This window comes from Setaria viridis, chromosome 3 (genome assembly GCF_005286985.2).
Source record: "Setaria viridis chromosome 3, Setaria_viridis_v4.0, whole genome shotgun sequence".
Taxonomy (NCBI): domain Eukaryota; kingdom Viridiplantae; phylum Streptophyta; class Magnoliopsida; order Poales; family Poaceae; genus Setaria; species Setaria viridis.
In genome coordinates, this window is record NC_048265.2 from 27,186,314 (window position 1) to 27,258,402 (window position 72,089).

General features: G+C 49.5%; 2 protein-coding genes and 1 pseudogene across 2 annotated transcripts in view; all 3 read right to left on the reverse strand.

Annotated features, from left to right (window-relative positions):
- Window positions 1-17,676: 17,676 nt before the first annotated feature.
- Window positions 17,677-48,329, reverse strand: LOC140222225 (uncharacterized; annotated as a pseudogene).
- Window positions 48,330-52,597: 4,268 nt separating this feature from the next.
- Window positions 52,598-54,010, reverse strand: LOC117847109 (protein LURP-one-related 8). The gene is made up of 2 exons (XM_034728270.2): window positions 53,595-54,010; window positions 52,598-53,469 (listed from the first exon to the last, which is right to left on the reverse strand). The coding sequence occupies exons 1-2, from the start codon at window positions 53,862-53,864 to the stop codon at window positions 53,068-53,070; spliced, it is 672 nt and encodes a 223-aa protein (XP_034584161.1). The 5' UTR covers window positions 53,865-54,010; the 3' UTR covers window positions 52,598-53,067.
- Window positions 54,011-67,067: 13,057 nt separating this feature from the next.
- LOC117848388 (L10-interacting MYB domain-containing protein-like) overlaps window positions 67,068-72,089 on the reverse strand; it is an 8,889-nt gene continuing 3,867 nt past the window's right edge. The window contains exons 2-3 of the mRNA XM_034729772.1: window positions 67,722-67,738; window positions 67,068-67,628 (exon numbers count right to left, since the gene is read on the reverse strand). Of these exons, the coding sequence (XP_034585663.1) occupies window positions 67,068-67,628; window positions 67,722-67,738 (578 nt within the window). The remainder of the gene's footprint in view (window positions 67,629-67,721; window positions 67,739-72,089) is intronic.

Consider the following 72,089-nt stretch of genomic DNA (forward strand, 5'->3'; position numbering starts at 1 on the left):
AGTCACAGCAATTTCCACGACTTCGGTGTCGCATTCATAGGATCTCCGGAGATCTCCTCGTAGTGTGAGCTCTCCTTTGGGACCTGACATTTTGAGTACCAAGTACACATAATGTGGTATGGCCATAAACTTGGCTAGTGTTGGCCGTCCGAGTATGGCATGATAAGATGTCTCGAAGTCGGCGACCTCGAATCTGATGTACCCGGTGCGGTAATGTTCCTTAGTTCCGAAGGTGACTGGAAGGACAACTTGTCCTAGTGGTATGGCCGCGTTTCCGGGCACAATGCCGTAGAAAGGTGAATCCGTTGGGGTAAGTATTTCAGTGACGTCGAGGCATATTTTCCTTAATGTTTTGGCGAAAATAACGTTGAGGCCGCTTCCGCCGTTGATGAGTACTTTGGTTAACTTTGACCCTGCCACGACTGGATCCAGGACTAGTGGAAAACGGCCTGGTTCTGAAAATTTTGTCCATTGATCTTTTCTGCTGAAAGAAATTGGAACTTCCGACCACTTTAGCGGTGTGGGGTCCGTCGGCTTGATGGCCATGATCTCCCTGAGTACAAGTTTGTTAGCTCGCTTGGATGTAGTGCCAGGAATACAGCCAAAAATGACGTTGACGGTTTTTGAAGCTGGTTGGAAATCGCCGTCCTCGTCTTCGTCGTTGCGGGCTTTGTTTTTACCCTTATCTCTGTTTTTGGCGTACTCTTCAGGAGTTGGTGGTACAGGTAAGTCTTGCATGACTCGACGCATGCTGCAACAGTCCATTGCGGAGTGCTTGCTAGTCGGGTGCCATGGGCACTGCTTTTTGAGTAGCTCCATGAAGGTTGCTCCTTCGTTGTTTCTACGATGGCCCTTTTTTCCGGAGCTGGTCATGGCAGCAACGGTGTTGTCGGCTTTCCTTTTGCGATTGTGGTTACCCGGATAGGAGTTCCGAGCATCGTTGTGCCAAGTTTTATTTGTTTCATTGTTGTGGATCTTGTCGCATCCGCGGTTGCGGTGGGAACTGAACCATTCTCGTTCTTTGTCTTCTTCATTGTCCCACTGTTGCACCATGAGTTTGAGTTCTTTGACATGGGCTGGTCGTTGGTGACCGAAGTCTTGGTATGTTCGTCGATTATAGAGTCCGTTTTGGAAGCACTCAATGTCGTCTGCTTCGGACATGTCCACTATAGTAGCCTTCTTCTCGAAGAACCGTCGCAGATAGTCGCGTAGGGTTTCGCGCTCTTTCTGCTTAATTTGTCTTAAGTCGATCTTGTTGCCTAGTCTAGCCATGGAGCCGGCTAAGTTGTTGGTAAAATCCTTTGTCAAGTCTGCCGAAGAGTCAATGGACTTGGGTTTGAGTGACTCGAGCCAGGTCAGTGGTGCGGGTTCCATGCATATGGGGAAATGAATGACTTTGGTGTAGTTGTTACCCCCAGCTGCTTGGACGGCTAGCGAGTAACAGCGTAGCCATTGAACTGGGTCTTGCTAGCCATCGTACTTGGTAATGCCAGTTGGTTTGAACTTTTCAGGTAATTTTGTTTTCATTACCCGGTTTGTGAAAGCAGGAAAGTGGTTGTAGCTGTTGACTTCTCGTTCGCGACGACTGTTGAGGATTTCTCGTAGATCGCTGAAGTTGGACATCTCACGGACCTTCCAAGTAGGGTGAATACTTTTAACAGAGTTGGTGCAGCTGACTTCACCCACATCCTTCTGTCGAGTAGGAGCTTTATGCTTGCTTGGACCTTGGCTGTGTTGCCAGGGTTGGTTGACTGCATCATCGTTTCGTGGGGCGGCATTTTTATCTGCAGCCCCCCTGCTTCCGTCTTGATGCGATGTAATGCGAGGAACGGACGGGATTGGTGATTCTTTGTCGAGTAGCTTGTAAGCTTGCTCCACGAGTTGTGCGATTAGTCCGTTGCCACGCTGCACGAGTTGAGCTGTGGTTGCGTTATCCTTATCTTGAGGCATCAATGTCGTTAAAAGGTTGATTGAAGCGATAGCCGCGAGTGGAGTATTGTGCTCCTGAGCTTGGACTGCGTTGAAAGCCCGTTCAAGATTTGTAATAGGAATATTTGTAGCCATCGACTGTCGTCACTCAGCTCGAGTGGCATTGCTCGCCCTTCGTTGGTTGTGCTGTTCGGAAGTTTCATTGTGAGGGGCGTCAGCTGTAGACTCATCTTCGGAGATGTAGTTGATTTGTGCTAGTCGCCTGGGGGTTCTATTCTGGCTAGTACCCGGGTTGTTATTCTGAGTAATAACAAGTATCTCCCTGTCCGGGAAGTAGCTTCCGAAACTTGATGTAGCGATCTCTGTGTAGCTTTCTTCGTGGTTGGATGTAAGTGGAACGCCCTCTTGATATGGCAGGTTGTCTATATGGGCGACGAGGCGCGAGTCGTAGTCACGGTCGAGAAAAGATGGTCGCAATCCCGACCAGTGGACGAATCTGCCTTGTGATGTCGAAGTTATTACCAACCCTTGGGCTGGACCAAATAATGGTATCTCTGGTAAGTAGGATGAGTCGGAGTCAACATCCTCGTCATGCCCGAGTTCAACTCAGGTTCGAGCAAGAAAACCTTGGTAGACTTTTGTCGCGTTGCGGAGTCCGTGCGGGAACCGCTTTGAAGTCGAAATTGATTTGGATGCTGACTAGGGCCACCGAATTCGAAGCGAGTCCGACCCTGAGTCCAGGGGTCAGCTAAGCCCAACCCTTTGGAGGAGTAGCTCCACCTCGCCCGACCCCGAGTCCTGGGGTTGGGAGTGCCTGACCCTTTGGAGGAGTAGTTCCGCCTCGCCCGACCCCGAGTCCTGGGGTCGGGAGAGCCTGACCCCTGAGCGAGACTCCGCCTCGCCCGACCCCGAGTGCTGGGATTGGGAGTGCCCGACCCCCGAGCGAAACGTTGGAGTAGTCCGAGGCGAAGTCGAATCCGACGCGTAGTCGAACTCGAACTTGTTGACTTTGAAATCTTGATTTTTTCTGGTCAGGTTTTCTGGTTTCTTCTCCTGAGTGTTGACGAACTGGCGCCGGAACGATCCCGAGTCTTCGGCGACGCTGAACCAGGATCCAAAAACAAAGGTGGCGCCAGCTTCGATGAAGAAGACGGGCCTGACGATGACTTTTGCCATTGAGTTCGCGCTGAGAAACTCGACGAGTCCCCCTACCTGGCACACCAGCTATCAGTGTTTTAGACCGGCAACCCGCCTAGGGGTACCCTAGGTGGTCTTTTATGCGGTAAGGGTTGTCGAGAATCAAGGAATCAATGGTGACGCAAGGAACATGATTTAGACAGGTTCGGGCCGCTAGATCGCATCATACCCTACGTCCTGTGTGTTGGTTTGTATTGATCTTGGGGATTGATGAATTGGAGTTGTCCTGAGGAGGGTCCCTGCCCGGCCTTATATACGCAGGAGGGCAGGGTTACAAGTCTGAGTCCTAGTCGGGTACTATTACAGAGTTCTACTCGGTATTGGCCCGAGTAGTTTTCCATAAATATACAAGACTAGTCCGAGAAGGATACGCCTATCCTTGTTCTGATCTTGTCCGAGTACGTCCCTTAGTGAGCCGTCCAAGGCCTACTCGTGGGCCTGGGGAGTATGCCCGACAGTACATCCCCTGGAAGTAGCCAATCAAGACCCGGCGGAGGTCAGACCAGTTGTAGATGCAGTCGGGCTGGAGATACTCCAGCATGCCCAAGCTGAATCCACAAGGAAGATCGGCAGGTACTGGATGATTAAGTAGTAGTTGTTGGCACCACCAGCTCGGCAGGCAAGCCAGTAGTGCTCCAACCCCACGCTGGGATTCGTCTCCCCAGTGTACTTGTTGATGTTGGTCATGACATGAAAGCGCTCAGGGAAGGGTGCAAAGCGTATCCTCCTCCCAAACGCTTTCGGGCCTGGGCGCTCGTAGTAGTGGTCATGGCGGCTGCGGTGGTTGTCGCGGTCACGTAGGTGCTGGCGGTCGAACTCCGCTTGCTCGTCGCATCAAGCCTAGATTGTGAGCCGGGCATCGTGTGCCCTACCTAGACGACTATGAGCCGAGGTTGCAGGTCTCCTTGGCATCAACACCCCTTCCGCAGGCTGACCGGCCCCCTGTTGGCCAGTCGCGGGAGCTGCGGGTGCGTGGGAGGCTTGAGGGCTGCCTATGCTCCGTGTGTGGTGGTTGTTGCTGGCCTCCTGCCTTCGCTACAGGGAGCTCTCCACTTGCTAGACTGCCACGGTCTTGAGCAATATTTTGAGCTCACGGTGAATGCGTAAGCCCTTGGGGTCCTGCGACTCAAGGATTGAGTGCAGGATCATCACCGCGGCAGCCACGTTTTGCCTAACTCGTGCGAAGTAGTGGACACCATTCTCATCATGCATGATTTGATCATGCAGACAATGGGATCGGTCGTGGGCTGCTCCATCTGCCTGCTTGCCATGCTGCTTGCTCAGCTCGACACGATCTCACTCCAACTATGCACGCCAACCATCCAACTCCGCCGCTTTGGCAGCGAGGCGCTCTTCCTTTTCGTGAACGTACGCCTCAAGCTCCTCCTGCGAGCACTGGAATGGCTAGGGTTGTTGCTCCCCGGGAGGAGTGTGCTCGGCGAGCTCTGCCACGAACCACTCTCTCGACAAACTGTTGAGATGAACGAGCTCTAGCTCTGACGAGAAGCTCCTGCAGAGTGAACCTCCATGAGATCATGGGAGAATGCGGGTGCGTACTTCACCGCTCCCACGAACATGGGGTTCGCGGGGGTGGGGCAGAGCCAGCGCCCGAGGTCCAGCGAAAAGAGCTAGCCAACGTTTCGAAGATCATATGGTAGCTGGACTATAGGGTCCCAGAATTCACTTTTCGGGGCGCATGGCGCCTCCCCGAGAGCTGAGTGAAGATGTTCGCCAGCGCATAGAAGGTGCGCTGATAGGCCTCGGGCTCAGGATTGGCTCCGAGGTGTGCGTCAATCTGACATGCTAGGGAGTCGCCATCGATAGGGAACGTGGTGGGATTGCCACCATGTGGCGCCCCCACCAGCTTAGGTTGGATGGAGAGCCACTCCTCGAGGAGGTGCAGGTGATCTAGCTGGTCGGCGACAAATTTCAGGCTTTCGAAATGGAAAGCCAGTGTCGGGAGGAAGCTGGGGACGGGCTGCAGCTCGCCCCCAGTGTTGATGGCAAACTCGAGGCTCCCAGAGCTAATGGTATCACCTAGGACAGCACCACCACCGGCGCTGACACCGAAGGAGACCATCGAAAGATGGCGAGGAATGCACGACATCCCCTACCTGGCGTGCCAACTATTGGTGTTTCGTACCGCTGACTAGTGATTGTACACCATGCTCTCCTTCTGATGGTTTGCACACAAGAGACAAGGAATTTTACTAGTTCAGGAGGATCCCTACGTTCAATTTTGGCAGGAGTCGTGTTTCTTGAATTCAGTGCATTGGTCTTACAATAGGGTGCTTGCGAGCAAGCATTCGTGTATTGCATGTGTGTGTGAGTGTGTTGGATTTGAGAAAGCAAGAGAAAATGCCTGGTTCCCTTTATATAGGCCAGGGATATGGAGAAAATCATTTTAGAGAAAGTAGGGGGTCCCCCAACCTCTGTGGTCGGGGATCGCGGTATGGTCGGGATGGTCTGGCCTTCCCTAACATTGTGGGGCCTCCTTGCCCTATCCTCTTCATTGATAGTGGGCTTCACGTTCCCTGTACGCTGGCTCCTGTACAGTGTGGGCGGCCTACGCACGGCCTGGCCTGCTCCACGGTGCGCCTCCATCCCGTCCGCCAACCCCGTGGCAGCAAATGGAACGGACACTATTGTTGATGTCCGTACCTGCGATGAGTAGTTGAGCCTTGGTCAGCAACCTGGATGAGGCGCGTCACTTCCCTCGGCTTTCCCCGACGTCCATAGCGTGCTCACGGCCACTCAGCACCGTGACACCTAACCATGGGTCCTGCCTTGCCTGCGATCTCGTACTAGGCCTAGCGTGGTGGCCTGGTGTTGATCACGACAGGCCACCATGGCGGGGAGGGTGATGATGATGTCAGAGTGCGTGAGCACGTACGGGCTACATGGCCCCACCCCTCAGGTTGTCCTGGGCGGTGCGAAGGATCTCTCCTCACCCTTGGACCCCATTAAAGGTCGACGCCTTCCTCTAGGTCCTATCCTTGCATGGGACAGTCAGGGAAGCCATGTCCCGCATTTAAGGCATCATGTACGGCACCATTTGCCCTTAGTCAAGGGGTAGGTGAGGTGCTTGCGGGCCCCACCACTGAGCCGTGCGCTACGGCGGGTCGCGGCCCTTAGTAGCCGACAAATGGAGGTGGGGGGCGTGGCATTGCCTGGGCCACTCCTAGTATGGCTTTTGGTGTTGGCCTTTGGCCTATTTTCTTTTGGACGTCTTGAATCCCTTTCCTGAGGGTACCTTGGTACAGGAGCCCGTCAGTAGTCTTTAATCAGGTCCTGGTATAAGGGCCATTACTAAATCCCAATAAGGGTTCTATTGAGGTATCTCAATGAGACTGTGGTTAATGGGGTCCCAGTAGCAAATTAAATCTTAGTGATGATGCATTGGCCTGGTATTCTCTATTGTACTAAGTGTGAACATTAGTGTGATATGAACATTAGTTATTAACCGTTCGATATATACTAAGCGGGAGAATGTTGGATATTTTATTTTGTGATCTATCGGTTAACAACTAAGAGAAGCTCGGTGTCGCTGTCAAGATTAGCGGGTCGAGACTTAGACTAGTAAATTTCTTTTATGCGCGTAAGGCTTCGGATGGTGGCATGGGAGACACGGGGTTTAGACTGGTTCAGGCAAGGGAACGCCCTACGTCCAGTATCGGGAGCTGCTCGTGTTGCCCACGCAAGGTTCTGTAGTAGGGGTTACAGGAGTGCGAGAGAGGGAACCGGTCCCAAGTCTCTTTGATGTGCCCTGACGCTCTAGCAGGGTGCGCTCGTGCGTTCTTTTGTCTAGGGAGCGTTATGGTGTCTTGAGTTGTGCCTTCTCCCTCTTTCTATCTCCGGACCCCGATTCCTGTTTTATAGTATGCGGAGGCCACCGGGGTTACAGGTGAGACCGAGTGTGGGGAGCAGTAAAAAGATGAACATGGCTAAGTAAAAAGAATAATGCGAAGGGGGGAACAAGTCCCTAGGTCGCCGGCGTCCTCGCCGGCCTTCGGCTTCTACCGGCGCGTTAGCCGGAAGGGGGTGACGGCCGCTGCATCCTATCGACGGCCTCCTCGGCGACTGTAGCCATTGGACGCGATGATGGCATTTTGTCGTGACCATTGTGTCCGCTGGGGGAGGTGGCGGATCTTGCCGTCCTGCTGATGGCCTGCGGAGGGCGGACGTCGCATCTCTGCCGCCGGGCGCGCAGGGCGCGAGAGCAGGCGAGACTTCTTCCTGCCCTGGGCGGTGCAGCTCATGAGTGCCCTGTGGCCAATCGGAGAAGGTCACAACCACTGTAGCAGGTACTGTGCGGCCGCGCATGGGTACTTGCGATGGGTTGCGTGGAGGCGCGGAGATCCTTTCTTCTGACAGCTTTGTGGTGTATTTATGGTGGAATCGTCAGGGGGACCCACGAGATCCGCGCCCGAGGTGGATACTTGTCTGGTGGGCCCGGGCCAGCCCGACCCTTTATGCTTGGGGTCGGGCGAAGTGGAGGCCTGCGGCGGGGGGTCGGATGCCCCTAACCCCGGTCCTGCGGTCGAGCGAGGTGGAGCTTGGTTTCGTGGGGGTCGGGGACGCCTGACCCTAGGACGCCGGGTCGGGCGAGGCAGAACGTGATCCTTGCTCCCCGTGTTGGGCCGGCGCTGGCCTTGTTACCTCAGGTGGGCCTTGGCCTTTACGTTTTGTTGTCTCCATGGGCTTGGAAGGAGTCGTTAATATTTCCGCCCAACAGTAGCCGCCGAGCCTGTGGTGGAGCAGGGACGCTCCTCCTGAGGCTGTTGTCATCCCCAACGGGGAGTCTTCATGGTTGATCCAGGACGGGAGGTGTTGCTTGGGTGGCTTGACCGAGGGGGTTAATTAGGTGACGCACCCTGTGAGCGACTCGGCGCGGGAGGACTTCTTGTCGGCCCCTTTCGCTCGCGAGCCTTAAGTCAAGACCACCCACGTGGCCTTAGGTTGCAAGGCCAGCCCCCGAGCCCCTGCGCATTGCACAGGACCGGTCGGGGGACTAGGTCGACTTTTGTTCGTTTTCCCCCTCAAGCGTCCGTTCGTTGGGACGGAGGGGGCGAGCTGTGCCACGCTATCCTCGTCGGACGAACCGTGGTGCTCATTGAGCTGCTAGCAGGCAAATTCGAGTGGGGCCCTGGTCCCCGTTCGGGGCGGTTCGGCTTGGGCCAAGCTAGTGGCGTTCCCCAGGTTCCGATCGGCCAGTTCATATAGTTCCCGAATCCATTTGGTTGGATCTGGGGCTCGTTGCCTTTCTTCGGGGAAAAACCATGAACTGTAATGCCTGTTCGGACTCGAATGTGAGATTGAGATGCCCTTGGCTATCGCGCGCCTGGGTGATGGTCGCTTGCGGACCCGTCTCTTCTCACCCCTCACTCGGGGGTGTCTTGGAGCGGTTGTCGAACCCGTGGCAGGCCAACCTTTGAACTCCTAGACCGTAATGGGCCGTAGGGGCATTTTCAGCCCCGTATCCCTTTCTTAACTTTTGGTTGGCCTTGGGCCGGACGTGGATGGAGGTCGCGCCTCGGGCTGGATGCAGAGGGAGCAGCGCCTTGGGCCGGTCGTGGGGGGCATTGTGCACGCATCCCCGGGAGGTGAAGCGGTGGAGGGCGCCGACCCGCGAATCGAGGGAGGAGGGGATGTTTCTGCTGCCGGCCGTGCGCACGGTTTCCGAAAAAGAGGCGGGCGTGGTGGAGCATACCTGGCGCCGCATTTATGGTGACGAGGGCGTCTGTTCCGCTCCCTCCGCGCCTTTCCGATAAAAGGGAAACCTCACCTCGCCGGTTCCGCCCGCCGTCTACTATCAAGCTTTTTTGCCTCCTCGCGCGCCCTTAGCTCTCCTGCACCTGCTTTGTCTTTCTCCGCCCCGTGCCGCACCCTTTCCCCTCGTCCCCCGTCCAGCCCCTTTCTCTCCGGCGATGGGATCTTGGGCGCTTTCCCACTTCGGCCCCTCGTGTGCCGAGGACCTAGTGAGGAGGGGTCTCCTCTGCGAGAGGACGGAGGCGAGTGAATGGGAGCTTCCGGGGATGGAGCAGGCGGCGACGCCGCCTGCTGGCTATGTTGTCTCCTTCGCCCACTTCCACAAGAGAGGTTTCGCGACTCCGCCGAGCCTCTTCTTCCGCGGGCTTCTGCATTACTACGGGCTTGAGCTATAGCACCTCAACCCCAACAGGATTAAGCATATCGTGGCGTTCGTCATGTTGTGCGAGGGGTTCCTGGGCATCGAGCCCAACTTCTCGCTGTGGAAATACTTCTTCACCGTCAGCCTGTACCAAAAGGCGGGGAAGACGGGGAGCCAGCAGCGGTCTCCCCCAGTGCCGATAGGGTGCGCCGGAATCCACCTCCGTCATACCCGCGCCAGGGAGTACATGGAGATGAACACCGCGGCGTCCCATAGGGGGTGGCACTAGCAGTGGTTCTATGTGAAGAACTACTCCGACTCCCCCTTGCCGGCGTTCACCGGCCGCATCATCGAGGCGGCGCCGGAGGTGTGGGCGTATGGCCAAGTTGACAAGGAGAAGAAACGGATCCATGGCCTGCTGCTGGCCATCGAGCACCTAAAGGGCTGGGGGTTGACCGGAGCCAGAGTTATCGGGGTGTACCACGCCTGGCGGGTGGCGCCGCTGATGCTCCGGGTCCGCTCGCTTGCCAAGATGGCCCCCGGTGCGCTGATCGAGGGCACCGCCCTCGCGACGGGTGCGCTCGCCACCTCCGAGATCCGGCGACGGATTTGGGAGGCGCTGGAGGACAAGGGCGCCGACTACCCAGTGCCCAGGCACCCTCTGATGCGCCCGGACGAGGACTTCATCGACCTCGTAAGGAATTTGTGCGCGAACCTTCTTTTTTCGTGTTTCTTGGTTCGCCACTCTGACGCGGGGCCTTTTTGTGTCTACATGGTAGCTTGACCGGGTTGTGGACTTGCGCCCGCCGGTGTCGGAGGACGCCGAGCGGCGGCTGCAGAACCGTCTCCTTGCTGAGAAGCAGAAGCGCCGCAAGGACAAGGAGACGGCGAAGAAGAAGAAGAAGGCCGCCAAGGAGTTCTAGCGGCGGCGGCGAGGACAGGTCGTGTCGGACGACGACGACGACAATGACGATGAGGAGGATGATGAGGAGGAGGAGGAGTTTATTCTGTCCCCCCGGTCGGGCGCGCTCGTTATTTGGAAGACGCGCTCCCAAATGGCCGCGAGGGATGAAGCGGATGGATCCTCCGCCCGGGGCTTGATCCCGCAAAGTTATGGGGCCGTCCCCCAGGGGTCGGCGCAGAGCGCCCCTCGGGGGTCGGCGCGAGGTGCTCCCCAGGGGGCGGCGTGGAGCGCCCCCTAGGGGTTGGTGCGGAGTGCCCCTCAGGGGTCAGCACGGAGCGCTCCCCAGGGGTCGACGGAGCCCGTCCCCCAGGGGTCGGCACGGAGTGCTCCCCAGGGGTCGGTGGATCCCGCCCTCCAGAGGTCAACAAAGCTCGCTCCCCAGGGGTCGACGGAGCTCGTCCCCCAAGGGTCGGCACGGAGCGCTCCCCAGGGGTCGGCGGAGCCCGCCCTCCAGGGGTTGACGGAGCCCGCCCCCACCCCTGCGCCCGCGGCCCAGGAGCAGAGGAGTGGCGACGAGCGGCCGCTACCAGTCGCCCCGGGGTCGACGTCCGGCTCGGAGGCGAAGCGCGCACGCCATCCTTGTGCTGGGGGAACGTGAGTTGCATTCCCTTGCGAACCTCGTTCCCTTCCATGCGTTGTGTTTGTTTCTGCTGATGTATGTTGACTATTTTGCAGTGCCGCCCCTCGAGGCCTCATCCCAGAGCTGGCACCCAAGAAGGCGTTGCGGGTGTTGTCTGCTCCTGCGGGGCGCACCGCGGCCCCACCTGTGGCAAGCAGCGGGGTCCCTGGTGAGGTCGTAGGTCCCACCGCGAAGGTGGCCCCCATGGCGGCGACCGATGGAGTGGTGCCGCTGCCGGGCACGGGAGAGGGCGCAGATCCCGCCCCGCCTTCGGCTCCTTCGGTTGTCCCCATGGCGCGGGGTATCGCCCCCGGGGCCCCCCCGGCCAGGGAGGTTATTGACCTCGACGCCGACGAGGCAGAGGGGACGGCAGCGGCGGAGACGGGGACAGATGTCCCATCAGTCGTGACGGGGACGGCGGTGGCGACGGAGGAAGGAGAGTTTGCCCCCGCGGCCATGGTGGGGACAGAGGCAGCGGGGGAGACTGGGATGCCTGCCCCGGCGGCTGCGACAGAGGAGGCGGTGGCGACGGAGGCGGGGACATCCGCCCGGGGAGCCACGGCGGAGGTGGCACCTGTGGCGGAGATGGCACCTGCGGCGGAGGCCGAGGTGCCTGCTCCGGAGGGCCCGACAGGGGCGGTGACGCCTGCCTCGGCGGTCGTGACGGAGGGTGAGGCGGTCACGGGGAAGCCCGCTCCGGCACTCGCGTCAGAGGCGATGGTGCCGACTGGCAGGCCCACGACAGCCTCGACGGGGTCAGGGGCGCGTGTCCCGGGACCGTCGGTGAGCCCGGCGGCTTCTGGGGCGGTGGAGCCTGTTCTGACGGCGGCGGCGAGGTCGGCTTCCGCCTCGGCCTCGGCCACTCCCGTGACGATCCGCAGAGGCCCCTCTTCACGTTGGATGATGCCGTGGAATCGGGCAAGTGGCAGGCGATGCAGAGCGGCCTTGCCAACGCCCGTGTGGCTCTATCTTCGGCACTGGGGCAGTTGGACGGCGTCGTCCTCCCTGGTAGCCAGGTATGGTACCTTCTCCGTTGGCTGTATCCTTCCCATTGTTCTACCCCTAATGTCATATTGTTTTGCAGGCTCTCCAAGAGTGCAGTCGGGGGAAATCTGATTTCCTTCGGCTGGAGCGGGGGCTTTGGGAGCGCTTCAACTTGGAGAGATAGCTTATCGGGGAGCTGTCGATGCAAGTTGCCACCTCCCAGTAGGTCATCGACGATCTGCGGAGGCGCGAGCAGGCGGCGCAGGAGGATGCACGGCGGGCGGAGGCCGAGCTCCAGGTCGTCGTCGAGAGGGCCCGCTGCGACCGCAAGGAGTTCCAAGCCACTGCCAAAAAGGCCCGCCACAACGCCGAGGAGCTCGCTCGGCTGAAGGGGGAACACGAAGCCCTCCAGAAGACCGTCGAACGCATCCGGCGCGAGCGGCAAAAGGCCTGGCAGGACCGGGACGCCGAGAGGGTCCGGAAGGAGCAGGCCGAGAAGGTGGCGGCCGACCTTGGGGCGGAGGTCGGTCAGCTCCAAGCGTAGGCGCGGGAGCTTCAGGCCTCCGTGGCCCAGGGGATCGACCGGGAGCGCCAGCTGAAGGCCCAGTCCGAGGGTAGGACTCTGTTCATCTCTTTGTCTTTGTGATGTTGCGGTGATTTTCGATTTAGTGAGTTTCTCTGGGTGATCCTTGCAGGCGAGCTCACCTGGCTGAGGAAGGTGCTCGACGCGGAGCGCGCTGAGCATGGCGACCTGCAAGATGCTGTTCGCATCGTCTGCGATAGCCTCAGCGTGGTTCAGGAGGAAGGGACGAGCTCACTGGCGACTCATGTCCTCGGGACCTACCACCGAGCCCACGAGATCGCCCTGGAGGCACTCCACACCGGCGTGAGGCGAGCCTTTGGGGTCTTCGGCTCCCACTACTCCGGCATTAACTTCAACGGGATGAGCGGGGGATACGCCGCTGGCTATTCCGAGGCTGAGCTGGACGAGATTGATGCGTCGGTGCTCAACCCGGCGGAGGCTTTGGCGAAGCTCCTGGAGGATGAAGCCGTCCCTCCCGAAGATCCCCGGTCGAGTTAACTGTATTGGGCTAGCGCCCAAGATGTAAATATGTTAGTTTTGGACTCGTTTTGTAATGGCCATGGAGGCTTTTCTAAAAATTGTCGTGAGAAAGTTTTCGATCCTCTTTCTTGTTTTTTCGGACTTGGAAAGTTTAGAGCGTGCCGTTGGTTGTGTCAGTAAGCTTTGATGAGCGAGGGCACCGTAGCCGCTGGGGCGTAGGTTTTTTTCGCAGTCCGATCAATCTTGCCTGAACACCGCTCGTGCGCTTTTTCCTTTTCATGCCCAAAAGTTCGGAAAGAGGATCGGCTCAGAAAGAAAAGAGCGTTTTGAGAGGGTGTCAAGTGTCCTAGGCCGGAGCTCCTAATAGCCCCCGAGGGATATGTGGCCCTGAGGCAAAGCTAGGGTCGGATATCCCTGAGTTCGAACTGAAACTTGAATGGGACCGCCTCAAAACTCTCCTTTCCGTAAAAATTTTTAAAGTGTACAGAAATGTCTATGTACAGAACTTGGAAGTGAAGACTAGGGGTAGAAATGCCTTAGCTGTTTTATGTTCCATGCGTTGCTGAAGACTTGTCCGTCGGGCGTCGCTAGCTTGTAGGTGCCTGGCCACATTACCTGCGTGACGATGAAGGGACCTTCCCACGGAGGGGTCACCTTGTGCCGACCCCTGTTATCCTGGACGAGGCGGAGCACCAGGTCACCAACGTTGAAGGCTCGGCCTTGCACCTTGCGGTTGTGGTAGCGTCGTAAGGCCTGCTGGTACATGGCCAAGTGCAGCAGGGCCACATCGCGCGCCTCATCGAGCTGATCTTGTGCGTCTTCGAGCGATGCCTGGTTTCCTTGTTAATCGTATGCCTTGACCCTCGGCGATCCGTATTCCAAGTCGGTGGGCAAGATGGCCTCGGACCCGTAGATCATGAAGAACGGGGTGAAGCCAGTTGCACGACTGGGGGTTGTCCTCAGACTCCAAAGGACTGCGGGGAGCTCCGCGACCCACCGTCCGCCGAATTTTTTGAGGCAGTCGAAGATCCGCGGCTTGAGACCCTGGAGTATCATGCCGTTAGGTCGTTCGACCTGCCCGTTCGTGCGGGGATGTGCCACGGCCGACCAGTCCACTTGGATGTGGTGGTCGTCACAGAACTAGAGGAACTTCTTTCCGGTGAACTGCGTGCCATTGTCCGTGATGATGGAGTTGGGGATCCCGAAGCGATGGATGATGTCGGTGAAGAATTGTACCGCCTGGTCGGACTTGATCTGCGCGACCGGTCGTGCTTCGATCCACTTGGAGAATTGTCGATGGTGACAAGTGGGTGGGTGAAGCTCCCGGGCACTTTCTTGATGGGCGCAATGAGATCCAGCCCCCAGACCGCGAAGGGCCACGTGATGGGGATGGTCTGGAGTGCTTGCGCGGGCAGATGGGTTTGGCGCGTGAAGAACTGGCACCCCTCGCAGGTGCGGACCACATGGGTGGCGTCGGCGACCGCTGTCAGCCAGTAGAAACCTTGCCGGAAGGCGTTGCCCACGAGAATTCTTGGCGCAGCGTGATGGCCGCAGGCTCCGGCGTGGATGTCCTGAATTAGCGCCTTTCCCTATTCGATCGGGATGCAGCACTGGAGGATGCCGGTGTGGCTTCTTTTGTAGAGCTCTTGGTTGATAACGGAAAAGGATTTGGCGCGACGCGCAATCCTGTGTGCCTCCATTTTGTTCGCCGGGAGAGTGTCGTGGGCGAGGTAGTCGAGGTACGGGGCTCTCCAATCGGGCGGAGGGTTGGCCCCCGTTGTGTGATCTACCACGATTTCCATGACCATGGGGTCGGAGGGGTCAGTTTCTGTCGGGCATACTCCCTAGGCCCACGAGTAGGCCTTGGACGACCCACTGAGGGACGTACTCGGACAAGATCAGAACAAGGATAGGCGTATCCTTCTCGGACTAGTCTTGTATGTTTGTGGAAAACTACTCGGGCCAATACCGAGTAGAACTCTATAATAGTACCCGACTAGGACTCAGACTTGTAACCCTACCCTCCCGGGTATATAAGGCCGGGCAGGGACCCCCTCAAACACAATCCATCAATCCCGAACATCAATACAAACCAACACACAGGACGTAGGGTATTACGCGATCTAGCAGCCCGAACTTGTCTAAATCGTGTTCCTTGCGTCACCATTGATTCCTTGATTCTCGACAACCCTTACCGCATAAAAGACCACCTAGGGTACCCCTAGGCGGGTTGCCGGTCTAAAACATCGACAGCTGGTGCGCCAAGTAGGGGAGCTCGTCGAGTTTCTCAACGCGAACTCAATGGCGAAAGTCATCATCAGGCCCATCTTCTTCATCGAAGTCGACGCCACCTTCGTTTTTGGATCCTGGCTCTGCGTCGCCGAAGGCTCGGGATCGTTCCGGCGCCAGATCGCCGACACTCAGGAGAAGAAACTAGAAGAATTGACCAGAAAAAATCAAGATTTCAAAGTCAACAAGCTCGAGTTCGACTACGTGTCGGATTCGACTTCGCCTCGGACTACTCCAACATCTCGCTCAGGGGTCAGGCTCTCCTGACCCCAGGCCTCGGGGTCGGGCGAGGCGGAGTCTCGCTCAAGGGTCAGGCTCTCCCGACCCCAGGCCTCGGGGTCGGGTCAGGCGGAGTCTCACTCAGGGGTCAGGCTCTCCCGACCATAGGACTCGGGGTCGGGCGAGGTGGAATTCCACTCAGGGTCGGGCGAGGTGGAGCCACTCCCCTAAAGGGTCGGGCTCAGCCGACCCCTGGACTCAGGGTTGGAGTCTCTTCGGATTCGGCGGCCCCAGTCAGGATCCAAATCAGTTTCAACTTCAAAGCGGTTCCCGCACGGACTCCGCAACGCGACAAAAGTCTACCAAGGTCTTCTCGCTCGAACCCGAGTTGAACTCGGGCGTGACGAGGATGTTGACTCCAACTCATCCTACTCACCAGAGATACCATTATCTGGTCCAGCCCAAGGGTTGGTAATAACTTTGACACCACAAGGCAGATTCGTCCACTAGTCGAGATTGCGACCATCTTTTCTCGACCGTGACTACGACTCATGCCTTGTCGCCTATATAGACAACCTGTCATATCAAGAGGGCGTTCCACTTACGTCCAACCATGAAGAAAGCTACACAGAGATTGCTACATCAAGTTCCGGAAGCTACTACCCGGACAGGGAGATACTTGTTATTACTCAAAATAACAACCCGGGTACTAGCCAGAATAGAACCCCCAGGCGACTAGCACAAGTCGACAACATCTCTGAAGATGAGTCTACAGCTGACGCCCCTCGCAATGAAACTTCCGAACAGCGCAAACAACGAAGGGCGGGCAATGCCACTCGAGCTGAGCGACGACAGTCGATGGCTACAAATATTCCTATTACAAATCTTGAACGGGCTTTCAACACAGTCCAGGCTCAGGAGCACAATACTCCACTCGCGGCTATCGCTTCAATCAACCTTTTTACGACATTGATGCCTCAAGATAAGGATAATGCAGCTACAACTCAACTCGTGCAGCATGGCAACGGACTAATCGCACAACTCGCGGAGCAAGCTTACAAGCTACTTGACAAAGAATCACCAATCCCGTCCGTTCCTCGCATTACATCGCATCAAGAAGGAAGTAGGGGAGCTGCAGATAAAAATGTCACCCCACGAAACGATGATGCAGTCAACCAACCCCGGCAACACAGCCAAGGTCCAAGCAAGCATCAAGCTCCTACTCGACAGAAGGATGTGGGTGAAGTCAGCTGCACCAACTCGGTTAAAAGTATTCGCCCTACTCGGAAGGTCTGCGAGATGTCCAACTTCAGCGATCTACAAGAAATCCTCAACAGTCGCTGTGAATGAGAAGTCAACAGTTACAACCACTTTCCTACTTTCACAAACCGGGTAATGAAAACAAAATTACCCGAAAAGTTCAAACCAACCGGCATTACCAAGTACGACGGCAAGCAAGACCCAGTTCAATGGCTACGCTGTTACTCGCTAGCCGTCCAAGCAGCCGGGGGTAACAACGACACCAAAGTCATTCATTTCCCCATATGCATGGAACCCGCACCACTGACTTGACTCGAGTCACTCAAACCCAAGTCCATTGACTCTTGGGCATACTTGACAAAGGCTTTTACCAACAACTTCACTGGCTCCATGGCTAGACCAGGCAACAAGATCGATTTAAGACAAATTAAGCAGAAAGAGGGCGAGACCCTGTGTGACTATCTGCGACGGTTCTTTGAAAAGAAGGCTACCATAGTGGACATCTCCGAAGCAGACTTCATTGAGTGCTTCCAAAACGGACTCTATGATCGACAAACATACCAAGACTTCGGTCGCCGACGACCAGCCGATGTCACAAAACTCAAACTCATGGTGCAACAGTGGGCCGATGAAGAAGACAAAGAACGAGAACGGTTCGGTTCCCACCGTAACCGCAGATGCGACAACATCAAAAACAATGAACCAGATAAAACTCGACATAACGATGCTCGGAACTCCTATCCAGGTAACCACAATCGCAAAAGGAAGCCCGACAACACCATTGCTGCCATGACCAGCTCCGGAAAAAAGGGACATCGCAGAAACGACAACGGACCAACCTTCACGGAGCTACTCAAAAAGCAGTGCCCATGGCACCCGACTAGCAAGCACTCCGCATTAGACTGTTACATCATGCGCCGAGTCATGCAAGACTTACCTGCACCACCAACTCCTGAAGAGTATGCCAAAAACAGAGATAAGGGTAAAAACAAAGCCCGCAACGACGCAGATGAGGACGGCGATTACGAACCAGCTTCAAAAACTGTCAATGTCATTTTTGGCAGCATTCCTGGCACTGCATCCAAGCGAGGTAACAAACTCGTACTCAGGGAGATCATGGCCATCGAGCCGACAGACCCAACACCGCTAAAGTGGTCGGAAGTTCCAATTTCTTTCAGCAGAAAAGATCAATGGACAAAATTTTCAAAACCAGACCGTTTTCCACTACTCCTGGATCCAGTTGTGGCAAGTTCAAAGTTAACCAAAGTACTCATCGACGGCGGGAAATGCTTACTCCAACGGATTCACCTTCTACGGCATTGTGCCCGGAAACGCGGCCATACCACTGGGACAAGTTGTCCTTCCAGTCACCTTCGGAACTAAGGAACATTACCGCACCGAGTACATCAGATTCGAGGTCGCCGACTTCGAGACATCTTATCACGCCATAATCGGACGGCCAGGACTAGCCAAGTTTATGGCCATACCACATTATGTCTACCTGGTACTCAAGATGCCAGGTCCCAAAGGAGAGCTTACGCTACGAGGAGATCTCCGGAGATCCTACGAGTGCGACACCGAAGCCGTGGAAATTGTTGCGACTACTCAATCTCCTAGTCCCATGCAACAAGTTTTCACAGCTTCAAAGAAACTCGATCCCACTGAACTAGAGATCCTGGAAAACAAGTCGGGCTCCACAAAAGTGAAACCCGCCAGTGAGCAAGACTTCAAATCGATCGACCTCCAGACCGGTGATCCTTCCAAGACAGCCCTGATCGGAACAGGGCTGGATCCTAAATAGGAATTCGCGCTCATTAGTTTCCTTCGGGCTAACCACGATATCTTCGCTTGGAAGCCGGCCGACATGCCAGGTGTGCCCAAGGAACTGATCGACATGCCGACATTCCCTCAACGTCGACATGCCGACATTCCCTCAACGTCGATCCCAAAGCTACTCCAAAACGGCAACGACTACGCCGGTTCGCTCAGGACAAACGAGAAGCAATCAAAAAAGAGTTAGCCAAGCTACTCGCGGCAGGATTCATCAAGGAAGTCTTCCATCCTGACTGGCTCGCCAATCCCGTGCTTGTTCGTAAGAAAAACAACAAATGGAGAATGTGCGTCGACTACACCGACCTCAACAAACACTGCCCGAAAGATCCTTTTGGGCTACCCAGGATTGATCAAGTGGTTGACTCCACCGCCGGGTGCGCCTTGCTATGCTTCCTCGATTGCTACTCCGGCTATCATCAGATAAGCCTCAAAGAGGAAGATCAAGTCAAAACAGCGTTCATCATGCCCTTGGAGCTTTCTGCTACAAAACAATGTCCTTCGGACTAAAGAACGCAGGAGCAACTTATCAAAGGGCCATACAGATGTGCTTTGAAAAACAACTTCATCGCAATGTCGAAGCTTATGTCAACGACGTCGTCGTCAAAACAATGAACCGGGAGGAACTCATTGCTGACTTGGAGGAAACTTTCTCCAGTCTCCGTGCTTTCCGATGGAAACTCAATCCTACCAAGTGTGTCTTTGGAGTACCTTCCGGCAAACTACTCGGGTTCATCATTAGCCATCACGGCATTGAGGCCAACCCAAAAAAGATATCTGCCATCACAAACATGCAAGCACCAGCCAGCATTAAGGATGTGCAGAAACTCACCGGCTGCATGGCCGCTCTCAACCGGTTCATCTCGAGACTTGGAGAACGGGGACTACCCTTCTTTAGGCTTCTCAAACGCCAGGACAAGTTCAAATGGATGGAAGAGGCAAAGAGGGCATTTACACAACTCAAAGACTTTCTGTCAAAGCCTCCTGTACTCACCACTCCCTCGCCGAACAAAGACTTGCTCCTGTACATCTCCGCTACTACTCATGTCATCAGGACGGCAATAGTAGTTGAACGGTCTGAACCGGGCCACGCTTACAAGGTCCAACGACCTGTCTACTTCGTCAGTGAAGTACTCTCGGACTCCAAAACTCGGTATTCACTGATACAAAAGCTATTATATGCTATTCTGCTCACCTCCCGGAGGCTGCGCCATTATTTCCAAGAGCACAACATCACAGTCATCTCTGACTTCCCGCTCGGCGAAATTCTCCATAACAGAGATGCCACAGGTAGAATCTCCAAATGGGCAGTTGAACTCGGTGCTCTCACTTTGAATTTCAAGCCAAGGACAGCCATCAAGTCTCAGGCTTTGGTCGATTTCATAGCTAAGTGGACCAAAAATCAAGTTCCAACTCCAGTCGAACGATCAGAACATTGGGTAATGTACTTCGTCGGATCCCTCAAACTTGAAGGGGCCGGCGCAGGCGTCTTACTCATCTCCCCCAAGGGAGACCAACTCAAGTACATGCTGCAGATATTCTGGGAAGCATCTAATAACGAAGCCGAGTACGAAGCTCTGCTACACGGCCTTCGCCTCACAATCTCCCTCGGCATCAAACGACTACTGGTGTACGGCAACTCCCTAGTCGTCATAAACCAGGTCAATGACGAGAGGGACCAAAACAAGGACAACATGGGCGCTTATTGCAAAGAAGTCCATAAACTGGAAAACAAATTCTCCGGCTTGGAGTTCCATCACATCGTCTGCGACAACAACGTTGCCGCCGACGTCTTATCCAAAATGGGCTCAACTCGTGCAGAAGTTCCAGCAGGAATTTTCATACACGAATTATGAAAGCCGTCCATACCTGAACAGGTCACACTGCCAGTAGCCCCGACTACTGACGTCTCCCGAGAAATCATGATGATAGAAGTCGACTGGAGGACACCCTTCATCGACTACATCAAAGATCACCAGCTACCATCCGACAGGAATAAAGCTGAGCAAATCTCCCGACGTGTAAAGAATAACGTTCTAGTCGAAGACAAGCTCTACAGGAAAGGTGCATCATCTGGAGTACTCATGAAGTGCGTCACCAGAGAAGATGGCCAAGAAATCCTAGAAGAGATTCACAGAGGAATCTGCGGCAACCACGCATCTTCAAGGACACTAGTTGGCAAGGCTTTCAGAGCGGGCTTCTACTGGCCAATGGCTTTGACCGACGCCAAACAATTGGTTCAGAAATGCAAAGGTTGTCAATTCTTCACAAAACAGCAACACGTGTCGGCCTACAAGCTAGTCACAATACCTCCAACATGGCCATTTGCCTGCTGGGGGCTCGACATGATTGACCTGTTACCAACTACGCCAGGAGGATTCAACAGAGTACTCGTGGCAATTGACAAGTTCACCAAATGGATCAAGGTCAAACCGGTCACTTGCCCCAAAGCAGATCGAGTCCTCGACTTCTTGGATGAAATCGTACACCGCTATGGTTTTCCCAATAGGATTATCACAGATCTCAGGTCAAACTTCAATAATCACGACTTTTGGGAATTGTTGACGCCAGATTTCGTCACTAGTAAAATCGGCGCCAAGAAGAGAGGGAATTGGAGAAGCACAGTTGGGAATCGGTCGAATGGTGCTACAGTGCGAGATCGGCCGATGACTTCTGTCTCGCTTCGGGTCGAACGTGCCGGGGTCCCAATCGGTTGCCTTTTGCCGATAAGGAATCGGCCGATTAGGAGGATGGGTTAATTGGGCCCGTATGGGCTTGGAAAGGAATAAAAGGATGAGGTGGAGATCAGCCCATGAAGCGTAGAGTAACTAACCTAGCACGAATCGTGCTTGTAAATATTCATTTTCTGTTTGAATTAGGGATAGAATTCTAGTCGGTTAAGAAGTCATCTGTACGGGGCTATAAATAGCTACCTTTGTAAATCTGTAATCATCAACAAATCAATACAACATACTACTTTTTCCTCGTACTTACCTTCAAGCAGGCGACTTCGTCAACACTTTTCTCTTTTTCACGAGTTCGTACGGGTTGGCAGGGCTGCATCAGCTTGATCTCCGGCCGATTCTGTAAGTTCCGCTTATCGAGTAATATCTAAGCTTTAACTTCAGGCGCATCGCTGTTGTTTCGTTTAGGTTTATTCACTAGTTATCGATATTTGCTAGAATCATAGGTTTTACCTGTCTTTTTAGTTTTATCACCAGTTATCCAGCTAGGAATCGGTAGTTTCGGCTTCCTTCATGTTCTGCTATTTAAATTCATCTATTGCCGATTAGATCTGTTCCTAGTGTTGTTACCTTAGCTTTGTGTCGATTACTCTAGTGGTTTTCTGTCTACAAAGCTATAGTGATTGGCTGCCTTATAGCCGATTTCTTTATTACGGCAAATCGGCCGATTCGCTGATAAGCTTTCTCGAGATCGGAAATTTAGCCGATCGTGATTTCTGGATCTGACACGTATTATTCCTTGCCAATCAACAGGTCAGATTGGCTGGCACGCCGCGCGAACCGCACCAGGGCAATCACCCGAACAGGAGTTAAGCAGATTCTCCCGGGTCGTGTGTCGGACGCTGGGATTCGGTTGACCAATTTCTAGCGCCAACACACTTTTGGCACGCCCGGTGGGACCAATACAAACGCCATCATGTCGAAAGCTGCTGAAGTCTCCGAAGATAACATCATCGAAGTGACGGAAGCAGATCTAAAGGACGACCAGAAGGAAGAATTGGATAAGTATACGGCACAGTTCCGCAAAGCTTGCCTACAGTCTTTCAGTCGCTCCAGAAGCGGGGAGACCATCAAGAAGATCCCGTTCCCTGCTCCCCGCCAGATCACGATTTCTGAGGACTCGGACAAGATGGCCGATATGATTCAACAGTCCATTTATCACGCCTTCATTGATCAGTCCCCAGTACTTTCAAACATGGTGCACAACGCCGTTGTCAACTCCTTCGCTGGTGGGATACCTCAAGGATACAGGGGACCGGCATATTTTCAGCCGATTCCACCAAACCAGAATTATTCGAATTCGGTTTCATAGCCGACCCAATTTTCTGTCAGGGGTTCAGGTGCTTCCTCGTCATCAGCTCCTATGGGGTATAACTCCATCCAACTGTCTTCTGCACCGTTCCCTCCAGTTAGCCCATCACCCTGGGGGGCACCTTCAGCCACGATCGGTCAGAATCAATCGGCCAGTCAAGGAAGCCCTCCATTCCAGGCATCTTTCCAGGCAGCCACTCGGCCGATCGTACCGCCATACCAGCCTGTCGCTTCGGAGGTCAACAAGACAGCAGAGCTCATGCTATATGATGAAACGAGTGGCTCATTCAAACAGCCGATGTTCAATACGCAACCGGCTTTCAATCAGATGCCACTGCTTTCACTCAGCCTCCGATTATTCCGCCTCCGGTTTACCAACACGTGCCAATACCTCAGCCAACGGTTCACCAGCAACAGCCAGATTGGTCTGCACGTATTGCGGAGGTGATGCAAGAACAATTCGGCTTAAAGCCGAAAGTACAAACTTACACCTACAGAACACCATACCCGTCTACATATGACCTATTGCCGTTCCCCCATCGGTATAAAGTTTCTGACTTCACTAAGTTTTCGGGGATGGATGACACTTCGACTGTAGAGCACGTGAACAGATTCATCATCCAATGCGGGGAGGCAGCTACACAGGATGCCCTACGGGTACGGTTGTTCTCATCATCCTTGTCTGGTTCGGCCTTTCAATGGTTCACGACATTGCCGCCAAACTCGATTATCACATGGGCCGATTTAGAAAGGCAGTTCCACAAATACTTCTACGCCGGGGTGCATGAGATGAAACTATCCGATTTGACCAGCCTCAGGCAAAGAAGTGACGAGCCGATATCCTCATATGTACAGAGGTTTCGGGAAATCAGGAACAAGTGCTATTCCCTGGCTCTAAACGACGCGCAGTTGGCCGATATAGCTTTTCAAGGCCTTCTGCCCCACATCAAAGAGAAATACGCCTCACAGGAGTTCGAGAGTTTGAGCCAGATTGTCCACCGATTGTCTGGACAGGAGGTACGTTCCTTCGATCCACAGAGGAATTTCCACAAGAAAGTGGCGTTCCTGGAAGAGCTAGAGGACGAGGAAGACGCTGAAGTCGGACTTGCGGAGTGGATCAAGGGAAAGAAGCCGATATCATGCCCATTCGGCAAAAAGGAGCCGGAGGTGTTCGGTTTTGACACGACAAAGGCCGATAAAATATTTGACCTTCTCCTCCAGGAAGGACAAATTAAACTCTCGCCATACCATACAATACCTTCTGCCAAACAACTAAAAAAGATGAAATACTGCAAGTGGCACAATGCCACATCCCATGATACTAATGAGTGCAAAATCTTCAGGCAGCAGATACAGTCGGCCATTGAGTCGGGCAGACTTAAATTTGAAGTGCCGACAAAATCGGCCAAGCCGATGAAGATCGACCAGCACCCCTTCCCCACCAACATGGTTGATACGGGAAAGAATTCACTCCAAACAAAAGTGCTGACGTCCGAATCGGCTAAAAAGAGTGGCGCTGTCGACCCCAGAAATCAAGCCACGCCTGAAGATGTCAAGGGGAAGCGGCGGATGGAGGATGATGATGGCGAATCAGAGGAGCCACGCATTACTTCCCAGTTCCTACTCTAGAAGTACCAACGTCAGCATGAACGCTCAAGGTCCCGGGAAGAAGCGATGCGCCGGCACGAAGATCACTGGAGGTGCCCGTTCTTCATCCACTGTTGGGAAAACAACCTCAGGCTACCTTCGGCCGATAATTGCCCAGAATGCAACGGTCCATATCGTGGCAATCGGCCGTTCAACAGGTCTCGCTCCAGAGACGGAAGGCCAGCACCGATCAGCAGGAATTGGCGCAACCAAGATGACCAGCGCCCTCCCGTGCGTGATCGGCTGGGGGACAGAAGTGACCGATATGATCGGTCGGAAGATAGACGCCATGACAGGCAGGGGGGCAGGACTGATCGGCATGACCGATCAGAAAACAAGGCCAACGTTCACAACCGGCTTGAAGAGATGGCCGATGCTCGGGTGACAGACGAAAACCCGTTAGGACGCGAACCGGAGTGGGAACACGCCAAGTCAGGGGGCAGACCAGTAAACCCCAGGTGGTGTCCCAATGGATTGACCAGGTCTCAAAAATGAAGAATCCAACATCTCCGCTAATGGGAACAGCAAGAAGAGGAACAACGGAGCACGACGGACAAGAAGGAAGGAAGGCCTCGGGTGTGGCGCCCCAAAAGAAACGATAAAGGGGACGACGAATCGGCGGGTGACGAATCGGCAGCCGAGATCGGCATGGTTTTCATACTGCCGATGGAATTCATGACTCCCGCCGATCAACAGGATGTGTCGGCGATAGAAGAACAGACGGCACAGTTGGCTTTGGAGCCAATGATGGCCACGTTCGAGAAGCCCAAAGACGACGAATGACAACACATGAAGGCGTTGTTCCTTAAAGGGCATGTTGACGGCCGCCCCCTCACTAGATTGATGGTAGATGGAGGAGCTGCAGTCAACATCATGCCATACGCCATGCTCCGGAAGCTTGGAAAAAGCGATGACGACTTGACCAAGACGGACATGATGCTCAAGGACTTCGAGGGCAACATGTCAAACGCTCGCGGCGCTCTCTGCGTCGACCTCACCATCGGCAGTAAGACCCTTCCTACCACCTTCTTTATTATTAATGGCAAGGGATCCTACAACATGCTACTCGGCCGGGACTGGATACACGCAAATTGTTGTATTCCGTCAACAATGCATCAATGTCTCATACAATGGGTCGGCGATAACATCGAGATAGTCAAAGCCGATTCCGCATACAGCATCGTGACAGCCGACACGCAGCAGTGGAGCTGCGAAACCGTCAGGTGCATATCCGGCAGAGTACGGGAGACCGATTTCCTGAAGGTCACCGATTTTGGTCTACAGCCGATCCGAGCAGTCGGCTCCGAAGACTCAGAATAGATGGATCAGTTCGCCCGAGAAGATGGGAAACTAGGGCACGGGTTCACATCGGCCGATTCATTAGAAATGATAGACTTAGGCGATGGTACCAAACCAAGGCCGACTTATATTAGTGCAAATTTAGACCCAGAATACAAGTGTAAATTGACAAATTTGTTAAAGGAATTTAAGGATTGTTTTTCTTGGGAGTATCATGAGATGCCCGGTTTAGACTGATCTATTGTTGAACATCGGCTACCCATAAAACTAGGGTATCGGCCGTACCAACAGCCCGCACGGCGCTGCAATCCTAAGATTCTACCAGACATAAAAGCTGAAATAACTCGGCTAATCGAAGCGAAATTTATTCGGCAATGCCGTTATGCCGAGTGGATCTCCAACATTGTACCAGTGTACAAGAAGAATGGAAAACTACACGTTTGCGTTGATTTCAGGAATCTTAATCAGGCCACACCGATGGATGGTTACCCCATGCCGACGGCCGATGTACTGATCGACGCTGCCGCGGGGCACAAGATTATTAGCTTCATGGACGGAAACGCTGGGTACAATCAAATACTTATGGCCGAAGAGGACATACCCAAAATGGCCTTCAGATGTCCAGGCCACCTTGGCTTGTTCGAGTGGGTGGTGATGACCTTTGGCTTGAAGAATGCTGGCGCTACGTATCAGAGAGCCATGAATTACATATTCCACAAGCTCATTGGCATTCTGGTGGAGATCTACATCGATGACGTCGTAGTCAAGTCCAAAGGACATGAAGAGCATCTGGCCGATATGCGAAAAGTACTAGAGTGCACCAAGAAACATGGGCTTAAGATGAACCCCAATAAATGTGCTTTCGGCGTATCCGCCGGACAGTTCTTAGGATTCATGGTGCACGAATGAGGGATTGAAATCAATCGGAAGACCATAGCGGCCATCAACAAAGTCGTGGCCCCGCAGAATAAAACCGAGTTGCAGTCTTTAATCGGCAACGTGAATTTTATCAGAAGATTCATATCTAATCTATCTGGGCGGATTCAGGCGTTCACGCCACTGTTGAAGTTAAAGCCTGACCAGGAATTTATATGGGGGAGGAGCAGCGCAAAGCATTAGAAGATATCAAGCAATACTTGGTCTCACCACCAGTATTGGTTCCTCCTCAGACTGGTAAGCCGTTCAAGCTATACTTATCAGCCGATGAAAAAGCTATTGGGTCGGCTCTAGTCCAGGAGTTAGAAGGAAGGAACAGGTAATTTATTATGTCAGTAGAAGACTTCTGGATGCTGAAACAAGATATCCTCCAGTGGAGTGGTTGTGCCTATGCCTTTACTTCTCATGCACTAAACTCAGGCACTATTTACTGTCGGTAGAATGCGTGGTCGTATGCAAAGAGGATGTAGTGAAATACATGCTATCACTGCCGATCTTGAAAGGACAAATCGGTAAATGGATCTTAGCATTGTCAGAGTTTGACCTACGGTATGAATCGGCAAAAGCCGTCAAGGGTCAGGTCATGGCCGATTTCGTCACCCAACACTGCGGACCGGAGATTGCCCTCGTAGAGCCGGCACCTTGGACTTTATATTTTGATGGGTCATCATGTGGGGTCGGATCAGGAATCGGCATCGTTCTCATATCGCCTCGGGGGGCAAGCTATGATTTTTCTCTGCCGATAGAAGCTACCGCTACTAACAATCAAGCAGAATACCGAGCTGTATGGAAGGGCCTACAACTATTAAGAGAGGTCAAGGCCGAGTCTGTTGAAGTCTACGGGGATTCCATGCTTATTGTGGATCAACTGACCGGAAGATCCGAATGCAAGGACGACGTATTAAGAATTTATTACGAAGATTGCTTACAGCTCTTAAAAGAATTTAGATCGGCAGTAATCGAGCACATCCCAAGGGATCACAACGAGGGTGCCAACAAACTCGCCCAGCACGCATCTGGATATTGGCCAATTCTAGGCGCTATGGCTTTAGAACTTACGGCTGATGACTGGAGAAAAGAAATTGCCGACTACCTGAAAGATCCGTCTAAAAAGGTGGAACGACGAGTATGTTTTCATGCTACTAAAGACGTACTGCTCGAAGACGACCTGTTCTACCGAACAATCGACGGTGTTCTACTCAAATGCCTTGGAACAGAGGAGGCCAAGACTCTAATGGGAGAAATCCATGAAGGGGTATGTGGAGCACACCAATCGGCCCATAAGATGAAGTGGATGATCAGAAATAATGGGTACTATTGGCCAACTATCCTCCAAGACTATTTCAAATATTATAAGGGGTGCCAGGATTGTCAGAAGTTCGGGAATGTCCAGCGTGCGCCCGCTGTTGGAGGTATGCCCTAGAGGCAATCATAGAGATGATGATATTCCATTTGTATCCATGATTTGTATGTTGTGTTCATTGAATATCCATTGAAGGCTACTTGAATTGATTTGCAATTATGTGAATTGTATGTGAAACTCTTTACTTGTATGGTTATTCTAAAGTTGTCCCTAGTCGGAGTTCATGTGAGGACACACATGAATATTAGACTAGCACATGTATTAGTTGATGACTATGTTTCACAAGTCATGGACATGGAGATGTTGAACTAATAATGTGGACACATGTGGAGACATGTGCTAGGACTGACCCAACACGAGAAGTAGTTCTCTCTTTAAACAACATATACGCTTTGTCCTTAGACCTGAGATTGTCGCATGTATTCTAGATGTGGATCGACCTACTTAGGGGCTATCAAACGCTACGCCGTAACAGGGTAGTTATAAAGGTAGCTTTCGGGTTTGTCAAGAAGCATGCTATGAGACATGGTCAATCAAGATGGGATTTGCCCCTCTCTAATTGAGAGTGATATCTCTGGGCCCCTCGAGTGATCGGATCCGAAAATGCATGGCCATGCTACGTACGGTTAAGAGTTAACCTACAAAGGGATTCCGAATCACAGGATCGAGAAAGAGCGGTCGGCTTGAAGCTAGACCAAATATCGTGAGGCAAAGGGAATAGCATGTATATTATGTTGTGATGGTTCGTCTGATATGATCTTCGTGTGCGTATAGGAGTTGGCACGTCTTGCTAGAGGCCGCTACCGACTATTGGGCCGAGTAGGAGTACTCGGGCCATGTCTATACGTATCCGAACCCATAGGGTCACACACTTAAGGGGCTGGAAGCCCAATTCGGATCTGATCCGAGTTGGATTAGGTTTAGAAGTACTAATGGGCCTCGGATCCAGAGGCCCGTCAGGAACCTCTATAAATAGAGGGGTGGGGGCGCCGTAGGGTTCACACCTTTTGGCGAAACACACCTGCCGCGCCTCCCACGCCCTCGCCTGTTGCAACTCGCGGATCTAGCAGTCCGGCTTGCGACGCTTCCTCCCTGCACGTGTGGATACCTTGGAGGTGTTGCGCCTGCAGCACTTGGACGAGCCATCGACGAGCCGCCGACGAGCCGCGGCACCGGAGGCGATCTTGCTGCACGTGGAGGAGCTGCTGGACGTGACGTGATCGACTACGTACGACTACGTTGATCAACTACGTACAACTACGTGATCGTCTTCACTGCATCGACGCATATCTACATCTTCCGCACCAATAGTGCGTCGAGTGGTAATCCCGTGATCCTTATACAGCAGTTCTTCCTGGTTATACGCGGTAGAAATTTTGATTTGCGCTAGTGTAGCCTACCTCGTATCCCTTCAGTGGTATCAAGAGCCGTAGCTGCTTAGTTTTGGATTCGGGATGTGTGCATATGGAGATATGCGAGTTTTCCGTTTGATCTATGTCCTGTTTTCGTGCCCTTGCTGCAATGGTAGTGTAACGACATACTCCTACCGGTCGGTTTCCGCCATCGGAGTTAAGTGATACACGTAAATCCAGTTGCAGTGAGGGAAGATCAATATGATTGGTCAAATCGAAATCCAGGGTCATACGCCAGGCGCATTAGATGTGCAATAGTAGATGGGATCTACTGTCGGGGTCGGGATTTTTGCCGTATGCGTATGCTTCGGTAAATCAGCCGTAACTTTTCGGTACGATCTCGGAATGGGGCGAATTTTATATGGAAATTGATCTATAGAAAAAGTTACACATGAAATTCAACCGCTTTGCCGTTTTTGGCGAAATTAGATTTCCCAAATTCGGCTTGGAAGATGGAGTTTCGGGCCTCCGAAGTTTGGAACGTTAGGACGCCTAACTCTGTTTTGCAGGATGTATGTATGTATCTTGTGATCAGTATGGCCCCCTTGTGTATGTGATGCATGTGTGTAACTCATTCGTGACCTGCGTGTCGCGCGTACGGCAACACGGCAGGAGCCATATGTGTTGTCACTTTATTGTATTTAATGGTCTGCGTACCAATCTGTGATGATCCAAGCAACTATGTAATCTTCATTACTAGATTCTTTACTAGCTATTAGGCGTAATAGCATGCTCTAGTTCTTGGAGGACTCATCACTAGGAGGATGGCGCACATGGAATATGGAGATGGAGATCACCATGGTGAACAGGTTCTATGGAGATGGAGATCACCATATGAAAACGGGCCATACTATATCACAAGCTGTGTGAATGCTATTCTGTTTATGTTTTACTTTCTGCATGCTGTGATGTTAGAAGTAGAATGATCCCTCACAAAGTTTAAGTTAGTATGCCCTCCCAACTAAAACTTGCACCGTCCCATGTCTTGTACAATTAGTGGTGGGTCTATGAAATTAGGGTGCCACTAGTTTTCCTTGACTAGACGAGTTTGTGTCGGACACTTACACGCATAAGGGTTGGTTTGCTTAACAAGGTTATCTTAATGGTTAAGGACCTTGGGGCATAAAGGTTGGGCGCCGAGACATCGAGATGTCACCCAACAACAGGAGTCATATGTGATATAATTAGCAAAAGTTGCTTACCGATCTACCTCGTTTGCTAGCGGTGATGCTAAAGCTCACTAGTACACTTGTTAGTTGTGGATCCTAAATCACTAAGTTTCAATAGAGGGATATTGATTTTAGTGGGAGTAGATTCTGTTAAAATAGTTTAATGTAATTTCCTCTATCATGGATACGTTTGTCTTAGTGTATTTTGCATTACTTTTGTTGTAGATTAAATGGCACCTAGCAACACCACCACATCGTTTGCTTTGCGTTCGGTCCTTGAGAAGGACAAGTTGAATGGAACAAACTACTCGGATTGGATCCGTAACCTGAGAATTGTTCTCAGGGCTGAGAAAAAGGAAGATGTTCTAGACAACCCACTACCAGAAGAACCTGCTGATGATGCACCCGCTGCTGCTAAGAATGCTTACAAGAAAGTATGTGATGCTAACCTCGAAGTAAGCTGCCTTATGCTTGCTTGCATGGAACCCAAGCTGCAGATGCAGTTCGAAACAAACCATGAGGCGCACGATATGATCGTGGCGCTTAGAGACATGTTACAAACACAGGCCAGGACTGAAAGGTTCAATGTGTCTAAGGCCTTTGTTGAGAGCAAGCTAGCAGAAGGCGCAGCAGTAGGACCACACGTAATCAAGATGGTTGGTTACACTCAACGGTTGGAGAAGCTAGGCTTCCCACTGGGCCAAGAGTTGGCCACTGATTTCATTCTTTCATCTCTTCCGCCTAGCTATGGGAACTTCATCTCGAACTACCATATGTATGGGACGGAGAAGGGTTTGAATGAACTGTGTGGTATGCTCAAGACAGCAGAGGCTGACATCAAGAAAAGCGCTAGTACCAGCCATGTGATGGCGATACAGAACAAGCCCAGCTTTAAGAAGAAGGGCAATTCTTGGAAGAAGAAGGGCAAGGCTGGAACGTCCAAGCCAAACCCACCGCCCAAGGTTAAAGCTGGACCTGGACCTGCTCCAGACAAAGAGTGCTTTTACTGTCATGAACTTGGTCACTGGAAGAGAAACTGCAAGCAGTACCTAGCTTCCTTGAAGAATGGCGGAAGTAAGAGTACTTCTACCTCAGGTACGCTTGTTGTTAATGTTATAGACAACATATTTCTCGTTGATACAATTATTAATTCTTGGGTATTTGATACCGGATCGGTTGCTCATATTTGCAATTCGATGCAGGGAATGATAAGAAGTAGAAGCATGGAAAGAGGAGAAGTTGATTTCCGCGTGGGCAATAATGCAAGAGTTGCTGCTTTGACCGTCGGGACGATGCAACTCCACCTCCCGTCAGGATTTATTATGGAGTTGAATAATTGTTATTTTGTTCCTAGTTTAAGTCGAAACATTTTATCTCCTTCATGCTTGATGAAGGATGGTTATTCATTTGCGAGTGAAAACAATGGTTGTGTGATCTCTAAGAATAATATGTTTATGGCTTTTGCACCCATTGTGAATGGATTATTTGTTTTAAATCTTGATGGTTCACCTGTCTGTAATGTAAGTGCTAAAAGGCCTCGGCCTAATGATTTGAGTCCTACCTACTTGTGGCATTGTCGTTTGGGTCATATAAGTGAAAAGCGCATGAAGAAGCTCCATTCTGATGGACTTCTAACTTCGTTTGATTTTGAATCATACGAGACATGTGAGGCTTGCTTGCTAGGCAAGATGACCAAGATGCCTTTCACAGGATTTCCTGAGAGAGCAGTAGACTTGGTTGAACTCGTACATAGTGATGTATGCGGACCAATGAGCACGACGGCTAGAGGAGGATTCCAATACTTCATAACTTTCACTGATGATTTTAGTAGATATGGCTATGTCTACTTGATGAGGCACAAGTCTGAAACCTTTGAAAAGTTCAAGGAATTTCAGAATGAAGCTGAAAATCAGCGTGGCAAGAAAATTAAGGCCTTACGATCTGATCGTGGAGGCGAGTATTTGAGCCACGAGTTTAGCAATCATCTAAAGAGTTGCGGAACTGTTCCACAACTTACGCCGCCTGGAACACCTCAGAGAAACGGTGTGTCCAAGCGACGTAATCGAACTTTTTTAGACATGGTTCGATCAATGATGAGCCAGTCGGACCTACCGTTGTCATTTTGGGGATACGCTCTAGAAACAGCAGCTTTCACACTTAATACGGTACCATCTAAATCCGTAGTTAAGACACCATATGAGATATGGACTGGAAAGGTTCCTAGTTTGTCTTTTCTAAAGATTTGGGGATATGAAGTATTTGTCAAGCGACTTCAGTCGGACAAGATCACACCCAAGTCGGATAAGTGCATTTTCGTGGGATATCCAAAGGAAACTTTGGGATATTATTTCTACAACCGATCAGAAGGCAAAGTGTTTGTCGCTCGGAACGGGGTTTTCCTAGAGAAAGAGTTTCTCAAAGGAGAAAAGAGTGGAAAGACAGTGCATCTTGAAGAAGTTCAAGATGAGCCGATCGGGCAAGAATCAATGAGTGATGCTAACGTAGCAGAACAAGTTGAGATACCCATGGCAAGAGAAGCACCGCCACAACCACGAAGGTCGGCAAGCCTCCGCAAAATGCGGGAAATATTATTGTTGGACAATGATGAGCCTGTGACATATGCAGAAGCAATGATGGACCCAGACTCCGAAAAATGGCAGAATGCCATGCAATCCGAAATAGAGTCCATGGGAGACAATCAAGTTTGGAACTTGGTTGACCCGCCTGATGGTGTTAAAGCCATAGAGTGCAAGTGGATCTATAAGAAGAAAAAGGATATGGATGGAAATGTTCACATCTATAAAGCACGACTTGTCGCAAAAGGTTTTGGACAACTTCAAGGAGTTGACTACGACGAGACCTTCTCGCCCGTAGTGATGCTTAAGTCCATTCGGATTATTCTAGCTATAGCTGCATATTTCGATTATGAGATATGGCAGATGGATGTCAAAACAGCTTTCCTGAATGGAAACCTAACTGAGGACGTGTATATGATACAGCCCGAGGGTTTTGTCGATCCGAAAAATGTTGGAAAGGTATGCAAGCTTCAGAGATCCATTTATGGATTGAAGCAAGCATCTAGGAGTTGGAACATTCGTTTTGATGAAGTGGTCAAAGGGTTTGACTTCACCAAGAACGAAGAAGAGTCTTGTGTTTACAAGAAGGTTAGTGGGAGCTCTGTAGTATTTCTAATCTTATATGTGGATGACATATTACTGATTGGAAATAACATTCCTATGCTTGAGTCCGTAAAGACTTCACTGAAAAATAGTTTTTCGATGAAGGACTTAGGGGAAGCGGCATATATTCTGGGCATTAAGATCTATAGAGATAGATCGAGAAGGCTTATAGGTTTAAGCCAAGATACTTACATTGACAAAGTGTTGAAGCGGTTCAGCATGGAAGAGGCAAAGAAAGGGTTCTTGCCTATGTCACATGGCATACATCTCAGCAAGACTCAGTGTCCTTTGACTGCTGATGAGCGGGATCGCATGAGTAGAGTGCCATATGCCTCGGCTATTGGATCTATCATGTATGCAATGATAAGTACTCGCCCAGATGTTTCATATGCGCTAAGTATGACCAGCAGACACCAATCTGATCCAGGTGAGAGTCACTGGACAGCGGTGAAAAACATTCTTAAGTACTTGAGAAGGACTAAAGATATGTTCCTCGTCTATGAAGGTGAGGAGGAGCTCGTTGTAACAGGTTACACCGATGCTAGTTTCCAAACCGACAGAGATGATTCAAAGTCACAATCAGGATTTGTGTTCATGCTAAATGGTGGTGCTGTTAGTTGGAAGAGTTCCAAGCAGGAGACGGTGGCCGATTCTACGATAGAAGCCAAGTACATCGCGGCTTCGGAAGCCGCGAAGGAAGGTGTTTGGATAAGGAATTTCCTCATTGAGCTTGGTGTGTTCCCGAATGCGTCCAGCCCATTGAATCTCTACTGTGATAACAATGGGGCAATTGCGCAAGCAAAGGAGCCAAGGAACCACCAGAAGAACAAACACGTAATGCGGCGATTTCATCTCATTCGAGACTTCGTTAACCGGGGTGAGATCAAGATATGCAAAATACACACGGATCTGAACATTTCTGATCCGTTGACAAAACCACTCCCGCAGGCTAAGCATGATGCGCATGTAAGAGCTATGGGTATTAGGTACCTTCTAGATTGACTCTAGTGCAAGTGGGAGACTGTTGGACATATGCCCTAGAGGCAATCATAGAGATGAGATATTCCATTTGTATCCATGATTTGTATGTTGTGTTCATTGAATATCCATTGAAGGCTACTTGAATTGATTTGCAATTATGTGAATTGTATGTGAAACTCTTTACTTGTATGGTTATTCTAAAGTTGTCCCTAGTCGGAGTTCATGTGAGGACACACATGAATATTAGACTAGCACATGTATTAGTTGATGACTATGTTTCACAAGTCATGGACATGGAGATGTTGAACTAATAATGTGGACACATGTGGAGACATGTGCTAGGACTGACCCAACACGAGAAGTAGTTCTCTCTTTAAACAACATATACGCTTTGTCCTTAGACCTGAGATTGTCGCATGTATTCTAGATGTGGATCGACCTACTTAGGGGCTATCAAACGCTACGCCGTAACAGGGTAGTTATAAAGGTAGCTTTCGGGTTTGTCAAGAAGCATGCTATGAGACATGGTCAATCAAGATGGGATTTGCCCCTCTCTGATTGAGAGTGATATCTCTAGGCCCCTCGAGTGATCGGATCCGAAAATGCATGGCCATGCTACGTACGGTTAAGAGTTAACCTACAAAGGGATTCCGAATCACAGGATCGAGAAAGAGCGGTCGGCTTGAAGCTAGACCAAATATCGTGAGGCAAAGGGAATAGCATGTATATTATGTTGTGATGGTTCGTCTGATATGATCTTCGTGTGCGTATAGGAGTTGGCACGTCTTGCTAGAGGCCGCTACCGACTATTGGGCCGAGTAGGAGTACTCGGGCCATGTCTATACGTATCCGAACCCATAGGGTCACACACTTAAGGGGCTGGAAGCCCAATTCGGATCTGATCCGAGTTGGATTAGGTTTAGAAGTACTAATGGGCCTCGGATCCAGAGGCCCATCAGGAACCTCTATAAATAGAGGGGTGGGGGCGCCCTAGGGTTCACACCTTTTGGCGAAACACACCTGCCGCGCCTCCCACGCCCTCGCCTCTTGCAACTCGCGGATCTAGCAGTCCGGCTTGCGACGCTTCCTCCCTGCACGTGTGGATACCTTGGAGGTGTTGCGCCTGCAGCACTTGGACGAGCCATCGACGAGCCGCCGACGAGCCGACGACGAGCCGCGGCACCGGAGGTGATCTTGCTGCACGTGGAGGAGCTGCTGGACGTGACGTGATCGACTACGTACGACTACGTTGATCAACTACGTACGACTACGTGATCGTCTTCACTGCATCTACGCATATCTACATCTTCCGCACCAATAGTGCGTCGAGTGGTAATCCCGTGATCCTTATACGGCAGTTCTTCCTGGTTATACGCGGTAGAAATTTTGATTTGCGCTAGTGTAGCCTACCTCGTATCCCTTCACCCGCATCGGCTATGAATCCCATTATCAAGCCATGGCCGTTCAGGGGATGGGGAATAGACCTTATCGGCCAAATTTACCCACCATCAAGCAAAGGGCACAAATTTATTCTGGTGGCTACTGATTACTTTACCAAATGGGTAGAGGCAATTCCGTTAAGAGCCGTGACATCGGCTATCATGGCTGACTTCGTAAGGGATCACATCGTCTACCGATTCGGCATCCCTCAGACTATAACAACCGATCAGGGAACAATGTTCACATCGGGGGAATTTGAGGAATTTACAACCGATATGGGAATCAAATTGTTAAATTCTTCTCCGTATTACGCCCAAGCCAATGGTCAGGCAGAATCCTCCGACAAAGGGATAATCAAGTTGATCAAAAGGAAAATCGAGGAACAGCCAAAGAAGTGGCATCTATGTTTGACTGAGGCCCTATGGGCGTACAGGATGGCTTGTCATGGGGCTACCAAATTATCTCCCTATCAGTTGGTGTACGGTCACGATGCAGTATTACCATGGGAATCGAGGGCAGGATCGAGGCGTATTTCGCTCCAAGACCAGTTAACGGCCGATGACTACTCGTCACTTATGAAAAGGGAACTTGATGATTTGGCTGGCCAACGATTGAGAGCTCTGATAAGCATTGAAGAAAACAAAAAGAAAGTAGCCAGGTGGTACGATAAGAAGGTCAAAGTCAAACAATTCTCCCCTGGGGACTTAGTATGGAAGTTAGTATTGCCGATTGGGTCGAAAGATCCTAAATTCGGAAAATGGTCCCCTACATGGGAAGGGCCGTATAAAATCGGCAGATGTGCTCCAGGGAATGCTTACATTTTGGAAACAATAGAGAGAGAAGAATTTACTAGAGCTCTGAACGGAAGGTACCTAAAAAGATACTACCCCAGTATATGGGTCGGAGCATAAGGGATTAACTGTAAAACGATCACACACAGCCGATACAAAATGGTTCGAACACATAGTCATCCAAATCGGCTGATGTATTCATTCGGTACGGGCGATGGGTTACACGGCCGACAAAACACTAGTCGCCCTTAGAACAAAAAATACAAATAACTAATTATTCTTCTTCTTGCGCTCCCTCCCAGTCCGATCCAACTCGTTCATGATACGGAGGTATTCTTCTTCTATTTCTTTCATTGAAGCCTCCGCTTCAACTTGACGAGGGAGAGGATGGTTCCGATCCATGGGTGGACGCGAAGTTCCCGCCGCTGCGTCTTCAAGAACGACTCGCGGAGGAAGCGGATGGCTCCTGTCGGTTGAAGATTGCCGGCTACCATTACTCTCCACAAACTCCAAAACCACACGAGCCTCCGCGGTGACATGGTCTCGGAGTTCGTCACGATGAGCCCTAATCAGCTGCTTATCCTCTGGCGACAATGGGTCCTCAGAGTGTATGAGCTCGATGGCGCGTATGAGCTCAGGGCTAAGACGCTAAGGCTGAAACAAAGAAGGAATAAGAAGGGGCATCTTCTTCCTAGGATCTAAAAAGAGAAAGGGAAGTCAAGACCAAAATTTCACCTGGTTGACAGAGGAAGAAGAAGCCAACGAAGACATGACGGAAAGTCGCGCCGACGAGAGGAGCAAGAGGATAAAACCGAAAGCCAAACTGGTACTCTCGGAGGGAGATGCCTAGGCCAGTACTTATAAGAAGAAGGGGCGTGGAAATTTGGTAAGGATACGTCCCATCGAAAATAAGAAAGGTAATAAATAGAAAGGGCGTCGCGAAGGACGGTCAAAGCAGATAATAAATGTTCGTACAAAACAATCAGTGTTTTACAGATTACCCAGAAGGGTATCGATAGCCGCGATCGCCCGACGCCAGATCTGATCGGCAGAGTCCAGGACCCGTTGGTCTTCATCCGCCGATCCGGGGACTTCTGATGCGCTGCGGTGGAGTTTTACGGCCTCGTGGGCCAAGTGCTGCCTCTCCCGTTTCAAATCGGCAATAACAGAAGGGAGGTCTTGAAACCTCTTCTCTTCGGCACTGATTGCCTTGGTTACTTGCTCCATCTCCTTGGCGAGCTCCGCCCTCCGACGTTTGAGGCGGTCTATCTCACCGATGATCCCCGGGCGGGAGTCCTCCAGAAAATGGATACGCCGGTGCGCCTCTTGAGCTTGACGCTTGAACGCGTCCTCCTCTTCACGAGTCTTGGCTAGCTTGGCGCGATCGGCCATGTGACGAAGGGCTCTGAAGACCGGGATCCTCATAGACTCGATGAATGCCGCCGGCGCCAAGGCTTCTTCCGCCTCTTCTGGTACTCGTTCGCTGATGTCACCGAAGAGCTGCCGAATCGGTGAAGCATCTTCTACTAATCGGCCGATGTCCCCTTGAAGGAGGGATCGGATACTGGCAAGTTTGGCTCGGACGTCGTCAGGGATGGAACTCAGTGCGACTTGGCGGGAAGCGACTTCTTCATCGTCGGAGAGGGCAACCGCAAAAGAGAAGAGGCTGTTGTCGGGGGTGTCTTGTTCCTGGAAATAATAAAGAGGAAGAAATAAATCGGCTGAATGTAGAAGTAAATCGGTTTAAACAAAGTCGGAATATAACTTACCACTTTGAAGCGAATTTCCTCGTGTTGCAGCTGGGAAGCCGTCATGCCTTGCTCAGGGGTTTGTGCCAAGGGTTCGTCAGAGGAAGAAGACTCCACAACGATCGGCGCGGTGCTTGGACCAGCTCCCTGAGAAAAGACCGGTGGTTGAGGAGCGCTTGGTGTGTCGATGGCCTGTGTCAGGGAATCGAATAAGTACATTATGCAAATACCAAGGAAAATCGGTGAAATAGTGTTATACCTCAACGGACGGAAGCGGGGGCGCGTCAATGGCCGATTGGGCTGCTGCCGATTGTTGGGTATCCATGGGAGTGCTCTGTGCAGTCTAAGATAAGAAGGGTTAATATCAGAACAACAATCGGGAGGAATGAAACGTAGTTTTACCTGAATAGCCTCTAACAACAATGACGCGGCGGCTGCCCCAGCTTGTGCGACGACTTGGGTATCGGCATCTTTAATGGTCTGAGAGGGTGGTGCAGCTGGAGTCTCTGCCGATACGAGCACAGGAGGATCCGCCGATTCTATACGGGCTCGGACTCGGCGACTGGTCTTCTTGGCAATCCTCTTCTGAACTTGTTTTGATCGGCCAGCAATCACGTCCACGGACGGAGCATCATAGCCGATGAGAGGATAAGAGGTGTATGGATGATGACTCTCTATTAGCCGTCCGCTCCGGCTGTGTGTTGGAGGAGTACGATTCTCGGCCTGAAGAAATAGTAAAATCATTAGTGCTCAGTCACGTTAAGAGGAATAAAAATCAGCTAAGGAAAGTACCTCGGCATTCGGGTCGATATTGGCTGGGTCCAGGAGGTTGCAATATGCCGATGCCGAATTGCAGAAGAGAAATTACTTCCAATCGGCCCACCAGAGTTTGAACGGCTGGACAGCAAAGGAAGCTGCTATCCAGTTGTTTAGGTCAATGGTGCTGGAGTCCGGAATCCGGTCCCGTATCCGACTGTAATCCAGACCGGATGTGAGCTCATCTCTGAACTTGATTCGGCCAGCGAAATACACTTGAATCGGCAGCTGACCCATGCTGAATTGACGTGCTGCAACAGAAGGGTTGTAGAACTCATACGTGGGGGCATCTTTCCCCGAGAAGAAGTTGGCTGGCAAGATTCCTGGCTTGATTAACTCTTCGTTGAGCTCTTTGTCAAAATGGCCAGTGGTCGAATCAAAGCAGGTTGGGAGTTCAAAGACCGGGTCATCCCGCTGATAAGGAAACCAAATGGTTGCATCTTCATTAAAGCCGTTATAGAAGCATCGAAAGTACTCGGCTACCTTTGTAGCAGAATACGTGCAACCTGGGAAGGCTGATGCCGCTTCACCAAAGGACATGCATCGGCGACGTTCGGTAGGGTCTTCTGCCGATTTGATATTGGGGAACATCATACGGTCCACCCTCTGCTGAGTGATCTCGCTCATGTAAAGGTTCAGCCACAAGTTGATGAACCACCAGGGTCCGCCTGGATTTCCGATTGGCTCTCCCTTGGATAGTCTGATGCCGATTTGATGAAGCATATGGTACACCGCCCCTAGCAAATGTTTCCCAAGAGGGACATGGTTTCCTCTGGACAATGCTTCAGCTAAAGCCTGGGTATTGGTTGACGGGCCGGCGGCTCTTCCGCAAAAGAAATGTTTTTCTAACCACATCATCAAGAAGGCCGTATGCTCCCTATTCTCAACAGACCCGGTTCTCTTATTACTCCTGATGAATCCCTTCCACCCGCCGATTCCCCTTGTGTCCAGCCGATGTGACGTAGCAGCTAGAAGGTGGAAGGGTGTATCCGGGGAAGAAATGTCAAGGCCGGTCAGCAGAACCACATCGGCCAGTGATGGGGTCATGGGTCCGTGCCCAAATAAGAAAGCATTGAGTGCATCAGACCAAAAATAAGAAGCCGCTATTACCAACGGCTCATTTTTCTCCATCTGGGACAAGGACAGGTTGATGCACTGGCCGATTTTGAGCTCCTCCCATGAGACGCTCTTCGACGCGGCTACCCGTTGGTACCACTCCCTCCAACCTGGGGTTTCATTCGGCCAGGACCTAAAAGTACCCAACCATTGATCTAAGTCCATGTCGGACAGTTTGAAGGGTATCCTGTGGGGTTTCCAAATTGATAAGCTCTATTGGATCTGGGTTCCCCATAGGTCCGAGACAAACAAGGCCGGGATTTCCCGTAAGATGGATGGTAATGCGATGCCTAACTGCCTAAAAAAGGAAAGGGGGGTGTAAAAAGTAAGAAACAGATCTAAAGTAAATACATTACCGATAGAAGAAGGATTCGGTATTAACCTCTGGGATGAAGTTCTGTGTGGTCGGTGTGGTCGCCGGTGCAGATGCGGACGATGAGGCCGTGATGGGGATCGCCATTGGGATCTCCAATGAAGCTCCTTCTTCTGCGGATGGAGCAACGGCCGTCGCCACTACCGCCGGAGGTGCTACTTCTGGAACATCGCGCGCTGGAGAGCTGCCGGAAGGAGCCGCCATTGGAGGAGAAGGGGAAAAGTAACAGGAGGATGGCGCTAGAAGGCTTCGGCGGCAAGGGAAAAAGAAGAGGACGTGCGCGCTGGGAGAGAGAGACGTGAGCTTGAAGATGAAGTGCGGGGTGAAGCGCTATTTAAAGGATGCCTGAAGGAGGGTAAAAACGGAATTTTCACCGTGCCGGCGTTTCGAGTTTTTCGGGAAGTAGTGGCTATCGTGGGTGCCCGTTTCGAAAAGATTGCAATCATCAGCTGGAAGACCGCGAAACGGAAGGATATTTTCATTGCGGCCGTTTCGGAGGGGAGGTTATAAAGAATTTCAAAGTAAAAGACTATGTTTTACTCCGAAACTGGGGGGCATGTGTTAACGCCAGATTTCGTCACTAGTAAAATTGGCACCAAGAAGAGAGGGAATCGGAGAAGCACAGTTGGGAATCGGTCGAATGGTGCTACAGTGCGAGATCGGCCGATGATTTCTGTCTCGCTTCGGGTCGAACGTGCCGGGGTCCTAATCGGTTGCCTTTTGCCGATAAGGAATCGGCCGATTAGGAGGATGGGTTAATTGGGCCTGTATGGGCTTGGAAAGGAATAAAAGGATGAGGTGGAGATCAGCCCATGAAGCGTAGAGTAACTAACCTAGCACGAATCGTGCTTGTAAATATTCGTTTTCTGTTTGAATTAGGGATAGAATTCTAGTCGGTTAAGAAGTCATCTGTACGGGGCTATAAATAGCTACCTTTGTAAATCTGTAATCATCAACAAATCAATACAACATACTATTTTTTCCTCGTACTTACCTTCAAGCAGGCGACTTCGTCAACACTTTTCTCTTTTTCACGAGTTCGTACGGGTTGGCAGGGCTGCATCAGCTTGATCTCCGGCCGATTCTGTAAGTTCCGCTTATCGAGTAATATCTAAGCTTTAACTTCAGGCGCATCGCTATTGTTTCGTTTAGGTTTATTCACTAGTTATCGATATTTGCTAGAATCATAGGTTTTACCTGTCTTTTTAGTTTTATCACCAGTTATCCAGCTAGGAATCGGTAGTTTCGGCTTCCTTCACGTTCTGCTATTTAAATTCATCTATTGCCGATTAGATCTGTTCCTAGTGTTGTTACCTTAGCTTTGTGTCGATTACTCTAGTGGTTTTCTGTCTACAAGGCCATAGTGATCGGCTGCCTTATAGCCGATTTCTTTATTACGGCAAAAAGGCCGATTCGCTGATAAGCTTTCTCGAGATCGGAAATTTAGCCGATCGTGATTTCTGGATCTGACACGTATTATTCCTTGCCAATCAACAGGTCAGATTGGCTGGCACGCTGCGCGAACCGCACCAGGGCAATCACCCGAACAGGAGTTAAGCAGATTCTCCCGGGTCGTGTGTCGGACGCTGGGATTCGGTTGACCGATTTCTAGCGCCAACAGGAATATTGCGAGAACAGCGGCATCGACGTCCGCTATGTCTCGGTTGCTCATCCGCGAGCCAACGGACAAGTCGAGCGAGCTAATGGCATGATACTCGATGCTCTGAAGAAATGACTACATGACGTTGGCAACACCAAAGGCGGCCGATGGCTCAAAGAGTTACCCAATGCCTTGTGGGGCCTACGTACCCAACCATGCAAGACTACGGGACTATCACCCTTTTTTTTGGTATATGGTTCGGAAGCCATATTACCCGCCGATATAATGTGGCAATCACCATCCGTTGAGCACTACGACGAAGAACTTGCAATAGAAACGTGGCGAACGGGTATAGACAGTTTGGAAGAAACAAGATGCGCAGCACTAGTGCAATCTGCCAGATACCTTGACGGTTTAAGGCGTTATCATGACCGCAACGTCAAGGAAAGATCTTTCAACTCGGGCGATATGGTCCTTAAACGTATTCAAGACACATCTGGATTACATAAACTCAATTCACCATGGGAAGGTCCTTAAATCGTATCAAAGGTTACAGGACCCGAATCTTACAGACTCCAAGAGCTTTCAGGAGAATAGGTACCAAACTCCTGGAATATAGAACACCTCTGTCGTTATTACCCATAGCAGCACTCGAGTACTCACTTCAAGGCAATTACTCGGGACGACTACCCGATTACCGACTTCAAGAGGTGTTTAGACTTCACGTCGGAAATTTCTTTTATGCGCGTAAGGCTTCGGATGGTGGCGTGGGAGACACGGGGTTTAGACTGGTTCGGGCAAGGGAACGCCCTACATCCAGTATCGGGAGTTGCTCGTGTTGCCCATGCAGGGTTCTGTAGTAGGGGTTACAGGAGTGCGAGAGAGGGAACCGGTCCCAAGTCTCTTGGATGTGCCCTGATGCTCTAGCAGGGTGCGCTCGTGCGTTCTGTTGTCTAGGGAGCATTATGGTGTCTTGATTGTGCCTTCTCCCTCTTTCTGTCTCCGGCCCCCGATTCCTCTTTTATAGTATGAGGAGGCCACCGGGGTTACAGGTGAGACCGAGTGTGGGGAGCAGTAAAAAGATGAATACGGCTAAGTAAAAAGAATAATGCGAAGGGGGGGTGATATGAACCCGCTAGGGTTGATTCCCGATCTTTCGATGAGAGAGGCGTGGATAACTCGATTGTTGGATGGAGACGACGTTCACGGCCTGACTACAGCCTTCCAAGCTGCGCCTTAGCAACCGATACACCACCTCCAATGGCTGCCGCGATCTTGTGGAGCGCGTCACCCGGCCACTAGGGCACTCGTCCTGCAAGCAATCAAAGAACTAGCAAGAACAAGTATAACAAGTACTAAATTTACTAGATGAAGATGAAGGTTTCCAACTCAATCTCAATACGGTGGGGTTCCGAAGACAGCAAGACGGGCGGCTGATCCAGCACGCGCGCTTACAAGCAAGTAGCGAGAGCTAAACTTGATCTAAACAAAACCCAATCTGTTTGTGGCGGCTCTAATCCTTATTAATGCCTAGGAGGACGACTAGGAGGGTGTTGGGGTCGTGCCCCAACCCTAGGACATGTCCCTAATGGACCCAACTTGATACACGGCCCATTGGGCCAAAATAAGGTGACGCAGCACCAGAAAACCGATCGGTAGTAAATTGGTCATTGCGACCGCCTAGGACCAGATATAGACTTGAGTGTAGATCCATATGAAAATAGACTTCATCACAAATCCGTGAAGTACTTGAACGCCCCAATCCGTGTCCGTATGCGACCGTGGTGACCATCACAAGTTGGTACTGTCCTGGAGTCCGAATCCAGCCTGCGCGAGTCCGTTTCCCTTTCGGTCTTCTCCATGATTCCTAACCAAAACAAGAGTGCACGCGTCTCCATGGTCTAAATAGGATGGACAGGAACTCAAGAGTGAACTTACTTGATGATTAAGTTGACGAGCACGGGCGCGAGTTATCGGACCAGAAACTGGTACTTGTGTAGGTGTGGATGTATCGTTGGTGTTGATGTCCTCATCATCCTCCCCTTCTTGCATTTGAGTCGTCCTCGACTCAAGCTCTTCTTGTTCTCCCAAATATGGCTTCAAATCTGTAATGTTAAATGTGGGACTAACCCCAAAATCGGCAGGCAGATCGAGCTTATATGCATTATCATTAACTTTCTCCAAGACTTTAAAGGGTCCATCAGCCCGAGGTATCAATTTAGACTTTCGCAATTCAGGAAACCTATCCTTTCTCAAGTGCAACCAAACTAAGTCACCAGGTTCAAATATTAGTTCCTTTCTACCTTTATCACCGGCAAACTTATATTTAGCATTCATACGCTCTATGTTTTCTTTAGTTGTTTCATGCAGTTTTAACATCAATTCAGCACGCTTAGTAGCATCAAAATTTAATTTTTCAGAAGATGGCAAAGGCATCAAATCAATAGGAGCACGAGGCAAGAAACCATATACAATCTGAAATGGGCACATCTTTGTAGTAGAATGCAACGAACGATTATAAGCAAATTCAATGTGAGGCAAACAATCTTCCCACATCTTAATGTTCTTTTTTAAAACAGCCCGTAACATAGTAGACAAAGTTCTATTGACAACTTCAGTTTGACCATCAGTTTGGGGATGACATGTAGTAGAAAATAAAAGCTTAGTTCCTAGTTTTCCCCATAAAGTCTTCCAAAAATGACTAAGAAATTTAGTATCATGATCAGAAACAATGGTGTTGGGCACACCATGCAAACGAACAATTTCTCGAAAGAACAAATCAGCAACATGGGTAGCATCATCAGTTTTATGACATGGTATGAAATGTACCATTTTAGAAAATCTATCAACAACCACAAACACACTATCACGGCCCTTCCTAGTCCTTGGCAAACCCAACACAAAATCCATAGAAATATCTTCCCAAGGAGCACTAGGAACAGGTAGAGGCAAATACAAACCGTGTGGATTTAATCGTGACTTAGCCTTTTGGCAAGTCGTGCAACGAGCAACAAACCTCTCCACATCTCTTCTCATCTTTGGCCAAAAGAAATGACCAGCAAGGACGTCCTCCGTTTTCTTCACTCCAAAATGCCCCATCAAGCCACCTCCATGCGCTTCCTGTAGCAATAACAAATGAACGGAGCTAGCTGGAATGCATAGCTTGTTAGCTCTAAACACAAACCCATCACTAACGATGAATTTGTTCCATCCTTTTCCATCTTTGCAATGCAGCAACACATCTTTAAAATCAGCATCATTAACATATTGGTCTTTAATTGTTTCTAATCCAAAGATTTTGTAATCAAGTTGATTCAGCAAAGTATATCTCCTAGACAAAGCATCAGCAATAACATTCTCTTTCCCTTTCTTGTGCTTAATAACATAAGGAAAAGATTCAATAAATTCAACCCACTTAGCATGTCTACAGTTCAGATGTCCTTGACTACGAATATGTTTCAAAGATTCATGATCAGAATGAATAACAAATTCTTTGGGTCACAAATAATGCTGCCATGTTTCTAATGTGCGAACAAGAGCATACAATTCCTTATCATAAGTAGAATAATTCAGAACAGGCCCGCTCAATTTTTCACTAAAATATGCAACAGGTTTGCCTTCTTGTAACAAAACACCACCCAATCCAATTCCACTAGCATCACATTCAAGCTCAAAAGTCTTATTAAAATCAGGGAGTTGGAGGAGGGGTGCATGTGTCAACTTATCTTTCAGCATGTTGAAGGAGTTTTCTTGTACTTTGCCCCAACTAAAAGGCACTCCCTTCTTCGTGAGCTCATTCAATGGTGCAGCAATGGTGCTAAAGTCCTTCACAAAACGGCGATAGAAACCAGCAAGTCCTAGGAAACTCCGCACTTGCGTGATAGTCTTCGGTACAGGCCATCCCTGTATAGCTTCTACCTTAGCTTGATCAACCTCAATTCCCTGTGGAGTCACAACATAACCAAGAAAAGACACTCGATCGGTGCAAAAGGTGCACTTCTCAAGGTTACCAAATAAACGCGCATCTCGTAAAGCATTAAAAACAGCACGTAAGTGATCAAGGTGGTCATCCATAGATTTGCTATAAATCAATATATCATCAAAATAGACCACAACAAATTTTCCAATGAAAGCACGAAGAACCTCGTTCATTAATCTCATGAAAGTACTAGGTGCATTAGTTAACCCAAAAGGCATGACTAACCACTCATATAAACCAAATTTAGTTTTAAAAGCAGTTTTCCATTCATCTCCTAATTTCATACGAATCTGGTGGTACCCACTACGCAAATCAACTTTGGAAAACACAACAGCACCACTAAGTTCATCAAGCATGTCATCCAATCGTGGAATAGGGTGTCGATATCGAATGGTGATATTATTGATAGCTCTACAATCAACACACATACGCCATGTTCCATCTTTCTTAGGCACTAAAATAACTGGAACAGCACAAGGACTAAGAGACTCACGCACATAACCTTTGTCGAGTAGTTCTTGCACTTGTCGCTGAATTTCTTTTGTTTCTTCCGGATTTGTCCTGTATGGCGCACGGTTTGGCAAAGATGCACCAGGAATAAGATCAATTTGGTGCTCAATCCCTCGTATCGGTGGCAGCCCCGCTGGGATCTCACTTGGAAACACATCAGCATACTCCTGCAAAATGTTAGCAACAACAGGAGGCAAAGAATGCTGCATGTCATGAACCGAAATCAAAGCATCCTTGCATACCAAAGCATAGGCAACAGAAGTGGAAGCAACCAATTCATTAATATCAGATTTAGTAGCAAGCAAGCAATGTCCTTTCAATCTGATCTCATCTTTCTTACTACTAACAGATTTGACATTTTTTTCGCTCTCGGTTTTAGTTTTCTTAGCTTTAGCAACATCATCACGTACAATAGCTTCAGGAGACATAGGAAGCAAAACAATTTTCTTATCATGGTGTATGAGAGAATACTGATTTGATCTACCATGATGCATACAATCCGTATCAAATTGCCATGGTCTACCTAGCAGAATATGACAAGCTTCCATAGGCACAACATCACATTCAACAACGTCATGATATGATCCAATAGCAAAATTAATTTGCACCAATCTCGTTACCTTAACCTTACCGCTATTGTTGAGCCATCGAATATAATATGGATGTGGGTGCGGTTTGGTTGCAAGTGCAAGCTTCTCCACCATATCGCTGCTAGCCAAGTTGTTGCAGCTACCTCCATCAATTATCAAACGGCACGAACGCTCTTTAATGACACACTTTGTTTGGAACAGTGTATGCCGCTGATTTTGCTCCGCCTTCTCCATTTGTGCGCTAAGCACACGCTGCACAATGAGGCTCTCATAATGATCTGCATCCTCTGCACCAATCTCTTCTTCTGGTTGTTCCTCACTACCTGCATGGTCAGTAGCAAGCAAACCAAGTGTATCTTCATCAAAATCACTAGCAGAGGAATACCCACCATCTTCTTTGACAACCAAAACACGCTTGCTAGGACAGTCACGCTGCACGTGTCCAAAGCCCTTGCATCGATGGCACTGAACATCTCTTGTTCTACCCGTGGATGCAACCGAAGTGGTACTAGTGGCTGGTTTCTGGGCAGTCTTGGTTGCTGAATTTGTGGGAGGAGCACGTTGCTTGTCGCTGGACAGAGATGGTGGTGCCGGCCGACTCGGAGAGTGAGCGGGTGGAGGTGCACGTCCGGTCAAAGAAGTAGTCGTACGCGGCTGCCAAGATGTAGATTTTCCTGCAGAAATATTAGTCTTGGTACTAGCACGTCGCCCCTGCACTTCCCTTTCAGCTTTACAAGCAAGATGAAACAAACGGGTTACGTTAGTATAATCTTTATAAGCAAGGATGTCCTGAATTTCACGGTTTAAACCACCCAAAAATCTAGCCATAGCAGGTTCCTCACCCTCCTCTAAGTTACAACGCAGCATACCCATTTGTAACTCCTGATAATATTTTCTACACTTTTAGCACCCTGTCTCAATTGTTGCAACCTATTTAAAAGATCACGTGCATAGTAAGAAGGAACAAATCTAGCTCGCATGACCCGTTTCAAAGCATCCCATGTTTGTGGCATGTCTGATACCAACTGATATGAACCTGCTAGGGTTGATTCCCGATCTTTCGATGAGAGAGGCGTGGATAACTCGATTGTTGGATGGAGACGACGTTCACGGCCCGACTACAGCCTTCCAAGCTGCGCCTTAGCAACCGATACACCACCTCCAATGGCTGCCGCGATCTTGTGGAGCGCGTCACCCGGCCACTAGGGCACTCGTCCTACAAGCAATCGAAGAACTAGCAAGAACAAGTATAACAAGTACTGAATTTACTAGATGAAGATGAAGGTTTCCAACTCAATCTCAATACGGTGGGGTTCCGAAGACAGCAAGACGGGCGGCTGATCCAGCACGCGCGCTTACAAGCAAGTAGCGAGAGCTAAACTTGATCTAAACAAAACCCAATCTGTTTGTGGCGGCTCTAATCCTTATTAATGCCTAGGAGGACGACCAGGAGGGTGTTGGGGTCGTGCCCCAACCCTAGGACATGTCCCTAATGGACCCAACTTGATACACGGCCCATTGGGCCAAAATAAGGTGACACAGCACCAGAAAACCGATCGGTAGTAAATTGGTCATTGCGACCGCCTAGGACCAGATATAGACTTGAGTGCAGATCCATATGAAAATAGACTTCATAACAAATCCGTGAAGTACTTGAACGCCCCAATCCGTGTCCGTATGCGACCGTGGTGACCATCACAAGTTGGTACTGTCCTGGAGTCCGAATCCAGCCTGCGCGAGTCCGTTTCCATTTCGGTCTTCTCCATGATTCCTAACCAAAACAAGAGTGCACGCGTCTCCATGTTCTAAATAGGATGGACAGGAACTCAAGAGTGAACTTACTTGATGATTAAGTTGACGAGCACGGGCGCGAGTTATCGGACCAGAAACTGGTACTTGTGTAGGTGTGGATGTATCGTTGGTGTTGATGTCCTCATCAGGGGGGGAACAAGTCCCCAGGTTGTCAGCGTCCTCGCCGGCCTTCGGCTTCTACCGGCGCGTTAGCCGGAAGGGGGTGGTGGTCGCTGCATCCTATCGACGGCCTCCTCGGCGACTGTAGCCGCCGGACGCGATGATGGCATTTTGTCGTGACCCCCGTGTCTGCTGGTGGAGGCAGTGGATCTTGCCATCCTGCTGATGGCCTGCGGAGGGCGGACGTCGCAACTCTGCCGCCGGGCGCGTGGGGCGCGAGAGAAGGTGAGACTTCTTCCTGCCCTGGGTGGTGCATCTCATGAGTGCCCTGTGGCCAATCGGAGAAGATCGCAGCCACTGTAGCAGGTACTGTGCGGCCGCGTATGGGTACTTGCGATGGGTTGCGTGGAGGCGCAGAGATCCTTTCTTCTGACAGCTTTGCGGCGTATTTATGGTGGAATCGACAGGGGGACCCACGAGATCCGCGCCCGAGGTGGATACTTGTCTGGTGGGCTCGGGCCAGCCCAACCCTTTACGCTTGGGGTCGGGCGAAGCGGAGGCCTGCGGCGGGGGGTCGGATGCCCCCGACCCTGGTCCTGCAGTCGGGCGAGGCGGAGCTTGGTTCCGCGGGGGTCGGGGACGCCTGACCCTAGGATGCCGGGTCGGGCGAGGCGGAACGTGATCCTTGCTCCCCGTGTTGGGCCGGTGCTGACCTTGTTACCTCAGGTGGACCTGGGCCTTTACGTTTTGTCGTCTCCATGGGCTTGGGAGGAGTTGTTAATATTTCCCCCAACACTCGGGGACATGTTTTCCACCTCGTGCTCCCTATTTTCGTGCCGTGATCGATAGGCTCGATCTAACGATCTCCTTGACTCGGTCCTGCCCTCACAGCTCCTATAAAGGCCTAAGGGATACAGCTAAACCTCTCACGCCATCTAATCTCGGTTAGCCAAACCCAAAACAACGATCGCTGAGGAGAGCTGGAGGGGTGCAGAAATTTGACGTCTTCTTCCCGTCCAGGCCACTGCCGTTGGCCACCTGAGGGCCATCGGTTCCCGGCACGTCACTATTCAAGAGCCCCCCTGCCCCTGAGATGATGAACTGCATCACCACTTCAACACCTTCATCGACAATTACACCTACGGCGCAAGAACCTACGGCGGCGGCTGGCTCATCTGGTATAATCTTAACCATTAGATTCTGCATTAGATTTATCATATTTAAGTTATGTTAAGATCCTATCTTTATGACCTACTTATGTTGATTAGCTAAATCTAACACAAACATCTCGGATTCTTGCATGTTTTGATTTGTTTCTTGTGCCATATATTCTGCCATCAAATCTTACCCAATTTATCAAATTGAGCTAAATTCGAACTTCAAATCATACTATAAAATAAATATACTAAAACAATAAATTAGAACTATCCATTGTGTTAGGTATCCACGTTCACCCTGATCCGTCTACTCAGCAGCACTATGGCCTACGGTCTACCAATGCAAGTGCAGCAACACAGGACCGCGCCAAGCGGCCTGCGTACCAGCCGTGCAGCTGTTGTTTCTGAACCTCGAAGCGTCCAACAAACACATGCGCTCCAGCCTGACCCACCACCCCGCATGCAGTCAAGAGGCTCAGAGCACCTTTCATGTGTGCCGGGTGACCTGTCAGCTAGTATCGCAAAAACGTGCGCTGACCCGCGCTCCGGCCGTCTCCGGAAAAAGGCGCGTCCCGGAACAGCAGCCACCAACACGTGTCCGGTGGAGATCACTGTAAATCAACTAGAGTCTAAACGCGGCCGGCCTTGGAAATTAGTATGACCCTCCCGGCCAAAATGAACAAACACCTCATCACGTACCTTTCTCCATTTCATCCCGGCCGGCCGCTAGCCCGCTACCGCCTACCAGGCGGCCCGGCGGCCGGGCAGCCGGCGTTGCTGTCGGAAAATCTTGCCGAACGGCAGAGGATCTCTTCACTTCCTTTTCCTGTGACCGGTGGCCTGGAAGTCGAGGTCCCGTCGACAACGTGCACCACAGAGACCACTACTCGTCAGTCGCCACTGGCCTGGCCTTTCCGGGTGTTCATTCATTCGTTTCGTTTAGGAGGAAAGGATTCTGTTGGAAATTATCCAGGTGATTATTGGGACGTCGTCGTCTCCCGTCGATCGAGGTCGTTTTCTGGGGCAAGCAGTGGCCAAGTTCTCGAGTTGCAGCCGGACCTTGGACTGCAGAATGGAGGCTTCATCTTCCGATATTCCCCGTCTGTGTGACTCGTTTAGTTTGCGGGGCCGCCTGCTTTCGCTTGCTTGTAATGTGTGCCTTGTGGTCTTCTGCTCGAATTCTACCTGCTGCAAAAATCCCATCATTATTTGCTTTTGCTTACCGTGTGTAATAAGTATTAACCATGACAATCAGTGCAACAGACAGCCACTGTTGTGTAGCGGTATCAGCAATAGTAGTTTTGACTCTGATGAACTACTATGTTTTCTAAGCGAAATAGAAAGATTCTTGCGCCTGGAACGTCTCTTGATATTTTGCTGTGAATTACTGAATTTTGTATTGTGGAATCAGCACACCAGGCTACAATTTTTTAAATATATTTCTGATTATTTTGCAAGGAAAAGGTGCTTTTTCTCGTCATCCTTTTCTTCGTGAGCAGAGTGTATTTTCTTGTCTTCTCGTGGTCTCCCTTTGTTTCTGCGCTGCTTATCTGATATTCCAATTTGCAACCACCAACATCCCTATCTCGACACATCAGCAGCGTTCGATTATTCATGCGCAGAAAAGGCTGACACACACATAACGCTAGCTACTTCTGTTTGGAGCACAGTGCTGCCATGCCTTCCCCTAGTGCACTGCTCAATCCCTCTGTAGGCTAACAAAAATGGCAGCATGCATGGCTTAACCTGTCCTAACTCCTAACCGTCAAACATGGATCTGATTTTCCATGGAATATGAATCTCACAGGTTCTGCTGTCCAGAAATTAAGGAACTGTGAAATGAGGTTTCATCTATTATTTTGTTCCACAAAATAGTCAACAGGGCATGTGTTTCTGCAACAGTTGCTCGGTAGAGTTTCCAACACCAATATGTTGTCTAAAGGAGACGAAGAATCTAGGATTATTACAACTTCTAGAAGTTAATTTGTTCACGTTAGATCCAGCTTAAGCAGAGCATCATCCAACAGACCAACACAATAGATTCAAATGCATGTAACCATAGTTCAGTAACAGAATGTTGTACAACAATAGGTCACTACAATTTCCTTCTGAAAGGAAACAAAAAGATTGGACTTCCATGTACATCACACATAACTTCGATGCCTGGATCATTTGATCTATACATCCATCACCTTCTCCTATGTGTGCAAATTTATTTTGGCCAACAAATAAAAAGAAACCCGGCACATATAGAACACCTCAATATGGCCGCCATCCATACCCATACGACCTCTAGATCCTAAACACAAACATAAAAGCATCGCGCCCCTACAAATGCTTCCATCATCATAGATGAGACAACAACGTTGAAGCATAAAAAAAGGACGCATCAATCGCTACAGCAATCAGAAGATGCTGCTTTGCTTTGTGCCCAAACTTTACACCATGCGGGGCGCACCATTGACGTGCGGAGTGTTGCAAGATCCGTGCATGTAAATCCCCCGGCAAGGTTCAGGACGCGTTCATCTGGTCGAGGAGGATGACGACGGCCATGGCCAGGGCCGGCTCGAAGCCCGGCTGCACCACAAGGCAGAACACGTCCGGCCCGACGGCGGCCTCCTTCTGGCACACCGTAGCGACTCGTCGCCGCTGCTCGCCGCCTGAGACAGAGGAGGCGAACACATCGAGGCTGCGCCCGGCGTACGAGCCCTCCACGTCGTACCGGCAGCTGGGCGCGGCTCCAGCGTCCGTGCTGCAGGACGGCCTGCGAGCCGGGGACAGGTGGGCCAGGCTCCTGGTCGGGCGAAGACTCACGTGCCGCCGGGCCGTGAACCGCTTCGGCGGCGCAGCCGCCGACGGGGACGCGGCCGCATCGCCGTCGTAGATGAGCCACTCGTCCGCCAAGCTCAGCTTCTGGAAGATCACGAGACCAATATACCAAATCAATCAAGATTTCTTCTTCCCAGGAAGTTTTTATCCAGCCAAGAAATCCTATCATGCCGTGGGGAAGAAACAGAGCACAAGAATTGGAGGAGTACCTTGCGGCGGATGGTGAGGAGGCCATGGCCGTCAGCGTCCATGAGCACGACCTCGCGGGGCGAGCCGCCGCCGTAGGTCTCGACGCGGTACACGAGGTTGCCCTTGCAATCGAACACCGTGAACCCCTTACCGTTGAACAGCAGCGACCGCCGCCACACCGTCAGCGACACCGCCTCCCCCTTCTCCTCCTCCACTGCCGCCGCCGCCGAAGGAGCAGCTGCGGCTACTGCTCCCGCCGCTGTCGCGGCGTTTGGGTGAACCTTTGTCATGGACGCTTGGATGCGTGTGGATGCTATGCTGACGTTGGTGCTTGCAACTTGCAAGGAGCTCCTCGCGGGAGGTCAGAGAAGAACAGAGGAGGCCGGTGTGTATGCGCGGTGAGGTGAGCGATGATGGCAGGGGACAACACTGTGTGTGCTCTGAATTTATAGCTGGGGAAGGCGCGTGGACGGAAATGCCCTTGTGAATTCTGGAGGATTTGCACAGTGTGCCACAGTGGTGACGTGAGGTTTTCAGCTTTTTGGCTTTCTGCATCCGGGGTCAAAAGGACGGCTGGTTGGTTAATGGTTGGTGACTTGGTGTCCTTCGTGGTGTTAGTTCACTAAAAACGTTTATTTGCTTTCTTTATTTATTAAAAAATATTATGTTTTCTCCTTGTTTTGTTGCTCTTAAAGCCATAGCAGATTCATACTGTGTGCCTCACCCTCATGCTTTTTGGCGGTTTTTATGGTCGGAGAAATTTGTTATAGGAATGTAATAATATGAGATGCTTCAAGTTATTCTTTTTTTACATACAGAGTAGAGAAGCCCTTCCCAAATTGTGTACACCATTTTATTGTACGTGACAAATATCTTCCTTACTCCTCAATCTGAATTCCACCATTTGGCAAAAAAAAAAAACTGAAAGAAAAACTCCACCATTCATAGTGTACCATATTCATTCATGCTTTGCTTCAAAATAGGAAAAGACCTCGGTTAGAATGAAAATTTGAAGCATTTATTCCTAAGATCTCAACTAACACTTTGTACATAAAAGATTCCCCTGCTACAACTCTTTAAGGGAAAAGAAGATCCTCTTGTCTACTTCGAGACTATCCAAATTAACAAATTAGGGCAACAGGCGAGTGCATCATTTAAATCATATCCACGAGTGAGCCCTATATACAAGATCATACTTAATGGGAATCGAACAATGGCAGTAGGTATACAATAGAGGTAGCACATTGGCTGGATAAGATGATGCCTAGCATTCTAGCAAGCCCATGACATTTTAATTGGTAGTATGTACAAAAATGGGAGATAATTCTTGGATAAATATTTTATATGTAGTGCTACAAGAATCAATTGATTGATCCTACTTCGTCTCTGAATAAGGATATATGCCATTTTAAATTGTAGCAAAAATTTGTTATTAGAGGTGAGATAGGCAAAGTTATGTAAATCATTGGTGAAATTTAAGAATATCAATGTCTGTACTTCTTTTACAACCAGTGGTGTTAAAAGTAACATTTATATCATATAATACTAAAACTTGCATTTATTTCAAATATGTTCTTGAACGACAAAACAAGTAAAATCTAGTGTCATGGTTTTACCATTAATTACCACCTTACACCCCTACTTGCGCGAGCGTGTGTGGGTGTCTGTAGTTTTGTGTGTGGAAGTCTTTGTATGACTGACTCTTTCTTCTATTTTCCTGAGACGCCTACTTGCGAAGCTTTCTTTGTAAATCATTGGTGCACTTCTGTAATTTACCAAGCAAGCACACTATTTTAGCTCTTGGATTGCCGACCAACCGCAAATGGATAGCAAGTAAGTGCTTCGCCATCGATATATTGCTGCTAGCAATGATGTTGAAACACGATGACCAATTCTTCCAACCATCAACGCTGTAAAAAAAAATATCCCCCGGCCGCCATCGCTTCCAAAGTTCCAAGGAAGGAATAATCCGCCGGAGTTGAGAAATGAGAACGCGCCACGCACGCAACGCAGCGGTTCCTTCCCCGGTCAACCACCATGGAAAGGTAAACCCTAGCTCGCGGCCACGACGGCGCCACGAAACACGGTAATCCAAGCCCGTGGTGTAAAACCAATGCGAGGGGCGCGGAAGAAGAGGGTCTTAGCTAGCATAATTAATCCCGGGAGCGGCAATAAACAAGGCTCCATCGCCGGGTGCTCCGAGCTCGGGCGGCTCGGCGGGGGCCACCGCTGCGCTGCGAGCCCCGGGACGAGCTCCGCCATATCTTTATCTGGCTCACCAGCGGAGCTGGTGCTGAGCCCCTGGCCGGGCTTGGAATTGGATCTCGTCGTCGCCATTAGATTAATCCCGAGGATTAGCTAGGATATTGCTTCCCGTCGCTGTCCTGCGTGCTGGGAAGCTCTGAAACTCAGGTCATCGCTTTGGCTGGTCTTCGATCTCTTCCCCTAGCTCCTTGTTTGTTTGCGACCTCGTTGTTGCTTAGCAGTGATTGATTGGTTAATTTTAAGTGGTTATGGGCGAGGTCTCGTGTTGCAAGGATGATTGATTGGTCAAGCGAAGGAGGGTTAGTTGTTAATGGCGAGTAGTTTATGTTTGTTTGTAGTGTTTTGTCTCGGATGTTGTTGTCACCAAGGACGGGAGATAGTTGGCCGAAGCAAAAGGTATGGCAATGGTGAGGTGTCCTGTTTTCATCATTGTATATATGTGTGCTACTATAGACACACACAATCACTTTTCCCGGTTGGATAGGGTCATAGATCCCGAAAATCCAACCGGAACCATCCATTCGGGATAAAAGGGGCTATCTTTAGTTTCGGGTCATTCACCCGGAACTAAAAACCCCTTTAACCAACCGGGACTAAGAGGCCGCAATGCATGCGCATGAAGACGCATGCACGTACCGTTGTCCGTATATCTATGGACCCACCAGAAGGTTTGGATAGTCCTACAATACGAGGCTGTATACTGAGACGTGTCAGACATGGAGACTACGATGCAGGGCGGCATGGTCTACGTGGAGGACAAGAACTAGTCGAGGATTAGGAAACTACTTGTATAAATTAGAGTAGGACTCTCTAGTCGAATTCGACTAGTACTCTTGTAAACAACCGATCTATAACCCTGCCCCCGGCAATATAAGGTGAGGTAGAGACCCCCTCCAAACAAGTTTAACCAATACAATCCAACCAACACAAAGGACATAGGGTATTACGCGACATAAGCGGCCCGAACCTGTATAAATTGTGTGTTCGAGTTCACCTTCGAGTTCCAGATCTCGGCAAGCCCCACGCATAAAACACTACCTCGGGTACCCCCTCAGTAGGTTGCCGGGTCTAAACACTGACAGCTAGCGCGCCTGGTAGGGGATCTCGCTTAGAATCTGAACTCGATGGCTCAAGTCATCATCAAGCCCACCGTCGCGTTCGAAGCGGGCGCGATGTTCATCTTTGGCTCCTAGGTTTACGTCGTAGACAGTGCTAGAAACTTCCACCGTCACATCACGCCAGCCCCGGAGGAGAAGTAGTACGACATCAACCTTCATCGTCAAGCTTTGGAGGATTTCGTTGAAAAATTCAACGAAATTTTTGACCTCTTCTGAGGCTCGAGGGACGACTCCGAGTACAACTCGACTTCTCCCACCAGTCGGATTGGTTCCCACGAGCTGGCGCTTAAGCCATCGCGTGAATCGGTCTACAACACAAGTCTATTTCCATTCGGACTCCGAAACTCGGGTGCTGCCTACCAAGCTACCCTATCCAGATTACAATCCAACTCGAATTTGATCGAGGACCCCGATTACGACTCGGATCCGGAAGAGGAGACTCCATTATCAGGTCCGCAAAAGGGCCTGATAATCACATCTACTCCACAAGCCAAATTCGTCTACTGGCCCAACATGAAGCCACTTGCTCTCGCCAAGAATGACGAGTCACGCCTTGTCGCCTATCTTGACAACATCCTATACTAGGAGGGAACACCTCTATCACCTATTTACGAATAAGATGGCTCTACAGAGGTCATCACATCAAGTTTAGGCAATTTCTCTTCTGAGCGGGAACTCCTCGCCATCGTTGCCGCACAAGAAGGCGGTGGTGAAGAACTGCCAGAAAGGAATCCGCGATGCGAACATCACCCAGACGACATCTGGCGGGATCAACTCACCGCTAACGTGGAAGGAGAGGAAACTGAGTCTCAAAGGAATCGACGGCAAGCAAGAAATGCTACAAGGGCAGAGCGTCACTACCACCTTGCATCTAACCTACCTATCATGAACTTGGATCACGTGTTTGAAGAAGTTCAATCGTGTTAGCACCATATCCCTCTCACCACCATCTCATCTATTGACTAGATTACTCGGGCAATGCCACAAGACAAGTGCACCAGGCAACTGGCTCAGCTGGCGGAGCGGGCGTACAAGCAAATCGATCAGCAAAGCCCGATACACTCGGTTCGATGAACCTCATCTCATCATGGCAGTAGCGGCAAGCAACCAAGTCGCAACGAGGGTGCCAGACCTAGTCGCAACGACGGTGCCAGACCTAGTCACAATGAGAGTGCTAGAAACGAGGCCCCTAGAACTGAGGGACCCAGACCGAGTCAAGCTAGAGCAGAGAGTAGTCGGGTGGAACTCTTGGGAGGCCGTGACCATTGTGGGCCCCATCTGTGGCGGAACCGCCCAAATTAACCTGACTAAAATGCATTGAAGTCGCCTAACACGCGATTATGCACTTTAAGCAAGTCAACTTGGTCGACCATCGGATTTCCTCCGATAAACCACATAACAGGATCGAGAAGCATTGCTCACGCGAAGGTGAGTAGCACAGAGGTTACAACATTCCATCATGACAACATAGTTCAACAATTTATTACATCAGAGTTTTTGAAATTCAAACCGAAATTTTGCATGGTTCGAAGTCAAATAAAACTAGCGGAAGCTAAACGTCGATACATGACATCATGACGGAGCCGATCATGACATCAAAAATTTCTTCCCTCGCCATCCGAGGAAGGATCCCACTCGACGGTCCAGCCTGGGGGAAGCTGGGTCGGCCAAGTGGTACCAACACCCAAGCTACTGACATTACCTGAAAAAGATTAGCCACAACAAGGCTGAGCAACTAGGACTCAGCAAGACTGACCCGTCGGAAAGACACGACCGAAACCTAGACATGCAAGGCTTTCTGGCTCTCGGGTTTTCTTGCCAAAAGCGTCTAAAGTCAGTCCTTACTTTCAACATTTTAGCTCATGTTCTATGTTCTTTATCCATTCTAGATTAGCAACTTATACTGAACAAACATGGTTTCCAAGCAATTACTTGACAAACATCAAGATTAAAATCATCATCATGTTCCATCTTTACTCAGTGCAGAATAGCGATCAAGTAGTCCCAATCTGTGAGAGGCAGACGAATCGATTCGAATTTTATTAACCATGCATGGCAAACCTAATCTCACGACATCCGCGCACCACGAAGGGTTGCTTCATTTGTCAGCCGTCCCCATTGATCCCTTAGGCACGTGTCAGGGCCAACTTACTTTGGCATGCAATGCTCCACAGTCCTGGCCTATCGCTACACTGTGACCGCACTTGCACCCACATGATGCACCATGGGAACGACGTTCCAAGGACAGCCGGAAGGTATGCCACGCCCCAGTTCAATCAGGTACTAGGCTTCCCCATCCCATACTAGGTATGAGATTAGTACTTTCAAACACTTGATCACGAACGCCGACACGTTTCGACCTTAGTTCATTTTCTTTTAGACAGATGGGGCAATCCACCAAGTATCGAACACAAGCCTAACCCCGTCCGTCGTCCTTATAGTTGCGACAAAACTAAAACATTCAACTCCTATAACTCGCGAGTGACAGGAGATCACTCGACTTTTACCGAAACCTATTAAGCAATGCAACTACTCGGCCTTAGCAACTAGTATTCAAAAACAAGGTACTAAGTTTATGCATCTAAGGTTTCATTACAACTCCTCGAAACGTAAATGCGCAATCAAGTAATCAATAATATTGCATGAACTCAAGATAGGAATTTATGCTCCGGGGCTTGCCTTCAGAAAAAGCTTGCGGGTCCTCGGGGTCTTGCTCTGGTTCGGGCTCTCGCTCTGGTTCGGGCTCTCCTTCGCAGGGATGCAGTTCCTCGGCAGGGTCTTCTTCCGGTGCTGGATGAAGCTCATACGTTCCGTCGACGAGATTCAACTCTACACGGAAATGCAATGCAGGGGTTAAACATTTTAGATGGTTATTTCAACACACTCATGTTTTAACACGGACACTTGTAGCAAAGCTACAGGAAAGGTGGGGGAGTTCAACTTCTGTTGGTGGAGAGCAGAATGAGAGGGTTGGATTGGGGAAAACTTAGGGTCTGACCCTCAGGTTTAAGGAAAACCGTATTGAGGTCCTCAGACTCAACACAGAGGAATCCCCGAAAATATTTCACCGATACCCTCGGGTCAAAGAAAAAGTTACAATCGAGCCCTCGGGCGAGGCGGAGAAAGGGTCGGCGAAACTTGGCAGGGTTGGGCGAGGCGAACGGGAAAAGGTCGGGCGAGATGAAAAGAAAAGGGGTCGGGCGAACCGAAACAAAGGGTCGGGCAAAATGAAAAAGGACAGGGGTCGGGCGAAACGAAAACGACAGGGGTCGGGCGAAACGAAAAGGACAGGGGTCGGGCGAAACGAAAAGGACAGGGATCGGGCGAACTGAACGGAAAGGTTAAGCAGCTTACCTCCAGGTCGACCGGTGAAGCCTTGGGGTCGAAAAGGAGTAGACTTGGGCGGAAGGTTGTACGCACGAAGGCTTGGGCGGCGGCGAGACTTCGAGGGTGCTCCTGCGGTGGCGGTGCTTCTGGTGGACACAAGCAAGCTCTAGCACCGTGCGCAGGAACAGGCGGCTGTGGGGTTGGGAGAAGCGGCTTGAGGGTGGCGGCGAAGTCGCCGGAGTGTGGGGGTGGTGCAAAGGGGTGAGCTCCACGGAAGCTCAGCGGCGGCGCAGGGAGAAAGTGGTGGCTCAGAGAAGAAAGCAGGACGCAGAGGAGAAAGCGGCGGCGCAGGTGCAGGCGGTGGCAAGGGGTGGCATTGCCGGTGAGGGGGTTCCCTTTTATAGGGCCGGGGTGGCGCGGAGGGTCGAGGCGGGGCTCTGGTGGGGAAAGGATAAGGCCGGGAGCGGCGAGTGCTCGGGCGAGGCGGCCATTGGCCGACGACGCCATTGGGCAGAGGAGGCGGAGTTCCGGGTGGTCTTCGGCGGCGATTGGCCTTGGGCGGCGCGCGTCTGGGGCTTCCGGTCTGTCAGGCGGGTGAGGCGGAAAGGCTACTGTGGGGGTTGGGCGAGCGGGCGGAGGCGCGGGACGTCGGGGGCATCTCAGCTTTCTCGGCGAATGGGCGGAACAGGGTTGGCGGAGCAGAGCCGTGGCAGGCGGAAGGCGACGTGCGCGCGGCCGGCGATTGGCTCGCCCTGCGCTCGCTCTGTCCTGTCGCGGGCGCGGGTTGGGCGCCGTGGCTCTCGTCCTGTCGCTGTCGCGCTAGTGATAGGGCGCCGGCGAGCTGCCGGTGGCCAGCGGCCACGCGGCGCGCGGCACGCGAGCGAACATGCTCGGGCGCGCGGGCGTCGAGGCTCCCTTCGGGCAGCAAGCCCGACCAGCTTTGGAGCGATCCTTCTCCGAATCTTTCAACACAACTCCCGAAACTCCCTTAAACAAACTTGTTCAACTTTGGTCGTTCTTCAAACTTTGTTTAAGGTATCAGTTTTGATTGTGAGAGGATTCAAAGATATTTCCGACCAAAGTTAGCAAAAAATCTGGAATTCCAGACTTAGGATTTTTAAGCATCCGGGGTGAGTTGACTGGTTTACCTCACTTTGACCGGGATTTTGAACAAGTTTGGGTCCGATTTGGATCTGGGTCAGTGTAACGAAGTTGGAACACTCTTGAGGTACTACAACTTCTATTAAGGCTCTGACTCGAGATTAGATAGGAAAACGGGAGATGAAAGCTTGCAAAGATGGAGGAAAACTCGAATTCCAGGACTTAAGAGATTTTTCAGGGTCCCTTAGGAAAGCCGGCTTTGGTTGCTATCTTTGACTTCCTTTCACTCCGAAATGGTCAAAGTGCCTTTAACAAAAGTTGTTGGAATTTAAAAGTTTTACAACTCTTATTTGGGCAGAAACTTAAGTTTGTATAAAGAATTTCAAGCTTTAAATCAAACTCCAAAAGGAGCTTCTTAGGTTTATAAAGGTCATTTCACTTCTTAACTTAAGGATTTGATTTGTCACTGGTTTAGAGTTAAAAGCACTTAATTTAGGTAGAGTTGTTACACCATCTAGAACCTGAACGCCTAGTACATGACCTCCGTGAGAAGATTAACAACAATCATGATGCCCGTAACATCATCAAAGGGCAGTGCAATGAGCGCAAGCAAGAAGTCGAGTACTTGGGAGAAGATTCTGATTGGTTTCCCGCCTTCTCCAAACGAGTACCAAAGATGGTCCTACCCAACATGTTTAAACCTCCGGGTATCACCAAATATGATGGGCAAGCAAGACCTAGTCCAATGGCTGCGGGCTACTCATTGTTAGTCCATGTGGCGGGAGGAAACGATGACACTAAAGTCATCTACTTCCCCATTTGCATGGAGGTAGGGCCACTCACATGGCTCGAGTCCTTAGAGAGGAACTCCGTCGACACGTGGACTCACCTCAAGGCGGCATTCACGAATAACTTCGTAGGGGCAATGCAACATCTTGGCAACAGGATCGACTTGTCTCAAGTCAAACAGCAACAAGGTGAGACCCTACGTAGTTGTCTACACCGTTTCATCGACAAGAAGGTCACTATCATGGACATCACGGAGTGGGATGCCATAGATTGCTTCCAAAACGATCTCTATGATCGCTGGATGTTCCAAGGCTTTGGCAAGAGACACCCAAAAGATATCAAGTCTCGCAAGATTATGATACAAGCCTGGACGGATGAAGAAGACAAAGAGGTCGAGTGGTTCGAGTCTAGTCGTAAAAGAGACAAGAACAACAACAACCAAAGTAATGGCCAATGCAACAACAAGAACTGTAATGATTGACCCACAATGACAACCGAGGCAACTATTCGGGTGATCAAAATCGCAAGAGGAAGCTAGACAATATTGTCGCGGTGATGTCCTAATCTTCCAAGAAAGGCGGTGGAAATCAAGAAAGGACTCCGTTGAAGGAGCTCCTAAAAAAATAGAGCCCGTGGCACCCACACTCCAAGCACTCTGCAATGGATTGCTATAGCCTTCGCAGAGTCATGAAAGATTTGCCAGAACCTTCTAGAGCAAAGGACAAGGGCAAGGAGAAAGAAAATGAAGACAATGATGAAAACAGAAAATTCCAGAACCCGTCCAACACCGTCAACGTCATCTTCATAGATGAGGAGCAGCGCGAGGATAAGGATGACACAGCACGCGGGCCATGGACTGGCAGTGAGGGGCGGCGCCGGAGTTTGCTAGCCATGTGGCGGCCATGCCTGCCTATAGGAGCTCGGTCCAATGGAGGGCGAAGAGGGCCGTGGGCTTAGTCAGGGTTCACGTGGGGGACGAGCCGAGGGCCAACCAGCGAGGGGCACCCTTCTGGCGTGCCCAATCTGGTGAGGAGCGCTGCTGGTGACCAACCGTTAGCGCACAGGTGCAAGCAGAGGAGGAGGAAGAAGACCCTGACTAGTGGGCCCGCTCTTCTTTTTTTAACTAATTCAAATTTGTCCCCTTATTTGACCCATCTACACGTGTCCAAAAGTTGCCTAAAATACTCGTTGGAAAGATAAAATCACAAAGAATACGATGCAACAAGAATCAACTCAAGATCTGCTATGCTTTTCACGCAATTAACAAAACAAAACAGCTAAAATTAAACTTTAACGAATTTTTGGCACAAGAAAACATTTCTGAAAAATTTGGTAAAAATATTGTAAAATCACTAAATTATATCTGGCATTTAAATAAAATAATAGGAGGCATAGTTGTAAAGCAAAAGTTGGCGTTTCTTCACAATTTTGAATTTTTAACAATGAACAACAATCATTTGAATTTAACAATGCATAACTTCTACTTAGTTTTTGAATATCTTCTGCTCAAAATCAGAAGAAGTGATAATAACAAAACTTGTTTGTTTTGAAATATTCTATAGCTTTCATATTGGCCAAAAGTTAAGTTCTTATATAAAATTCATTTTTATTTGCTTTCCAAGTGCTTTAGTAAAAGGTGTTTGACACTTAACCATTTTGATTTTGCTTTGATTTAAACTCAATTTTTCTTGATGTGGCTCCTAATTACTAGGGATGTCACACAAAGAAAGACTCCCTTGACAAATCAGAGGGAAGCACATGGATCCAGGGGTCCACAAATAGGGGAAAATCAACCTAACTTCGCACCAAACCCTGTGAACCCACTTGAGGGCTCACTGGACAGCGTCCCGAACGAAAGGTGGAGCTAGGGCGACCCATGGGGTTCGGCGGAAGCCTCAGTTCGGCTGAACCACTCCCGGCTCATCCCACACCCATCCTCCACGTGTCACTCCCCCCTACCTCCATATGGCAGTTGCGTGGGGTTGGCGCGCAGAAGATGTACTTGGACGCGAGAAGGAGGGATAGAGGAGAATATTCCCTAGGATTAAGAGGAGGTCCTACATGATGAGCCCATGGCTCAAATTATTTTAGCTGTTGATGCAACGAGTTTCTTAAGTTTGCAGCTTGGTTAGTTTTCTTTTTATGTGAAGAGAAGCAACGTGAAGGAAGGAGTTTTATCTACTACTACCACTTTGCTAACCAAGCTAATATTTAAAGGAGGTAATCTTCTAAAGAAAATAGAAGAGAAGAAGAAACTAAAATAATATATTTGCATTGGCCGCATGCAAGTTGAGATCACGTAGGGGGCACACATATCTCAGATGAGTCCACATGGAAGTCAGAGTACTAATGTGGATTGAGCTAGGGTAATTAGCAAAGGAGCCGCAATATTTTATTGTTTCCTATATAAGTAACGTTGAGTTCCTTTGAGTCTGGTTTGGTCACCTAGGGTCATTAGAAGTTGTTTCTGGTCAAGTTGAGTCCAAGTTGGACTAGTGCCTGCGTGCACATATTAGGGACACACGTCCCTTGTATGAGGAGACTTGGTTTTTTATCTTGAGTTTTTCCTCTATCGGGCGCTGCTCCGAAGAAGATGGCAATCCCATCTGTTAGCCCAAATTGAAGCCGACCCTGCTAAGGTTTGAGAGGAGGCGTGATCAGATCATCTTGGTTTGGGCGTGTCTCGGATCCCTGCGTGGATTCTTCTGTTTTGATTGTGGCTCGTCGTGACCACGGGTGGAAGGATTTTTCTAGGGTTTGGACTGCAGTCTTGTAAGCTGATCCCTTTTATCTGTTCTATTCTTTTTTCTGCTGGTGGCTGAACAAACGAAATTATCTTGTCCTTGTGGATTATAATGCTATACTATTTGGCTCTGTGCTTGTTCTTGGAAATTACGGAGGCTTGTTTGATGTGATTGGTTGGCAAGATAAATTAATCACTACTATCTATTCTCGTGAAGATTACAACTGTTGGTTGAAGTTAGTAGCTAATAGCTGAGATTTGATTTTTGTCTTGTTCCTGTGCATACCTCAAGAAAGCAATTGTTGCCTATATTGTTGTCCTGAAGCACGGGAAGGGGGTTTTAATCAGATAATACATATAGATATCTTGTTGCATTTACAAGAAAATAAATCCAGAAGTGATTATGGTCCTATTTGGCATGACTCCAACTCTGGGTGGAGCCGCTCCACTCCAGAACTCTAGGTGAAGCCAGCTCTGGATGGAGTTGGAGCTGTTTGGTGAGGGTGTTTGGCTAGGAAGGTGTCCCTAGCTCCAGAAAAAAGGAGTTTGAGGGTAGATTGCCTTTCTTGCCCCTAGATCGATTTGAACTACTTATCACAAATATAAAATGAAAGTACATGCATTTAAGTCCAAAATAATAATAAATTACATGTTCCAAAATTTTAAAATTTTTAAATAAATTCATAGTTCCAAAATAACGTTGTTACAATAATCATTGCACTAATTCCATGTTAGGGCAGTTGATGTAGCCATACTATCACGAAAGGTATCCATAGTCACAAAGCTTGATTCCGAAGTTGATCCATTAGAGGCATGTTGAGACACGGCATACTTGTTGTATCTTTCCGGAATAGTAGGCATGTAGGTAGGATCTCTATCAAAATTAGCAAAGTCCACATCAACGCTAGCATGTTCACGTATGAAATTGTGTAGAACCATAGTAGCAACAACAATTTCTTTTGTGTGACCATTGAACAACTGGGCATCTTGTAAAGGATTTGCCACTTCATTTTTAATACTCCAAATGAGCGCTCAATAACATTACGAACAGATGAGTGTATACAGTTGAACATCTCTTTTGGAGTATTTGGTTCCATACCTCGATGCCACTCGGGTAAGTGGTACCTTTCACCCTTGTATGGAGCGAGGTACCCCAGACGATTAGGATAGCCCGCGTCTACAACATAGTACTTGCCTACACATATGTAAAATAAGATAAGTTTGTGCATACAAATATGAAAAGGAACATAAGAAAAAAATCTTTACCTTGAGGAGGATGTGGGAAGATATTTACATATGCTTCCAATGCATGGTACAATACACTAGTGTCATGCAAAGAACCCGGTTGACCCGCAGCCACATAGGTGAAGCGCATATCAAAATCACAAACGGCAAGCACATTTTGAGTTGCAATTCTAGTCTTACCAATGTATCTCACTTGTTCTTTAGGTGATAAATACACACGAATATGGGTTCCATCAAGTGCACCAATGCAATCCTTAAAGTGTGGATATGCTCTCTTGTCATTCCTAATCCTCTTGTGCACATTGCGAAAATTAGGATCTGTTGGTCTCAAGAAATCTTGTGCCATGGCAACCACACAATCTAGAACTTCATGAAATTTTCTACGAATGGTTTCACCTGAGTGTTTGAACTTATTTTGTCCCCTTCTATTTGACTCACACCCACCACATGTCAATAGAAAAATGGCCAACATTTCATAAGTATTCACGTGCTTCGATGGTTTTAATCCGTACCTCTCAACCAACACATCATGAAGATCCTGAAAAATAACCTCATTCATCCGAAGCATTCGATGGCACTCCCCTGGAGTGTTTACCATCTCCATCAGCCATCCCATTCCACTTTGTTGTGAAAATATAAACCTCGGCGGTGCCTTATCCATATATGAGTCATGATAACTTTGTGCTAGCTTACCACAGCTCTCAACCATTTTTTAAAAAAATTCACCATCAGACTCACTAGATTCATCAGACTCACTTGAAGACATCTGTGAACATTGACATAAACAAAATGTAAGATACAACTGTCATACATAAATAAAATGCAATAAAATAAAATGTACCACACATGCGACAAAAATAAAATAGTAGCATACACAAATGACATCACTCTCACTAAGCCAATTTCTACTTTTCATATTTATTCTTGTACTTCCTCCTAAGCCAATTGAACCTAATCTCATTAGTAGGCAAGGTCATGAACATCTCCCTTTGCTCCTTCTTCACAAACAGTTCAAACGCCATGTAATGTTCATTGCTATCATAGCCGGGCCCACAAGCAATCACAACCTCCATCACTTCATCAATAGAATATTTTCCATGTCTCTTAGAAACATATTCATTGGCTGAACTTGCCATACTTGTTACTGCTTCTTGAATTAGGAGTGCATTTCCAGACTTCGCCTTCTTGCCACTTCTATCAATAGGCCTTGCCAATCTTTTGCCACTCACAGGTGGAGGAGTAATACCAATATCCTCCTCTTGTGTATTCGGAATGAATTCATCATCCTGCGGCTCACAATTGATTTTCTCATCTTGTGTCTCCTCAACATTTTCTCGTGCTTCAGCATTCACAACATGAGGAGACCAATGATCAATACCAATAGTAGTGATGTCAGAAAAACACTTAGCTAATTCATCTTCATTCTCAAGACCCTTCTTTTTGAACTTTCCACAACCCGGAATGTCCTTAAATAAGAAAAATAATAGTATTATTATAAGCATTACCAACAAAATCGACATATGCAAAACAAATATATCATCAAACTTGAACCAACTTACAGCTCTAGCTTTTTTCCACCATTCGTCATCCATAGCTATAGTCTTCTTTATAGGATCTCTGTTGGAGGTATGCCCTAGAGGCAATCATAGAGATGATGATATTCCATTTGTATCGATGATTTGTATGTTGTGTTCATTGAATATCCATTGAAGGCTACTTGAATTGATTTGCAATTATGTGAATTGTATGTGAAACTCTTTACTTGTATGGTTATTCTAAAGTTGTCCCTAGTCGGAGTTCATGTGAGGACACACATGAATATTAGACTAGCACATGTATTAGTTGATGACTATGTTTCACAAGTCATGGACATGGAGATGTTGAACTAATAATGTGGACACATGTGGAGACATGTGCTAGGACTGACCCAACATGAGAAGTAGTTCTCTCTTTAAACAACATATACGCTTTGTCCTTAGACCTGAGATTGTCGCATGTATTCTAGATGTGGATCGACCTACTTAGGGACTATCAAACGCTACGCCGTAACAGGGTAGTTATAAAGGTAGTTTTCGGGTTTGTCAAGAAGCATGCTATGAGACATGGTCAATCAAGATGGGATTTGCCCCTCTCTGATTGAGAGTGATATCTCTGGGCCCCTACGTACGGTTAAGAGTTAACCTATAAAGGGATTCCGAATCACAGGATCGAGAAAGAGCGGTCGGCTTGAAGCTAGACCAAATATCGTGAGGCAAAGGGAATAGCATGTATATTATGTTGTGATGGTTCATCTGATATGATCTTCGTGTGCGTATAGGAGTTGGCACGTCTTGCTAGAGGCCGCTACCGACTATTGGGCCGAGTAGGAGTACTCGGGCCATGTCTATGCGTATCCGAACCCATAGGGTCACACACTTAAGGGGCTGGAAGCCCAATTCGGATCTGATCCGAGTTGGATTAGGTTTAGAAGTACTAATGGGCCTCGGATCCAGAGGCCCGTCAGGAACCTCTATAAATAGAGGGGTGGGGGTGCCCTAGGGTTCACACCTTTTGGCGAAACATACCTGCCGTGCCTCCCACGCCCTCGCCTGTTGCAACTCGCGGATCTAGCAGTCCGGCTTGTGACGCTTCCTCCCTGCACGTGTGGATACCTTATAGGTGTTGCGCCTGCAGCACTTGGACGAGCCATCGACGAGCCACGACGAGCCGACGACGAGCCGCGGCACCGGAGGCGATCTTGCTGCACGTGGAGGAGCTGCTGGACGTGACGTGATCGACTACGTACGACTACGTTGATCGACTACGTACGACTACGTGATCGTCTTCACTGCATCGACGCATATCTACATCTTCCGCACCAGTAGTGCGTCGAGTGGTAATCCCGTGATCCTTATACGACAGTTCTTCCTGGTTATACGCGGTAGAAATTTTGATTTGCACTAGTGTAGCCTACCTCATATCCCAACAGTGGTATCAAGAGCCGTAGCTGCTTAGTTTTGGATTCGGGATGTGTGCATATGGAGATATGCAAGTTTTCCGTTTGATCTATGTCCTGTTTTCGTGCCCTTGCTGCAATGGTAGTGTAACAACATACTCCTACCGGTCGGTTTCCGCCATCGGAGTTAAGTGATACACGTAAATCCAGTTGCAGTGAGGGAAGATCAATATGATTGGTCAAATCGAAATCCAGGGTCATACGCCAGGCGTATTAGATGTGCAATAGTAGATGGGATCTACTGCCGGGGTCGGGATTTTTGCCGTATGCGTATGCTTTGATAAATCAGTCGTAACTTTTCGGTACGATCTCGGAATGGGGCGAATTTTCTATGAAAATTGATCTACAGAAAAAGTTACACATGAAATTCAACCGCTTTGCCATTTTTGGCGAAATTAGATTTCCCAAATTCGGCTTGGAAGATGGAGTTTTGGGCCTCCGAAGTTTGGAACGTTAGGACGCCTAACTCTGTTTTGCAGGATGTATGTATGTATCTTGTGATCAGTATGGCCCCCTTGTGTATGTGATGCATGTGTGTAACTCATTCATGACCTGCGTGTCGCGCGTACGGCAACACGGCAGGAGCCATATGTGTTGTCACTTTATTGTATTTAATGGTCTGCGTACCAATCTGTGATGATCCAAGCAACTATGTAATCTTCATTACTAGATTCTTTACTAGCTATTAGGCGTAATAGCATGCTCTAGTTCTTGGAGGACTCATCACCAGGAGGATGGCGCACATGGAACATGGAGATGGAGATCACCATGGTGAACAGGTTCTATGGAGATGGAGATCACCATATGAAAATGGGCCATACTGTGTCACAAGCTGTGTGAATGCTATTTTGTTTATGTTTTACTTTCTGCATGTTGTGATGTTAGAAGTAGAACGATCCCTCACAAAGTTTAAGTTAGTATGTCCTCCCAACTAAAACTTGCACCGTCCCATGTCTTGTACAATTAGTGGTGAGTCTATGAAATTAGGGTGCCACTAGTTTTCCTTGACTAGACGGGTTTGTGTCGGACACTTACACGCATAAGGGTTGGTTTGCTTAACAAGGTTATCTTAACGGTTAAGGACCTTGGGGCATAAAGGTTGGGCGCCGAGACATCGAGATGTCACCCAACAACAGGAGTCATATGTGATATGATTAGCAAAAGTTGCTTACCGATCTACCTCGTTTGCTAGCGGTGATGCTAAAGCTCACTAGTAAACTTGTTAGTTGTGGATCCTGAATCACTAAGTTTCAATAGAGGGATATTGATTTTAGTGGGAGTAGATTCTGTTAAAATAGTTTAATGTAATTTGCTCTATCATGGATACGTTTGTCTTAGTGTATTTTGCATTACTTTTCTTGTAGATTAAATGGCACCTAGCAACACCACCACATCGTTTGCTTTGCGTTCGGTCCTTGAGAAGGACAAGTTGAATGGAACAAACTACTCGGATTGGATCCGTAACCTGAGAATTGTTCTCAGGGCTGAGAAAAAGGAAGATGTTCTAGACAACCCACTACCAGAAGAACCTGCTGATGATGCACCCGCTGCTGCTAAGAATGCTTACAAGAAAGCATGTGATGCTAACCTCGAAGTATGCTGCCTTATGCTTGCTTGCATGGAACCCGAGCTGCAGATGCAGTTCGAAACAAACCATGAGGCGCACGATATGATCGTGGCGCTTAGAGACATGTTCCAAACACAGGCCAGGACTGAAAGGTTCAATGTGTCTAAGGCCTTTGTTGAGAGCAAGCTAGCAGAAGGCGCAGCAGTAGGACCACACGTAATCAAGATGGTTGGTTACACTCAACGGTTGGAGAAGCTAGGCTTCCCACTGGGCCAAGAGTTGGCCACTGATTTCATTCTTTCATCTCTTCCGCCTAGCTATGGGAACTTCATCTCGAACTACCATATGCATGGGACGGAGAAGGGTTTGAATGAACAGTGTGGTATGCTCAAGACAGCAGAGGCTGACATCAAGAAAAGCGCTAGTACCAGCCATGTGATGGCGATACAGAACAAGCCCAGCTTTAAGAAGAAGGGCAATTCTTGGAAGAAGAAGGGCAAGGCTGGAACATCCAAGCCAAACCCACCGCCCAAGGTTAAAGCTAGACCTGGACCTGCTCCATACAAAGAGTGCTTTTACTGTCATGAACTTGGTCACTGGAAGAGAAACTGCAAGCAGTACCTAGCTTCCTTGAAGAATGGCGGAAGTAAGAGTACTTCTACCTCAGGTACGCTTGTTGTTAATGTTATAGACAACATATTTCTCGTTGATACAATTATTAATTCTTGGGTATTTGATACCGGATCGGTTGCTCATATTTCCAATTCGATGCAGGGAATGATAAGAAGTAGAAGCGTGGAAAGAGGAGAAGTTGATTTCCGCGTGGGCAATAATGCAAGAGTTGCTGCTTTGACCGTCGGGACGATGCAACTCCACCTCCCATCAGGATTTATTATGGAGTTGAATAATTGTTATTTTGTTCCTAGTTTAAGTCGAAACATTTTATCTCCTTCATGCTTGATGAAGGATGGTTATTCATTAGTGAGTGAAAACAATGGTTGTGTGATCTCTAAGAATAATATGTTTATGGCTTTTGCACCCATTGTGAATGGATTATTTGTTTTAAATCTTGATGGTTCACCTGTCTGTAATGTAAGTGCTAAAAGGCCTCGGCCTAATGATTTGAGTCCTACCTACTTGTGGCATTGTCGTTTGGGTCATATAAGTGAAAAGCGCATGAAGAAGCTCCATTCTGATGGACTTCTAACTTCGTTTGATTTTGAATCATACGAGACATGTTAGGCTTGCTTGCTAGGCAAGATGACCAAGATGCCTTTCACAGGATTTCCTGAGAGAGCAGTAGACTTGTTGGAACTCGTACATAGTGATGTATGCAGACCAATGAGCACGACGGCTAGAGGAGGA

Coding starts and splice junctions, on each gene's coding strand:
- LOC117847109 (XM_034728270.2), bottom strand. CDS start 53,864: ATGACAAAGGTTCACCCAAACGCCGCGACAGCGGCGGGAGCAGTAGCC. Junction 53,470..53,594: donor TCCTCACCATCCGCCGCAAG/GTACTCCTCCAA, acceptor GTGATCTTCCAG/AAGCTGAGCTTGGCGGACGA.